The following is a 72,089-nucleotide window of genomic DNA, read 5'->3' on the forward strand; positions in this document are numbered from 1 at the left end:
TGACATGCAAACTCACCTAGCAATAGTGCTTGGAGCCAGAGTGGCTCCTGCTTGAAAAATAATGAAGATCACTAGCATAAGACTTGCTTCTTCAGGGTGTTCAGCTATGAACTTGAGTGCAGGAAATTCGGAAAGGGTTGAGGAACAATTTGAGCAATGGGGGGAACTTCACAGGGCTCTTGCAAGTGGTGATTAGAGCCGGGATATGCAGGGGTTCTTTGTTTTTGTTTTTGCATGGGTGGGCTAGTGGGCTCAAAGTCCGGTTGCCACCTTTTTTATCTGAAAGAGGTTTCTGAACTGGATCCTTAACAGTTGCATGATGAAGCAGAAATTCAGCAGGTAGGTAGTTTTTCTTAGCACAGATAATGGAGCATCTCTACACCAGTCTAAAATCCTGCATTTAAAACAGGGCTTTCTGCTTCCATTTTAAACACAGGATCACAACAGACTCCCTTTACGTGTACTTCCTTCCCCCCTTATTTGAGTCTTCCATATGTTGCATTGATCTAGCTGCTTTTATTTCAGCTTTTCCTTTTTTATGAGGGAATTCAAGCGGAACTTAAGCACTGTAATTTGATAGCTCATTATCTCTGATCTATTTAAAAACAGAATAAAGGTCATTTAGTGCAGGAGATGCCCTGGAGGTTCACGATGTCATCTAAAGGACCCGCAAACTTCCGTGAGTAACCAATCTCAATAGCAGGATAAAAGCTCAGTGTGAAGAAGCCCAGGGACAGAAAAGCTGCTCCTAATGAACTTTTGCTTTGTCATGCATCTGCTGAAGGCCAAAACAAACAGCCAAGGTGGCAAACATAGAGGGCAAGGTCCTCCCATACCACACTACTTACTGCTGTCAGAGATAACAATGTTACCTTTAAACTCCAACTCCTGCTTTGCGGAAGCAAGTGATGCAGCCTATCATGGATATACAATGCGTGGCTGAACATTTAAACAGCTGAAATATTTAAGAAAGTAGGGTTGATCCCAGTGGACAAGGAGCTTTGGTGGAGTAAAATCCTGTATAATTTTATGACACAGTTGTAAATTATAATTTTTTAAAGGGCTGGAACAGATAGTGGAAGCTTCCTTCAAGAACTGTGTCTAATATGTCATGTTGTCACATGAGGAATTTACTGTAGCAGGGCTTTAAATTCACTGAAATAGAGCTGAAAGGAATGTAGACTTTGAGAAATAGTTTCCCAAACTGTGAAGCAATCCTGCTGCATTCACTACATCAAGCTTTGAATCAGAGCCAAATTCTAATCATATGACCTATTTTGAAGGAGAAAAAATCAGGCTGTTTCCTTGTGGTTACACGATTCACCCATGCTATCCTCAACTCCACCCAAATTCCAATCTATACAGTCTGTTCCCCAGGTAAAACAAGGTGGGGAAACTGTGTCCTCAAGGTATATGTATGGTAGGCAAACATACTCAATTATCTGCTCATTTCATTGGGTTGGACTCAGATCCATCATTCTACCAATGGAAGGACATCACTTGTGGAATGGGACTTCCAGATACACTCCTCCCACCTGTAGCTGCCCAAATCTGCTCTGGAGGGTTTGGGGACTTTCCTGAGCAACTTTGGGGGGCATGCTGGGGGGACTTCAGTGGGGAGGAGAGGACCTTGAAGCCCCATTCCACAAGTGGTGTCCTTCCGCTGGCAGAACGACAGATCCAGATTCAACTCACTCATTGTTTTTATTTTTTTTACCATCAGCAGAGTAGGAGCGCTTCTACCTATAGCAGGGGTGTCAAACCTCAGGCTTGAGGGCCAAATTTGGCCTACCTGGAGTCCCAATTCAGCCCTCTGGGGTTCTCCAGATGGCCTGGCTTCACCCCCTTTCCCCGTGATCACCAGTCATTCCGTGGCTTCCTGGCTTTTGCATGCCCCCCCCCCCCCAGCCATTCTAAAAGGTTGGAATGCCTCTCCTAAGGCTTAGTCATTGCCAGTAAGAGCTTTAAGCTAAAATATGCTGGTATTTTTGGCCCCACCCATTTACCTTTGGCCTCGCCCAGCACGGGAATGTGGTCCCTGAGAGCATCTCCAAAACTGAATCTGGCTCTCGGGCTGAAATAAGTTCTGATCTAGAACAAATGGAACTTGTCTTCAAAAAGCACAGTTGATGTTCAGTAGGCAATGAAGCCAGCCCCACTATGTAAAATCTGGTCTCAGTGTGATCCATTGAAGTTTTGTTAATGTGGGAAATGAACAGGCCTGGATTTCTAATTGAGATAAATACACTACAGCATAGGATCCCAAACAAGGAGTCCTGTTATGACATTATTTGAGAGCCTCTTGACACGATGGATATGCTTATTGTACTCTATCCACTGGGCTAATTTATAATTCCCTCTAAGCTAAAACAAAAATAGCTATTACTGCTAGCAGTGTGGGGTTTCTTTTTAAATGCTACCATCATAGGAAGCAAAATAGCTATGTCAGAGAGCTACACGTTTAAAAAGTCAAAAATTCTATGTTAATATGGAATTGCATTTTCCTTTCATTTCATCTGTATAATCACTACTATGCTTTATAGAAACAAGTGTGTGGTTATAGATTTGTATGAGTCAGCCTGGCCTCTGGCAAAAATGGGTACAGTTCCTTTGACTTCACAAAAATGCTTTCCATTTTTAACAATGTCAGTTTTATCCTATGACTTTATGTGGGAAAAGCAAGAAAGAACACATTAAAAGTAACTCATCTTATCACTCATTAAATCACAATGCAAGTTCTACCACATGCCGACCAAGTTAGAAAGGTTAAGAAATGCTAAAAGTGCTTCAAAATGAAGCACCGACATGTGCTCCAATACATATATAGCAAAACAGAAATAATCCAGACTGGAAGTTAGGAAATTCTACCCCTGGCAAAAGAAATAAACAAAAGGCTTATGTGCCTGTCTTGCCTATGTGCAGCCTGATACTTTGCACATTTTCTCAGAAGTAAGTCCCGCTAAGTGTAATGGGGCTTTCTCCCAAATAAGTATGGATAGGATTGTAGTCATGCAGCCTGATCCTATGCATTTTTAAGGCCCATTGAGCTCATCAGGGCTTACTCCCAAGTAGGTTTGCCTAGGACTGTGGCCTTTGTTTGATGCATCTTACATTCCAACATTTTTCTAGTTGCACCAGCACCCCCAATTGTGATGCTGCTTCAGTGTTCCTGCAACATAAATACAACATAATCCCTTAGGACCATTGTGCTGACAAATCTAATTATACACTGCATATTACCTACTTCTGTATTGACACAGCAAGTGTTAGAACTGAGATGTAAAATTGCTAGATGGGTGACTACTGAGTTCTACCATGACCACCAGGCCATGGGCAATAGGCAGGGCCAGTCCTACCATGAGGCTTAGTGAGCCTCTTGACTCAGGTGGTGTATTGGGAAGGACAGTGAAAGCCCACCACCTACTCAACTCAGATCCCACCACCTCCACTCTCCTACTTTGGAGATGAACGCCCACTCTGCTCCACAGCAGCAGATAGCCACCACTTCAAATCCTCCAAGATGCAATGCTGGGCATGACATCACGTTGGACATTTCATTTGGGGAATTTAAAAAGGAAGCCACCTGCAGCATCTGGAGTTCCAGAGCCAAGCAAGCGCTTGGCTCCTACTTTAAGATGCTGCAGGAAGCCAGGTAAGCTGCACTGGTGGGAGTCAGACTCCAGGCTCCTTGCCTGGTGCTGTTGCCACCACCAGTCACTTGCACCCTCCCCCTGCCATACCAGCACAGGTTGCCGGTCCCCAGGTACAAGCAGCATTTTAAAATAGGGCTTCAAAGCAGCCACCATTTTAAATTTTTGCCTCCAGTTCTGTATTAAGTAGTTCTGCATTTAGTTCTGTACAAAAAGAAGGAAGAAAAAGGACCTTGGGGTATGCAGCTCACAATAAGTTTTAGGGTATTCCAAATCATATGCCCAAACCTCCGGGGGAGTAGCCTTTACAAGATGCCACAACTTTGTGTCTAGACAAGTCTTTGTTTGGGCTCAAGACACTGTCAAGCATAGCACCACCATGCCAATAATGCCCAGTGTACTCCAAAATTAATATGGAATTGAGGTGTGTATAGTCCAAACGAAGGTTTTGGACACCCTAAATATACCCAAGCCTCGGGGAGAGTGACCTCCATGAGCACTGTGTCAGGCCCAATGTTTTGTTGGGGCACATGACACTGTCAAGCCAGTAATGTCAATAATACCCAATCTATCTAGAAATGAATACGGAACAAAAGGTGTGCAACCCACAATAAACCTTGGGCCACCCCAAATCACACACATGAACCTTCTGGAGAGTGCCCTATATGAGCTAGCATACCATCACATCTCTCACAATGCTTCGTTTGGATGCAAAACACTGACCCACTTCACATGTTAACAGTGGCAAATCGTGGGTTGCATAATCAATTGTTGTATAATCAACTTCTAATTGGCTTGATTGGAGGTTGGTTTGTGACATGTGTGAATTTGCCCCAGTGCATGCCGCTGCCATTTTGAATATGCAGCCTCCAATAGGCCCGATTGGAAGTTGCTCTGGGACATGCAAACCTGGACACTATAGGTAAACTATGGGTTAAACAACCCAAAGTTAACATAACACCTAGTTGTTAATTGGGCAGATCAGATATTTGCATATTCAAAATTGCGGTGGCATGCAGTGGGGTGAATTGTGGGTTAATTCACCTATGATTTGCCACCATTACGTGCAAACAGGGCCACTGTCAAATGCAGGGGACCATTCCAATAATAGTCAAAATATGTATAAATAAATAAGAAACTAGGATTGTGCACCCAAAGCTTTGGGCCACCCCAAACCATATATTCAAATCTCCAGCAAATCTGCCTCACAGATTCAAATCTCTGTGAGGCACCACCGCATCCCATCTGCCTTCATTAACACTTTATTGGGTTGCAAGACATTCTCAAGCATAGTGCCCCCATACAAATAAAACCCAGTATATACAGCAATGAATGCAGAAATGGAGATATGCACCCACAGTAAGCTTTGGGCCATCCCAAACCATACATCAAACCTCCAGAGAAGTGTCATCTATGAGTAGCATACCATGAGGTCTGGCCCAACTCTTCATAGGCACAAAACACTGTCAGGCACAGGGGACCATGCTTCCTGAGTGTGATATGATCTTGTTCTTTACTGGGAAAGGCAAAAAGTTAGTTTGGGACACATGGAATGTATTTCATTTCCAGAAGTCACTGCTACATTTCTGACTCTGGCAGGAGCCCCAACCCATATCCCTGACAATACCATGGTGCTAATTTAAAGGTTTGTATTACTTCCCTATGATAGAACTAGTAGATTGTATAAAGTCAACGAGGCAAAGCACCATCTGTTTTCAAGAAGGTCATGATCCCTGGACAATATTCCACTAACACAAACGACTCTCAAACAACACACAGTGCGCACACTCAAACCATCTATCAGGGAGGTATTATGAGGAAAGGTATCTCAAAGACATCCAAAGTCACCAAGTCTTGCAGAGTGGGGTTTGGAGAGGAAAAGTGGAACTCAATGGCAACCAAAGTGGACAATTCTTGGCCAAGCTCAGGAAAAAGTACTATGAACTAATGCACTGTAACTGTAAGAAGGCTTAGAGAGGCTTATGCAGATGCTACAGTGCCACCCTTAATTGCACTTCTCTGCCCCCCATGAAGGACATTATTTCCAGGGGGGAAAATTAACTTGAATAACAGGAGCAACATTATATACTTCACACAGTGAACTTATACTATTAACAGAACAAATACCTAGGTTTCCAGCTGAAGTTTATCCAAGTGGCTCCTGGTCGGTCCTGTGGCTCCGGAACCACTGGAGCATTCTAAGGCCTCCTGTGAGGCTTTGGCAAGGCACTTTGCAGATAAAATTGATCAGATTAGGTGTGTTACTCTGCACACTGTGGATACAGTTAGTGAGCAAGAGGTGGCCTGTGGCAAACCGGTTTTGTGGGATCGGTTCCAGCTTCTTCCTCCTGATGAAGTGGACAAGGTGCTTTCAACTGTAAGGCCGACCACCTGCTTACTTGATCCTTGCCCATCTTGGCTCATTATGAGCTGCAGAGAGAGACTGGGTGAGGGGATCAAGGCGGTGGTGAACGCCTCCCTTGAGGAGGGAGTGATGCCATCAGCCCTCAAGGAGGCAGTGATAAGACCGTTCTTAAAGAAGCCCTCCTTGGATCCTCAAGTTCTGAACAACTTTCGCCCAGTCTCAAATCTGCCATTTTTGGGCAAGGTGATTGAGCCGGTGGTGGTGGTGCAGTTGAAGGCACACCTGGAAGAAACTGATTATCTAGACCCATTTCAGTCGGGCTTCAGGCCTGGGCATGGGACAGAAACGGCCTTGGTCGCCTTGGTGGATGATATGAGGAGGGCTCTGGATAGGGGTGAATGCTCCTTCCTTGTTCTCCTTAACCTCTCAGCGGCTTTTGATACCGTTGACCACGGTATCCTCCTGGACCGCCTGGAGGGGTTGGGCATTGGAGACACTGTATTGCGGTGGTTCCGGTCCTTCCTCTCCGGCAGGTACCAGAGGGTAGCACTGGGAGAGGAGGTTTCGGACCCGTGGCCACTTACTTGTGGGGTGCCACAGGGTTCCATCCTCTCCCCGATGCTATTTAACATCTATGTGAAGCCGCTGGGGGCTATCATCAGGAGGTTTGGGGTGCAGTGTCATCAATATGCGGATGACACGCAGCTCTACCTCTCATTCAAATCTTCACCAAGGTTGGCCGTAGAATCCCTGTCCAAATGTCTGGAGACGATGAGTGGCTGGATGGGGAGGAATTAAGCTGAAGCTGAAGCCTGACAAGACTGAGGTACTTTTGGTGGGAGACAAGAGGAGGCTGGGGGATGTTGACCTGGTGTTGAATGGGGTACGGCAACCCTTGAAAGACCAGGTCCACAGCCTGGGGGTCATTTTGGACTCCCAGCTGTCCATGGAGGCTCAGGTGTCTGCTGTGAGCCGGACAGCGCTGTATCAACTCCATCTGATACGGCGGCTGCACCCCTTCCTTCCCGACCATCTGCTCCCATCGGTAGTACATGCCCTGGTCTCCTCTCGTTTAGACTACTGTAATGCGCTCTACGTGGGGTTACCCTTGAAGATGGTTCGGAAGCTGCAGCTGGTACAGAACGCGGCGGCTCACCTGATTAAAGGCAGCCGCCGGTGAGATCACATCACTCCAGTGCTGAAGGAGTTGCACTGGTTACCAGTTGTTTTCCGGGCCAAATTCAAGGTGTTGGTTTTGACCTTTAAAACCCCATATGGTTCCGGCCCAGCCTATCTTAAGGAGCGCCTCCAGCAACACCAGACAGGCCGCTTAACAAGATCAGCCTTGGATGGCCTTCTCTCTGTCCCATCAGCCAGGACAGCTAGACTGATGGGGACGAGGGAGAGGGCCTTTTCTGTGGTGGCCCCCACTCTGTGGAACTCCCTCCCTAGGGAACTCCGTCGTGCCCCATCTTTAATGAGCTTCCGTCGTGCATTAAAAACGTGGTTGTTCAGGCAGGCATTTGGGGTGGGTTAGGGTATTTTAAAAAAAAAATTATGGTAGAATTTTATTGTTTTAAATTGTTTTATGGTGTGTTGTACGTCGCCCAGAGTGGCTGGGTGACCAGCCAGATGGGCAATTAATAAATTTAATAAATAATAATAATATAATAATAATCCATAAAATAGCTGACCATGACCATATTTATGTCCCATACGGTATCAATCAGTCAAGTCTGCAAGTTTATTTTGGGGTTATTAATGCTTTGTGTTAATAAGAGGTCAGTGATGGATATAAAATTTTTCAGAAACAGTATCTTGCATTATTTAACAACTTTTTTTAATAAACCAATTGCATGTATATTTATTTAGAGACATGATAGGATTTCATATTACATTGTGAACTTGCAACACTCCTCATTGTGTGTTTTTTGTTGATGTATGTTCAATTTAGATGTCATCCAATTCTGTTTGTACTTTACAATCACCACTGGGAATATCCCCTTAATGCAGAGAATGTTCATTTATAAGTGAAAATAATGAAGACAGGATGTCCGTATCAGGAAATGTTTCTGTGTTATTACTTCTTGTCCATGGCAGGTTTGATGCTTTTAACCCAAAGTGCACAATTTGGTCCAGAATCCTGACTTTACTGTTCTACTATTTCCAGCTCTTGAGTTGAGCAATACTCTGATATTGCTGTTTTGACACCCTGACTCATAATGGGCTTATAATTTAGTTATACCTTTGTAATAACTGCTTGTATTATTTAACAGGTTTCTAGGCTCCAAATTCTATGCTTTAACTACGGGCAAAGGATTCTTCTCGTTTCCTTTTCTGATAGATTCCGATAGGAATTCATATAAAGAATGACCACATTGTTCTGAACTGGAGTTTCTCATGTGACATCAGAGGCTTTTTAAATTGCAACAAAAAGAAATGCTCAGTGTTAATTAGCAGCTGGACACTGGTGAGTCAAGGGGCCCTTGCATTTTGTGAATTGTAACTGGATAGCTGTATGTCTGGCATAATTTCATCTCATCCAAGTTTGTGTAGTTTTAGCATATATAGTCTCTTCTATATATAATCTTTCTTTAAAAAAATATTACTCTTCCTTTTTTTTTTAAAGATTATAAGCTATAGATCATTGAGGTCTGAAAAATACCTCAACTTTTCTGGCACACATCATTGTCACTATGTTTGATCAGCTGCTATATATAGATCCGGTTCACACAAAATGACAACCCATGGGTTGTTGTGCATGAGCAGGAGAAAGCGGGCATGCTGCCTCCTGCGTGCCCACCACTTGCACTTTTCCTGAGCATGACATGCTGGGTTGTTTAGGGGCTAATGGACCCAGTGGTTAGCCCACTGTGTCCAACAATCTCCCACTCATCCCCAACAGCCCATGAATTGTTTAACACATAGGCTGCGATTACGTGTGAACTGGCCCATAGTCACATTATTTGTATGTATGTTTATTTGTATACATTACAGTCAAAGAAGACATGGACTTCTTTCATTACGCAGGCCTCAAACAGTGACTTTTACATTGAGACTAGCTCATGAGTGAAAGTCTGGAAGCTGCTCTTCTAGATCTCCTGAGCTTATAGAATCCATATAGAAGGGGAGCAATCCAAGAGCTCCTCTGAAGAACAAAAAACAGTATCTGGCCCTGGAGCTGAAGGCAATGACATTGATGATGCAACTAAGGAGCCCAACCCCTCTCCCTACTAACATTTTGGCAAAATAAGACCCTTAATTCCCCTATGTTTTTGTGCCTGAAATGACAGAGGATGGCTTTGGAAGGTTCCCAGTGCCATTTGATTATGGGTCTCTGATCCACAAACCTCTCTCTAGATGGCAGCAGGGAGCCTGGCTAAAGTTGATACCAAAAACTAGACCAGTGCTAGTGATAGGACTTAAGTCTTCTAAGGGGTAAACAGTATGCCTTCCAACCTCTAGGCAATTCTTCTCAAAATGGTTGCTACTGACTCTATACCTAATATATAATCTAAAATTATATCTCCAGCTTTGCTAAGGTAAGAAACATAGGAAGTTGCCCTGTACCAAGTCAGACCACTGGTCCATCGAGCTCAGAACTGTCTATACTACACCAAAGCAAATTAAATTTCCTCTACAGGAAAGAAAATTTGTGTTGCTTGGAAGGGGAGTGCTGAACTTCACTGCCTTGGGGCAGGGTGGAGGGTTCCCTTTAGCTGTTGTGGTAGGGGGATGATTTCTTTTTTGTATACTTTATTTTGCTGCTGCCACATCCATTAGCAGCAGTGACAATGAAAATGATAGCATCCTACTCCTACAAAAGGTTCCTGATTCCTTCTTAAAGGGCTGAGCAACCAGAGAAATCCAGCTTACTGTCCATGATATGTGCAGGATGGGCTGAAAAGCATATACATTAATTAGCTAAGTGACAGTTACTTTATGTATTGAAGAGTTTGAAAAGACTGCAACATATTATATTGACAGTATGAGGGAATACTACCTCCTGTTTATTGTCTTCTACCAATAATTTCCAAGGGGCAGGGGGGAGACACCAAAACATAGCCAACAGAAAATCATAAAGAAAAACAACCGCATTCATTCACTGTGTTGGATTAACAAATTTCAGTAAGCTTCTCTGACCTCCTGAAAAATAAAACAAAAGCAGTTTAGCAGAGCATTTGAGATATGTACCAATCAATATGAAGAAGAAAAACTAGGGCAGTTTGAGCTGGAATGTGCTTCATAATTCCTGGTGTGCAGCGCATATCCTCCCACTTAGTTTGGCACAATAGTTTCCAGACTGATCTAACAGTATAAGAACATATGTTCTCTCCAAATAACAAGGTTGCTAAAAATCAATGGAAATCCCACTGACACATTAAATTGAATGGAATTCCAAAGTCCTCCTGATTATGTCGTCTTGGTGGATATAAAACTGCTAGAGGCTTCAAATAAAAGAGTGTGAGGATTGCAGCATCGCATCTCCATTCCAGCTTTCTTCTACACACATAACCCATCATTTTCAGGGCTGTACCAAGGCATTTTGCTGCCTGAGGCAAATTACATAGTACCCAAGGCTGGTCAAGTTAGCTTGGCACCTAAAGCGGAAAAACACACAAGCACTTCTCTCGCCTCCCTGAGAGTAATAATACAACAATACATTAAAGAACAATGTGCTGCCCTTTCAATTCAGCCAGAATCAGCTGCCTGAGGCGGCCACCTCACTCTGCCTAATAGCAGGGCTGGGCTGGGCTGGGCTGGGCTGGGCTGATCATTTGTTACTGCTGTCCATTTAACATTTGTTACCGTTATCTGCAGAAGCGGCCCCAATTATACTAGCTCACTTCTTCCAACACCCATATAGACCTGGTCTACCCGTGCAACAGTATGAGGTAGTAGAATTCTGAAATGGTAGAGTGGATCACACCATTTCCGATTGTTAGGGGAGGATGGCGTTTCTGAATACTACCCTATGATAAAAACTCTCAGCATGTAATGAGGGTGTGTGTGTGGGAGGGAGCTTAATCAGGGATACAGATTTTAACCCATCCTGCTCCCTTGCTCTGATACTTTGTGTGAAGCAATACATTCTACCACCTCAGAGCCCTACTTCTTCATTATTGCTGTGGATGTAGACTGGATCTTGGGGAAAGGCAGTGAGGCGCTTTTAGAGATACAAGTACCCTATTTATTCTGTTCTTCTGTTTTGTTTCATCTGTTTTTAAATACTCTTGGTCTGATTAAGATTTATTTCATAAGATATTAACTATAAAACATTGGCTACTCTATGCTTAGTCTTCTGATGTATTTTTGTTTTAAATATCAAGATTGCTCTGTTCATGTTGTATTAGCATATATAATGCATTCAAACAAATCAATGGTGTGGGGTACAATAAAAGACCCCTTAAATAGCTTCATCCATGTAATTAGAATGCGTTCAATTTGGCAGAGTCGCTTACTTTTAGGATTGGAATAGTTACTATGCTTTTACTTCTTTCCATTAAATAAGATGCATCCCAGCCATTGGTTTGGGTACTTTGGTTCGACAAATTTGGAGGCAGGCCCCTTTGCTTTCCAAAAACACAAAATAGGTCCCATTATATCTGTGAAAATGTATCCCACAGCTTCTATAATAGTTCAGTATAGTGGAGATTGTTCACTGGCAATAGCTTTGTATGGATTATCATACTCCATATGAAGTTCATTCATGGATTCCACCCCAACCCATCCCAGTAGCAAATGCCAGAAGTTATGCTTTTGGAAAACAGAGGAGGTAGGAAGTACTTGTGGGTACCACTTTTCAATGGGGTTTGGACATATGCTTTTTGGCAGAGAAGAAGCAATTGGTGCATATTCTACCAGCCAGATCAAGCCTTGAAAAATCACAACCAAATAAGCAAGATCTGCATTTTGCAACTGGTGAACAATCAGAGATGGAAAACTGGCAAAGGACCAGTGGCTAAAGGCTAGGAAAATGAGGGACCTATGATGAAAGTTGTCTTCTCCAGAACCCAAAATTTATCTCAAGGAACCGATGTATTTGTGCTGTTTTCTCCCTGCCAACATAATCTCTTACTGCTGGGAGAGGCTAGAGCTGTTCCACAAGCGAAAACCATTGCATTGATATTACACTGTTTTCTCTTAGAGCCTTATTAGCACTAGCTAATTCTAGTGCTAAATCTTATCCCTGTGTAAGGGAAGAGTGCAAGGCTAGTCTTGCTTTGAGGGTTGTTGTTGGCTATGCCATTGGGGCTGATGGACTTGGTACACTTTGGCATCATTTTGCATGTGTGTGGTGATGCAGGGGTGTGTGCTGGGGGCATTTTCCCAGTGTCATGGTTCTGAGGGGTGGGGACGATGTGGGTGTTATTGCCAGCACAGAGTCAGATTGGTGGTGCATTGGAACAATGTTTGCTTTTGGGGGGGTATTTTCTGGTTGTGTGTTTTTTACTTCCCAGGCTGAGCACATATAGGACACAGTAGCCAATCCGCCAGAGTAACAGCTGTGTATTTCTCACCCCAGCCATGTGTAATTAAAGTATAGGACTGCTCTGCCCATGTCTTAAACATACTATACAATACAATGTAAAATGAATAGTTTTGTGACCATCACATTTCAAAATATTTTATTAGAGGATCTACACAAGATATGCAGAGTTATCCATGGAACTTTTAAAATGAAAAGTTATATGAAAAGCAAATGTCTTAGTTCAGACATTCTACATCTTCCCAAGATGCATGCTGTTACACGGGCAAACTTGGCTTGTTTTCATTCATTTTGTATATTTCCTGCATTTCCTGTGTTCTAAATATTACATTGAAAAATAAGGTTAGTTGTCAGAAGTCTATTATTAGAAGTTCACTTTTTCATCAAATTAAAACAATCCTCCTCCAAAAATACAATTAATTGTTTTACCATAGAAACTTTCTAAAAGACTGTAGTAGCTTTTTAGCAGAAGACTAGGAAATGCTACCTATCTGTTGAATTTAATCATACATTATATTTACTTAAATGATTGACAAAGAAGTGCAAATATTACACACAATCTCTAATTTTCAACAACACCTGGGCAGAACAATCCTAAATGGGGTTGCGGGGTGTGTGTGTGTGTGTGTGTGAAGCAGTGGATAATCACTGCTTCCAAAGACCTGCCAGCTCAAACTGGCCAGAGTAAGAGGTGTAGGAGGGCACCTGTTTCGTAAAAAAACCCCAACTACCTTGAAATCAAAGGGGGGGGGGTGGAATTAACCACACCAGGTCCAAGCTGGCTTAGCTGAGGGGCCCAACAGAGGCCCCTCTCCGGAAAATGGAGGGACTTTAGATTCCAATTGGTCCCAAGTCAGCTCTGACCCATGGGAAACTGACTTATACTACACCAGTTTGCATGATCAAATAAGCCACCATGGCATATGTAAGCTAGCACTGACTGTGGCTCATGCCTGTGTGTGCCAGAGGCCATTATGAATATTCAAGCCATGGATGTGGCTTGTTATGTCATCCGAACCTGGGCAGCAGGGGTTGTGTGGGAGTTAAACAACCCACACATAACCCATGGCCTATTCTACAGTTATCTGAGGATTGTTTAATCCTCACACAACCTCTGCCGCCTGGGTTTGGATAACACAATAAGCTGCAACTTGAATATTTTAAAAAATGCCCAGAACGTGCTCTGGTTCACAGCGGTTTAAACAAGCGATGGTGGGCCTCTATGATCATGTTAATTGGGTCATCAAGTCAGACCATTGGTCCATCTAGCCTAGTACAGAGAATGGCAGCAGCTCTCCAGGGTTTCAAGCAAGATTCTTTCCTAGCCTTACCTAGAGATGCCAGAGACTGAACCAGAGACCTTCTGCATGCAGAGCATGTGCTCTACCACTGAGTTATGGCCCACCCCTGCCGCTCTCTATATTAGGGCCTACAGCCAGTGGGAACAATGCCGTCAGTAGATTTACACCCAGTTTTCTGTGGGCATAAGTGAGACTGCAGGGTGGATGCCTCCCCTGATGGCAAAGCTCCCCTCTATTGGCAGAGGTGGACTTCCACCCCCGATGGCCATCTGAGGGGATTAGACTGCTCTGAAATTGTATTTTTTAGCCAGGTCCAAGGAAATTTGCTGACACATTTGCATGAAAATGTCTATTACTACAATTCAACAGAGAGTTAGGGTTGTTTAAACCCATTAATTTTAGCACACAAGTCACTGTGTGTGCTAAACACAAGACAATACCCACTAGCAAAGTAATTTAATTTACCTCTTGTTTTTCACGATTCTGATCCACATTTATTAGAGATGGTATTTTAGATACTTCAGATTTCTTTGACTCCCTCTTCAGCACTCTTACCTGTTTAACTTTTACAAAACAAATGCTTAATTATTCCTAGATTTGGATGTTTTTCTATTCTCAATTGAATTACTCAAAATGTATTTTTCAATAGCTATTCAAAATGTACAAAACGTTCAGTTCAATAGCTGAAGAAGCAAAGAAGCCATTATTTACCTGAAGATTTTGTGAAAGGAAAGGTAACCAGTTACTTTTGTCCAAAGAGCTCAATTTCAACACGTTCTCCCATCAACCTGTCTAGTCATTAAGGTCATCAGATGGCATGCTCCAGGTGGTTCCACATGGACCTATGGCCCAACTGGAGTCCACCCAGGGAAGAGCCTTCAGTGTTGTGGCTCCCTTTCTGTGGAACTCCCTGCCTCTGGAGGTCAGGCAGGCACCAACATTGTGTTGTTTTTGGCACCTGCTGAAAACACCTTTATTTCAAGAAGCCTTCCTTGATTGACCAGCCAGTTTTTATTGGTATTTGGGTTTAAAAAAACTTTTAATATGATATTTTAATCTTGTTATCATTTATTGTTCACCACTCCAGAATCTGTTTGGATGCGGAACAATATATAAATGTTGTAAATAAAATGACTAAATAAATTTCTCAGAATTTTTCACACTTTAATACAGATTCTTGTAAATGCATATCGGTGTCCCCTCATTGGAAAAAGCAGCTGAAAGGTGTAGTTTTCAGCAAAATAATGGCTGGCGGGAAATGGCTTGAGCACTTCCCACACACCCCTGCTCCTTCACTCAAAAGTGCTACTTCCCTAATTGCTTTTCATTAAGAAAAACGTTAGGGCTTTGTTACATGCATTTGTGTTTAACAACATCATGCCAATGACTAATTCTGGATTGTTTAACTCTGGGTCAACTCTGGGTTGTTTAAGCCCTAAACAACCCAGAGTTTCCAAGTTCGGACATAATGATAACCCCAGCAACGAGGCATTCCTGGGTTGTTTAGGAAAGCTGACGCAGGTAGGACCCAGCAAGCTCGCTCGCTTCTGCACACTCAGAAAAACCCCATGGTTTGCTAATCATAAGTTTGATTATGTGAACTGGGTTGTAATGTTCCCTGATGAAATAATCAGTTCAAAGATATAACCTAAACATCCACCCCATATGACTCAAATTAACTGTGAAATTAGTTCTGTAGGTTAAAGGGAGATTTAGACTTAGTTTTCCAAAACAGTAGTCGTTCTCCTCCCCACATAGCTCCTGCTGCAGTGGAAACTGCTTTTGAAACTGAGGGAAAGGGGGCTTCAAAAACAGTTTGTGATATGGTTTGAGGGTTCTGCTATTCCAAAAAAAAAGTAAGAAATTTCACTGTGGAACCACAAGTCCTTTATATGAGCCTTAGGGCCAAATTATTCACTATGGAGAATATTCATAGAATCATAGAGTAGTAGGGTTGGAAGGGGCCTACAAGACCATCGAGTCCACCCCCCTGCTCAATGCAGGAATCCAAGTCAAAGCATCCCTGACAGATGGCTGTCCAGCTTCACCTTGAATGCCTCTAGTGTGGGAGAGCCCACCACCTCCCTAGGGAATTGGTTCCATTGTCGTATTGCTCAGTCATGAAGTTTTCCTGATGTTCAGCCGGAATCTGGCTTCCTGTAACTTGAGCCCATTATTCCATGTCCTGCACTCTGGGATGATGGAGAAGAGATCCTGGCCTTCCTCTCTGTGACAGCCTTTCAAGTACTTGAAGAGTGCTATCCTATCTCCCCTCGGTCTTCTCTTCTCAAGGCTAAACAGGCCCAGTTCTTTCAGTCTCTCCTCATAGGGCTTTGTTTCCAGTCCCCTGATCATCTTCGTTGCCCTCCTCTGAACCCTCTCCAGCTTGTCTGCATCCTTCTTAAAGTGTGGTGCCCAGAACTGGACACATGACTGTGCCTTCCAACTATTTTCATTTGTACTTAAAAGTAGCCCCAGGAGGCTCTCATTTTATTGGAGCAGCAGCACTGGGGAAAGGATGTTCAACCCTATGCCATTTTTCCAATCTAAAAAAAAATGCAAAAATCGTATAAGCAGTATTTAAACCAGTGATATGGGGCGGAAATTCTTCTGGTGATTTTTCTGCGGAAAGTTTCCCATTTCATAAGTTCATTAGTAACAGTAAATGGATGCCAACTGCAAATACAATATTAAACAAGCTTGACAGTTTCAATGTTGTCATTAATGTTTTTCAGGTGATTATACTTAGCAAGTATGGGAGAGACTACACATGTCACTGAAATATGTATATGTCTCAGTGTGAAAACTGAGTTAGTAAGTACTGACAGCCAAACTGAAGGTGCCCCAACAACCTCAGTGGAAGTGAGTTGAACTCTGCTGAAATAGCTAAGTGATGGTCAGTATTTCATGCATATTTCTTTGGGCTGCTAAAAGTAGTTAGTGTGTCAACAGTTTTCAGTACCTTTGTTTTTTCTTAAATTTAAACAATGTAAGGGAAGTACATGCTATTACTTCAAATTTTTACAATAACAATTTCAATAAAAAATTCTACATAATATAACATTTAAATCACATTAAGTGTGCTTTAATTGTTTCCCTCATATATTTCAGGTCAAAAACCTGTGGGGAATTGGGAAAAAATTAACATTTTAGCTTTGTAGTTTACTAAATACAAGTATAATTAACATGCTAAATTAAATCTCTCTAGGCTAGGGCATCAGAACATTTTCCAATGCAAACTGAAAACATTCCTATTAACTTAATTTGCATTGGAAAATTTTCCAATTCAAAATTTTCCAGAAATCCCACTCCACTGATTTAAACAATATTTAAATGACAGCCAGCTTGCCCAAAGCAAAACTGAAAATTAAAAAAGCAATCAAACTGGTAGCAAATATGCTGCCAGGCTCACCCCCTCATGAAATAAACCCTTGCACTGATTCCTGTTTTTCGTTTCATTCGTATGCAGCCTTTGATTTGCAAAGGAAGGATGCTGCTACAGTTGACTCACCAAAGTAGATCCTTTTTTATATATTGAGCAAACTATTTTGGAACTCTTTTCACAAATCTCACATACTGATATTTAAGTAACATTTCAGATTATCTCTTAAAGTCTATGGCCTTACTATTTATCTGAAAAAGATCTAAAGAAGGTAACAAACATACTTTCCATTCCTTTCAGTTCTTTCTGTTGCCCTGTTGTAGTTAGTTCTGGGAAATGAATGTCTCTCTTCTCACATCTTGAAATATTGCGTTTCTTTCTGTTTATGTTGACCATTTGATCAATCTGAGCAGCTCTTTCATACAGGGAGACCTTCTCTATTTGGTTCTAAAAATGGAATCATTATGTATCCAAGATAACATCTGCGCTATGGTGACAACTTGACTATGCCTCTATGTATTTAATTCTGACCTTGACACAATGTATTAAACATCTTTAAGGCCTCTATGTAGATAAAGCGTATATAACTTTAGCCAGGGTTAAATCACTATTATGGGCTAGAGGAACTATTAGAAGTTTTCTCTTTCTGACTAAATCAATAGGTCTTTTCTCTAGTAGCAGGCACCATCTAGCAACAAACACATTTATTTATTCCTCTGAAAGTCCAACTACCTGTTTAGCTTACAACATGTATTAGAGGAGTGATTGTCAGCTTTCTCATCTACTGTAGGACTCCCTTCTAGCAGAGCGCTATCTGCATTTCATTCTGTTTCCTATTTCAGCTAGCAACTACACCAGCTTGTGAGCACTAAGATAGCACACAGCCACTGTGGTAGACTGTCAGTAGCCATAGGTCGAGAACAGCTGGTGTTCATGGGACAAAGGGGCCTAGCTGAAGTTTAGCCTCAGAAGCAAAAGGGGAAGGAGCAGCAGCAGGGACTGAGCCATGAGCACAATAAGAGAACGGGGAACAACACTAAAAATGCAAATCAAGAGACTGAAGGAAGAATCAGGCCAAGCTAGTGCTTGAAAGGAGTTTTCAAAACATGAATGAGTTGTTTTAACTGGCATGCCAGAATAAGACACATGAAGTCCCTTTGCCCGAGGGCAAAATGTGGTCAAAATGTGTCAGCCTATATTCACATAAAAACCTGCTACTTTCAAGTGCCAGCTTAAGGCCTCTCTCTTCCTTTACTCTTCCATGAAAGAACCAACAAAATCTGCCCCTGGAGATACTCTTCCATAAAAGCACCAAAGGCAAAAATTATGTATGGCTCAGAAAGAGAGAGAGAGAGAGAGAGATCTGGGGTTTCTTCAGTCCACATCAATGAATGAAGCCCTACCAACTGCGATTCAGAAGCTATGAAGGTGTAAATGTTAGCCTCCACATACAGTATTCTAGTTGTTATTATCTTTTGCTTATTCAACTAGTGTCAAATGCTTTTAGAAATTCCAAAAAGTGTGCAGATCTTTCAAGAGGAAATATAACTTGAGTTAGGGCTATTGGCTCCAACTAGAAAACATCTGAAACTACCTTTATTGCTGTTGTTTGGCTTGCCTCACACTGTGGATAACAACATGGAATCTTACTTCTTGTTATTAATAAGACAAACTAAAAGTATATAAAAGGCATCAGCATGATATTGAAAGTCGAGCGTGCCTAAATCCCATTGAAATGAATAGAACCTAAGCACACAGTTACATATTTATGTTCCACTGAGGAACAAACAAGCTGCAGACTTGTTTGTTTAAATCTGAGTCTACCCAATCATGTATAAAGTGAAGGCAGAAGGCTGATTTTGAGAGCAAAAAGGGGCAAAGGAGGCCCAATTCCAGTACTGGAAGAGAAGGAGAAAAGCACCTGGCACACAGGTTGCATGGAAGTAAGCTGCAGTGTGAGGGTTCAGCAACCCCATCTATGAACCCACTTTGCTCTAACATTTGAACAGCCCTGTCTTTATAGATAATTGGGCAGACTGGTTTTAAAAAGGGTCTACTGTTGATACATCTGGTTTGGTCCTTGGGCATGTCAATCATTCTCTGGATTGCAACATAATGGCATAACTACATAAACCAAATGTATTTTTAAAAATACTAATATTTTACACTTACTTGAGTCATAGTCCCTTCTTCTTGACGGTTATTTGGACCTACTTGTCCCACTGATGGCCAAGGGCTTCGCCTTTTCTTTGCTTTTTCAGGTAGTCTGATAATGAAACAGATAAATAATGGAATACATTCTCAGATAAGAACCGAGCAGGTCATTTCTGACATTTGCCTTTAAAACAAACAAACAAACAAACAAACAGCATATTCCATGTGTTATCATTTTGTTCATGTAAGTTAGCGGGGAATAGTTTTTCAGTAAGGAATGACACACAGCTTATCTAAATGAAGCTCTTTAAAGTTACTTCAGGAAAAAATAAATATTCGAAATGTCCCAGTTCTCCAGAGGTTTGCAATACATACCTTGAATTAGGACACAAGAAGTGTGAATTGAAATTTGCAGTAAGATTTCCACAATTTTGGTGGATGCGTGGCATTGTCATAGAGGGCGTTTGTGGAGAATCCTCCTTTGGCCCACCTGCATCAGGGCCAGCTGCTGCTGGGGCAATGCCATCACTGCCTGTGGATCTGTTCTCATGAGGAAGGTTTAGAGAGTTCTGAGACAGAGCCGCCCACTGCGAAGCTGCATCTTCTTGTTCATTCCTTTTAAACTCCGAGGTTTCAGATTTCCCCCCTTTCATTTTGATACCTTTGATCTTTATCTCCTTTGTTTTTTTGTCCTTTTCCATTTCCTGGAACAGGCAATACACACAAACTCTGAACATTCCTTTTTACTCACAACTTACATTCTGATCCCATATGAAGAGGTATATTCTCACTTTATGGAATTCCGTGAAAATGAGGCCATTCCATTCTATTCCATTCCATTCAGAATTTGAATTTATTATTATATGTATGTATGTATGTATGTATTTAGCTACCTAGCTATGCAAGGCCTAGCTTTGGCATCTTCAACAGAGAAACCTGTACAATCTCAACATAATGTCCCCTCCCCAACATAATAATTCTCCAACTCTGGAACAGTAGCTCTGGTAAGTGAACTGCCAGATTACCAAAAGGGTACAAGAGTTTCATTTTCTGGGCCAGTGCTGGTATTGTTACATGTTGATCTTGGACACAGAGAAAAATCCAAAGGGAGTTAGTTGCTTTACTAAAATATTTGGGAACCATTGTCTTTGCAGGAACACAACTAAAGAATGGCAAAGAGTTTCTGGCACTTGAAAGGCTAAACAGTTTATTATGGCATAAGCTTTTATGGACCAAAGTCCCTTGTATTAGATTCAGGTTGAAGTGGGCTCTAGTTTACAAAAGCTTATAGCATAATATATTTGTTAGTATTGAAGATGTCAGAAGCATTTTAGGGTGCAACCCTATGCATGTCTAAACATGCACAGGATTGCTCCCTGAATTGTTTTTGCTGCAAAAGACTGCATGGCTACCCCTCTAAAAATTGTTACAACCTAAAAATGATCTTGAATTTGCTAGCCACTTATATTAAAAGTAATACTGTACTAGTGCAGAACCTCCTCCATTCCCCAAGGCTTTTTAATATAGAGGATAGTTCTTTAATTCTGCAGTCTATTTCAAAGCAAATAAAAGTCTTTATAAACAATAATTTAAACATTTTCTCACTATTAATTGCTCTCAGCATATAAAATTCTATAAAACAGCCCCCCAAAGTGCTTCATAGACTTTCTTGTTATGACAGCATCCGTGTCCTGTTCCTTCTCTGAATAGTCTCTTAATTCAAAACATCTGACCATGGTGGCAGTGGTCACATGACTTAGAACTCATTCAGCCTATAGCAAGCCCAGTCAGGTCTGGCTGTTAAACAATGCAGCTGGCATGAACTCAAACAGTTCAGTCAGTAATTTCTATATCACATCAAAACTGTCAGTACACCAGAAATTTCTATATCCCATCAAAACCTCATTAAAGGACAATAATATTCTCCAAACAGGATACAATTCTGCACTAAAATAAATCAATTTCTGCAATATATACATCCAAAAATTTATTGTTTCAGTAGTTATCAAGGACTACGTTGGCACTAAGACCCATTCCAAATCTCAGAAAACTCTGCTCCACACTTTTTTTGGCTTCTGTAATTTTATCAGGCATTTGCCTATACACTTTAAAACTTTTTTCTAAATCCACAGAAGCGAGAAGTTGTGTGTATATTGTGTGTATATGCACAGATATATATATACACCCCAACGATATTCTCAGGATGCTGAATTCCATATCCAGTGCTGAAGTCCACGCTTGTGTGGCACTGGGCTTCTCTACACCAGGCTTTTATCCCACAATATTTCATCAGGGATTCTGCCTCTGGATTCTTTGCAGGATCAACATCGGCTCCTTTACACATGCTTTTTTCCCCAAGGATTTCCTTTCACTGCAAGTTCTATATGTTTCATTATACAGCCACTAGATGGTGTTGTGGTATAGCTGTGATATAGCAGGATTCCAGAAATTCACCAGCCATTGAAGTGCTTCAAAGCATGATTAAAATTTATTGCCGCATTTTCCCCATTAGGAAAAAACATGCAATAATGGCCAGAAAGTACAAGAGAGGCCCTGGAGGTTGACAACATGACGTAAAGGACCCACAAACTACCGTGAGTGACCAATCACGAGCACACAATGAAAGGCTTATGTAGAGAAGCCCACTGTCATAGAGTCTCAGAATACATTCAGCCCTGACTGTCTAAGGATATGCATTCAAAATTACAAATGCTGGGTCTGTGAGCCTCTTTTCATTTAATTTGACCTGACTGAAACAGAGTGCAAGGCTTTAGTCTTCACAAAGCTCTTTCTCCAGCAAAGTGAGAAGCTGAAACTTAGCTCCTTTTACTCTGTGTGTGTTTCCGGGATTGCCAAAACAACAACACCATGTATCAAAAAAAACATGTAATCCCTTGCACCCCCAAGCTAAATACATTCCTCCCCATCCAGAGTTCCACAGACACTCCAACATGCCAAGGTAAGTTATCATATGAATTACCACATTCACTTCATGGAGAAAGCAGCTCAACTCTGTGCATAAAGCGGAATGTGTGTGCGGATCTGCCCTGCCCTCCTCCAGGGAAGTGAATGGAAAAACCTATTCATGGACAAGAGCTATTACATGTAACACTGGTGTAGTCACTAACTGCAATCCTGCAGCTAATTACTGGTATAATCAGTTTGAAAATAGTAAGACTTACCCAGGTAAGTACAGCAGCAGAGATACACCTGAACTCAGGGGGAGATCCAACAGACATCTCTTGCTCAGTTCAGGGAAATAGACATGGGCAAGATATGACCAGGGTTAAAATCCTATGCACTCTTTACTGGGAGTAAGCCTTACTGAACTTCCAAATATGCATGCATAGTATTGTGTTGCACATCTGTTTGGTACATCACCTAAGCACAACCCAGTAATTGCATGTCTGTGGATATCTATGGTAAGTGCTGATTTTACTCAGTTTCGGGTGCCATATTCCTAACTTATATTCTTTGCTCTGTGTAAAGTGTAAAATAATAATAATAGTACTATTAATAACCATACTATTACTAAGAGTAGTAATAGTAAAATAATAGCAATTGTACTATTCTCTGAAAATAGTAATCATTCTTACCTTCACAAGAACTGGACCACTCTGAGGCACATTAATATGAACAGTTCTCTTTTCATCCTTGATTTGTTCAGACTCTTTATTATTGTCTCTGAATTTTGAAAGAAAACTCAGCTTTGCTTCTTGTAGTAATTTGCTTTTCAGTTCTGGTAAGAATCTGATAATGAAAAGTGCATTTACATCACACAAACACGCCTAAATATAATCTAGTCCACCTTCTTCTTGATCCCCACACCGACCTTTCCTTTTCACCCTTCAAGATCAACCTGTACTGTTCAGAGACCAAAATATATGCCACAAGCAGAAAGTAAGTATAGTGCAGAAAGGCACTTATAGGGCAAACAATTTTACGTTTAATACTTGATGCAACCCCTTATTCAGCTACAGTCACTGCCATATCACACTTAAGCAAACTATATTTAGCAGAATTACAGTGCATGCCAACCAAACACATCTGTTCTACATCTTGGTTGTGGCCATGAAGGCAAATACTTCAAAGTGAGTTTGCTTATAAGTACATTATGTTCCATGTAAAATGTTTATTCCTCATTGCATAACATATTCCAACTTTCAAGTTCTGTTTCAGCCTTGATAAATTATGTACCACTCTATTTATTCTTTTCTAAAGATCAAGGATTCTTTCTTGTCACAGCACTTTTAACAAAATCCCTTTGAAGTTTAAGAAAACAGAACAAATCCCTAGCCAAATTTGCAACAAATTTGCTCAATATGCACCAGTTCCTTTTTGCCTAATACTTAAGATGATGAAGTCAGCAAAAACAGTATCTCACAGTGATTATTTGTTATTTTTGCTGAAAAATAGAACATAGCATGAACTTAAATACATTTAAGGCACAATCCTATGTATGCTTAGAAAGAAAACAAGTCCTACAACTCCCAGCATGCCCCAGCTAGCGTGGCTGGCTGGGGCATGCTGGGAGTTGTAGGACTTCTTTCCCATCTAAACAGGCACAGGATTGCACCCTTAGCCCCTTGTTGAGATGGGAGAGACTGAATCAAGGCACCCTCTTTCCCCACTCAAAAGGTGATCAACACTATCCAACCTGACAGCAACAACACCTCTTTTGGTGACAGAGATCCTATTGTACAGAATGAGGCTTTGATCATGTAGAGACTGCTGTAGTAGTTGTTGTTCAGTCGTTAAGTCATGTCCGACTCTTCGTGACCTCATGGACCATAGCACGCCAGGCCTTCCTGTCCTCCGCTCACTCCCGGAGTGTGCTCAAGTTCATATTCATTGCATCGGTGATGCTATCTAGCCATCTCATCCTCTGCCGTCCCCTTCTCCTTTTGCCTTCAATCCTTCCCAGCATCAGGGTCTTTTCCAGTGATTTTTCTCTTTGCATTTGGTAGCCAAAATATTTGAACTTCAGCTTCAGTATCTGTCCTTCCAATGAGCAGTCAGGGTTGATTTCCTTTAGGATTGACTGATTTGACCTCCTTGCAGTCCAGGGGACTCGTAAGTCTTCTCCAGCACCACAGTTCGAAAACATCAATTCTTCGGCGCTCAGCCTTCCTTATAGTCCAGCTCTCACAGCCATACATTACTACTGGGAAAACCATAGCTTTGATTATGTGGGCCTTTGTCGGCAAGGTGATGTCTCTGCTTCTTACTATGCTGTCTAGGTTTGCCATAGCTTTCCTCCCAAGGAACGAGCGTCATTTAATTTCATGGCTACAGTCACCGTCTACGGTGATCTTGGAGCCCAAGAAAATAAAATCTGTCACTGCTTCCATTTCTTCCCCTTCTATATGCCAGGAGGTGATGGGGCCAGATGCCATGATCTTAGTTTTTTTAATGTTGAGTTTCAAACCAGCTTTTGCACTCTCCACTTTCACCCTCAACAAGAGGCTCTTTAGATCCTCTTCGCTTTCTGCCATTAGGGTGGTATCGTCTGCGTATCTGAGGTTGTTGATAATTCTCCCGGCAATGTTAATTCCGACCTGTGATTCATCCAACCTGGCATTTCTCATGATGTACTCTGCATATCAGTTAAATAAACAGGGTGACAATATACAGCCTTGTCGTACTCCTTTCCCAATTTTGAACCAATCGGCTGTTCCATGTCCGGTTCTTACTGTTGCTTCTTGACCCTCGTACAGGTTTCTCAGGAGACAGGTAAGGTGGTCTGGTACTCCCATCTCTTTCAGAATTTGCCACAGTTTGTTGTGATCCACACAACCAAAGGCTTTAGCGTAGTCAATGAAGCAGAAATAGATGTTTTTCTGGAAGTTTTTTGCTTTCTCCATTTTCCAGCAAATGTTGGCGATTTGATCTCTAGTTCCTCTGCCTCTTTGAAACCCAGCTTGTACTTCCAGTAGTTCTCGGTTCACATGCTGCTGAAGCCTAGCTTGTAGGATTTTGAGCATAACCTTCCTCTCATGTGAAATGAGCGCAATTGTACGGTAGTTTGAACACTCTTTGGCATTGCCCTTCTTAGGAATTGGAATGTACACTGACCTTTTGCAGTCTTGTGGCCACTGCTGAGTGTTCCAAATGTGTTGGCATATTGAGTGCAGCCCTTTAACAGCATCATCTTTTAGGATTTTAAATAGCTCAGTTGGAAGACTGTCATCTCCGCTAGCTTTGTTGTTAGTAATGTTTCCTAAGGCCCACTTGACTTCACTCTCTAGGATGTCCGGCTCAAGTTCAGTGACCGCACTATCATGGCTATCAGGGACATTAAGATCTTTCCTGTATAGTTCGTCTGTGTATTCTTGCCACCTCTTCTTAATCTCATCTGCTTCTGTTAGGTCCCTGCCTTCTTTGTCCTTTATCATGCCCATCATTGCAGAAAATGTTCCCTTGATACTCCATTTCTTCTAAGGGATTCCTCCTTAGAAGAGGGATGCCTCCAGTTCTTCTAAGGGATTCTTGCCCACAGTAATAGATATAATGGTCACCTGAATTAGATTCACCCATGCTTGTCCATTGTAGTTTGCTGATTCCCAAGATGTCGATGTTCAATCTTGCCATCTCATGTTTGACCACCTAAAGCTTACCTTGATTCATTGATCTTACATTCCAGATTCCTAAACAATATTGTTCTTTACAGCATCGGATTTTCTTTTCACCACCAGACACATCCACAGCTGAGTGTCCTTTCGGCTTTGGCCCAGCCGCTTCATTCTGTCTGGCACTACTTGGAAATACCCTCTGCTCTTCCCCAGTAGTATATTGGACACCTTCTGACCTGAGGGACTCATCTTCCAGCGTCATATCTTTTAGCTGTGTGATAAGTTCCATGGGGTTTTCTTGGCAAGAATCCTGGAGTGGGTTGCCATTTCCTTCTCCAGTGGACCACATTTTGTCAGAACTCTCCGCCATGACCTGTTCGTCTTGGGTGGCCCTGCATGGCATAGCTTATGGCTTCTCTGAGTTACGCAAGCCCCTTCGCCACAACAAGGCAGTGATCCATGAAGGGGGCTATAGTAGTACTCAGTGATTTTTCTTTTGGAAAATTCATTGATTTTCAGAAACATGACCCAAATTCATACAGTACTAGGTTTGCAAAAATGCAGACACCGCCCCCCTCCAGTGCTGCTGGTGTTTAAACATTGGTCGTGGCATCTGGGTTGCTGAATAGTTCAGCAGCGTGTTGTTGTGTGCAGGAGTTGACCTTCTCCTCCTCTTACTTTCTTAAAGTTCCTAACTGAAAACAGCAGACACTCAGCAGAATGGGCTCCAAGCCCAGAGGCTATGATTTCCTGATAGGTGTGAGGTCTGATAACTGTAAATTAAGCACATCCTGGAAGAAAGGGTGGGGAAGAGAGACCAGAATAAACCAATGAAAATAGAATCTCTCCTCCTCACTGGTACACTTCCTCTTTCCAAGCTAGCTCCTAGAAAATGTGACTGGATTCTAAGTTTTGCAAAAAAAAATATTTGCAGCTCTGTACATTGTCACAATGTTGTGGGAGCTGTTTCCCCATGTCTACAAAATTGTGCTGGTTAATGCATGGGGAATTCAAAGAGCTTCAGCTACTGGGCGGTATAGAAATGAAATAAATTCATCAGCAGTCACAGCATAGACTCTGGCCAGTAGGTTCCTGAGACATTTGGATGCCAACATAGTAATTGCATTTGAAAAGCTAGCATTTTGCATTTGGAATCTGGTGAGAAAATGCAGTGTCTCAGAAACAGAAGCACTGCAGTAGGTGAAGATGTTTTGATCCCACATCAACAAATACATAGCAACTGCACATTTGTCATGCAAAATACCAACCATATTGAAAGGCTCTCAAAGTAAGTTCTGAACCCTGAGTCCAAATTGCTTACTTTTCAACAAAACCATCTCTGGTGAAATACTCATGCTGTAGCAAATCAGCAGATGATATCCTGTCTGCAGGATCCATTTGTAAACAAGCCTAGAAAATAATGGAATTATTATTTTAGGAAGTAGCATTTCTGAAATTATATACAATATTCTACAATGGGAAAATATGTGTAATATTTTTTTACTACATATTATTTCTTTATTATTTAACAAATATTAGTATTTTCCCAATACTCAAACAGAATTGTATCTGGGGAAATGCAGAAGTTATACTTTCTGCAGAAGTATTGGGTTTCCAGTATTTTCCAGACCTACTACTGCTTCATTTTTTCCCGCTCGCTCATGGCAAAAGGCATCCCTACTTGTGCTTTCACTTGGCCATGACCAGACCTTGGTAAAGTTTAATGACAGTTAAATGATGGAGATAAATCAGTAGTTTATTTTGGGGGTGTGGGGATTACAAGTTAGAGCTTGCCTTTTTTTCTTAGCTTTTGGGAACTATTCATGAACTCCTAGGGAGGCAGTCCAGGTGTTTCAGAAAATGTTGGAAAGCTTGTTTGTTAAACTGGCTGAGTACACATGCGTAGGTGATTTCTGAATTGTGGGTGACTTTGTGGCAGCTGCGGATATCTGAAACTAAAAGTTCATTTCTGGCTTGGGTTTTGAGATGCTTCGTCATGGAATTTGGAATAATGTTCCTGAATGGTGGGTGATTTCTGCATTGAGGCCTTGGGGAGGGGCTGTAGATGTCTGAAACTGCAATTCTGCTACTGACTTATTTCTGAATAGACATACATAAGATTTGCTGTGCTTTTCAGAGTGCCATTTTTCTGAGTGCCTGTGACTTGTGATTTCATGATGGGAACATATTGGTGCTGCTTTGAAGTGTAATTATAATCAGTCAGAATCATATCTTGACCCTGCCCATTTGCCTTTGCCCCCACCCATCACTGGAATGCAAGCCTGAGATTTTTCCTTGATTGGAATTCAACCCTTGGTCTGAAGAAGTTTCCCATCCCTGTGTTAAGTAATTAACAGGGTTCCTTAAAACAACTTCTTTAAGTTCTGCACCTTCCTATAGCAACTCATCTGGTAGCATCCATTATACACACTTCAACTGGGATGCCCTCCTGAATCCACTTGCTTGTCAATAGTCCCATTCATGTAACTGGCAAATTGCTCAGGAATTATGTGTTCACAAGATTGTAAATCTATAGTCCAGAGTAACTCCATGAAAGACTGGCATAGCACTGGCATGTTCAGAGACTGGCATTCATCTGCTTACATAGCAAACCGTAACTTGGTGTTACTGAGTGCTCCCACAAAGGCATGGAAAGTTGCTCGAAGGGCAGCTAAAACTACAAGTTCAACTTTACCTCCATAAAAATAACCTTAAATGATGATATAAGGGGAAATGCAAGTCTTTGGAGTACTATTTGAACTTTATTTGTGGGTGTCATGGTCACTTATCGGATAGTGCCTGTGATGTCACTGATGATAACCTAATTCAGCCTCCCCAACCTGATGCCCTCCAGATGTGTTGGACTACAATTGCCAGCAACTACAGCCAGACATGCTGCTTGAAGATGATGGGAACTGTAGTCTAGGGGGCACTGGGTTGGGGGAGGCTGACCTAATTTCCCTTCAAACATATCTCTTGTTATATAAGCCTTACAGAAATAATAACCATCCAAAGAGAAGCTTCAAACGAAGGGCCAAACTAGACATTATACTAAATGCATCAGGGTTTAAAAAAATTAATAGCAGACATGGTGGGACAATTTTCATTGGGATCACAGAACTCACAATCCCAATGAAAATCCCTCCCTCCCTCATGTTGCTATTAGCCCAGACAAAAAAAGGTCCCATTGGCACTAATGAGAGCTTTTCCTCCCCCCAGGACTAACAGCAGTGTGTGGGTGGGCAGGAATTTTCATTGGGATCACAGCTGGGGAAAAAAGGGTTATATCTCACCTCACTGAATTCTGTGATCCCAATGAAAGCCAAAAACCCCTCACACACACTTTCTTTTTTTCTTTTTTTTAAATTGACATGCTTCCCAGTGATACATTTAGCATCATGTCTAGTTTGGCCCTAAGTCAAGACAAAGTGTGAAGAATTGCAGCAAGTTGCAAGTAGATTTTTCCTTGAGACCTTTACAGAGCCAGTGTAAACCTGACATCTGGCCTTCTAATATGGGAAGAGTAACATGGCTATCCCCAATCCCAGAGCAAAGCTACCCTCCCATTTATAACATATGGAGTAGATATCAGGCCATGCCTTTGAACTGGCAGAACTATCCTGCCAAGGTGAAAGTAAGGAATGTTTTGAACTGATCTCTGAATAAGCCCCTATGTGAAATCCTATGTAGACAGGGGCTCCTTATGTAAGAGCAAAGCACACTGTACATATATAAACCACTCTGAGCTTTCTATAATAAGAGTGGATATCATTAATGAATAATGGGAAATCCCTCTGTTTGCCAGAGCCCTGAAAAAGAAAATATAAGATATGCCCTAGCCCTCTGGTTACAAAGGTATTTCTCTGAATAAATATCTAAAAGTACATCTTCCTTCATAAACATACAGCAGCTCATTGATCGGCCCTGGAAAGCAGATTCATATTGTTACAACTGCTGGGTAACCATTCTTGGTTAAGCTGTTCGTATGCAAATGTTGTTCAGTCGTGTCCGACTATTCGTGACCCCATGGACCATAGCACGCCAGGCCTTCCTGTCCTGCGCTCTCCCCCAGAGCATGCTCAAGTCCATATTCATTGCATCAGTGATGCTATCTAGCCATCTCATCCTCTGCCGTCACCTTCTCCTTTTGCCTTCAGTCTTTCCCAGCATCAGGGTCTTTTCCAGAGAGTTTTCTCTTCACATTAGGTGGCCAAAATATTTGACCTTCAGCTTCAGTATCTGTCCTTCCAATGAGCACTCAGGGTTGATTTCCTTTAGGATTGACTGATTTGACCTCCTTGCAGTCCAGGGGACTCGTAAGTCTTCTCCAGCACCACAGTTCGAAAGCATCAATTCTTCGGCGCTCAGCCTTCCTTATAGTCCAGCTCTCACAGCCATACATTACTACTGGGAAAACCATAGCTTTGATTAGATGGACCTTTGTCGGCAAGGTGATGCCTCTGCTTCTTACTATGCTGTCTAGGTTTGCCATAGCTTTCCTCCCAAGGAGCAAGCGTCTTTTAATTTCATGGCTACAGTCACCGTCTGCGGTGATCTTGGAGCCCAAGAAAATAAAATCTGTCACTGCTTCCATTTCTTCCCCTTCTATATGCCAGGAAGTGATGGGGCCAGATGCCATGACCTTAGTCTTTTTAATGTTGAGTTTCAAACCAGCTTTTGCACTCTCCTCTTCCACCCTCAACAAGAGGCTCTTTAGATCCTCTTCGCTTTCTGCCATTAGGGTGGTATCATCTGCGTATCTGAGGTTGTTGATAATTCTCCCGGCAATCTTAATTCCGACCTGTGATTCATCCAACCCGGCGTTTCTCATGATGTACTCTGCATATACGTTAAATAAGCAGGGCGACAATAGGCAACCTTGTCGTACTCCTTTCCCAATTTTGAACCAATCGGTTGTTCCATGTCTGGTTCTTACTGTTGCTTCTTGACCCTCATACAGGTTTCTTAGGAGACAGGTAAGGTGGTCTGGTACTCCCATCTCTTTCAGAATTTGCCACAGTTTGTTGTGATCCACACAATCAAAGGCTTTAGTGTAGTCAATGAAGCAGAAATAGACGTTTTTCTGGAATTCTCTTGCTTTCTCCATGATCCAGTGAATGTTGGCGATTTGATCTCTAGTTCCTCCGCCTCTTCGAAACCCAGCTTGTACTTCCGTTAGTTCTCGGTTCACATACTGCTGAAGCCTAGCTCGTAGGATTTTGAGCATCACCTTGCCGGCATGTGAAATGAGTGCAATTGTACAGTAGTTTGAACACTCTTTGGCATTGCCCTTCTTTGGAATTGGAATGTAAACTGACCTTTTCCAGTCTTGTGGCCACTGTTGAGTGTTCCAAATGTGTTGGCATATTGAATGCAGCACTTTAACAGCATCATCTTTTAGGATTTTAAATAGCTCAGCTGGAATACTGTCATCTCCGCTAGCTTTGTTGTTAGTAATACTTAATAAGGCCCACTTGACTTCACTCTCGAGGATGTCCGGTTCAAGTTCAGTGACCGCACTATCATGGCTATCAGGGACATTCAGATCTTTCCTGTATAGTTCTTCTGTGTATTCTTTCCACCTCTTCTTAATCTCATCTGCTTCTGTTAGGTCCCTGCCTGCTTTGTCCTTTATCATGCCCATCTTTGCACAAAATGTTCCCTTGATATCTCTGATTTTCTTGAAGAGATCTCTAGTCTTTCCCATTCTGTTGTTTTCCTCGATTTCTTTGCATTGTTCATTTAAGAAGGCCTTCTTGTCTCTCCTTGCTATTCTCTGGAACTCTGCATTCAGTTGGATATATCTTCCCCTTTCTCCCTTGCTTTTCGCTTCCCTTCTTTCCTCAGCTACTTGTAAAGCCTCATCAGACAGCCACTTGGCTTTCTTGCATTTCTTTTTCTTTGGTATGGATTGAGTTGCTGCCTCCTGAACAATGTTACAGACCTCCGTCCATAGTTCCTCAGGCACTCTGTCTATCAGGTCTAATCCCTTAAATCTATTTGTCACCTCCACTGTATATTCATAAGGGATATGATTTAGGTCATACCTGAATGGTTTAGTGGTTTTCCCTACGTTCTTCAATTTAAGCCGAAATTTTGCAACAAGAAGCTCATGATCTGAGCCACAGTCAGCTCCAGGTCTTGTTTTTACTGACTGTTTAGAGCTTCTCCATCTTTGGCTGCAAAGTACATAATCAATCTGATTTCGATATTGACCATCTGGTGATGTCCATGTGTAGACTCGCCTCTTGTGCTGTTGGAAAAGAGTGTTTGCTATGATCAGCGTGTTCTCTTGGCAAAACTCTATTAGCCTTTGTCCTGCTTCATCTTGTACACCAAGGCCATGCTTGCCTGTTATCCCAGTTATTTCTTGACTTCCTACCTTAGCATTCCAATCCCCTATGATGAAGAGGACATCTTTTTTTGGTGTGAGTTCTAGAAGGTGTTGTAGGTCTTCATAGAACTGATCAACCTCAGCTTCTTCGGCCTCAGTGGTTGGGGCAGACTTGAATTACTGTGATGTTGAATGGTTTGCCTTGGATTCGTACTGAAATCATTTTGTATGCAAATAGTCAGGGCTTATCCTGAATGTGAACTAAGGGTTAGGGCAGGGACAGGCTACCTAATGCCCTCCAGGTGTTTTGGGTAACAACTCTCATAATCCCTGACTATTGACAATGCTGGCTGGGGTTTATGGGAGTTTATTTATGCAAATATTTCTATACTTCCTTTCTGGAAAAACTAATCAAGGTGGTTTACAATTTTTTTTTTTTTAAATCAAGAAACAAAAATCATAAACAAATAAAAACATAGTAAAGGTTAAGAACAACTTTAAAAACCATTACAACATTTTAAAAGCCAAATTAAATAGTCCAAAACAACTGGAGGGCACCAGATTGCCTATCTCTAGGTTAGATTTATTTACTATTTACCAGCAAGCATGGGGTCTAAGACCAGTGCTCAGTAGCAATGGCAAAGGAAAAGATTTGCTGTTTTGAATTTGGGCAGATGCAGATGCAGAGACAGAGTCAGAGAGCTGAGAGTTTTGAACTGGAATTAACTAATCTGGAAACAGCCAGGGAGGCAGGCAGGTGTCCACAATGTTGATTTGGGAATCTGATGCAAGAACAGAAGTTTTGCTGCCTCTTGTTGGGAACTATCTACCTCCACTGTGCTCAGCTTGTAGATTTCTAAATAAAATACATATTACAAGGACAGTTTAAGTCTGGAATCTCCAGCATGGTGCCCACGGGCACTAATATGCCTGCAGACATCTCTCTTGGTGCACATCAGCTTGCTGCCCCTCCTATTTTATTTCTTAGGGTTTTTTAAAATTTAAAATGTTTAACTGGGAGGCTGGCATCCTCCAAAGATAAGTGCTGATCACCAGCACCATTTTATTTGGGTTCGTAAGAGTGGTTTTGTGTTTTGGAGCTCAGAACCCACCTCTGCCTTGTAGTTAGATTCTTGGGCAAATTACTTTTCATCTCACCAGTTTGTCTTCTGAGAAATTAATTTTTTGTGAGGAGCCATGCTCACCATCGCAGCCATTCTATGAATGGGAAAGCCCCACCTGATGGCAGCCATTTTGTGAGTGTGTCCAAACACACTTTCAAAATTCCAAATGTACCCATGCAAAAAAGTTGGGGAATCCTGGTCTAAGTCTCCAGTATCGTCTCATGCAAAGGAAATTAAACACTGTAGCATGGCCCCTGGAACTACTGACTGTTCAGAGAAGTGGAGAGCATGTAAAAATATTTTTCTGAAGGAGTGCTGTTTATCAAGTTGCTGCTCTATATTTATCAATGAACAATTGTTGCTTGACATTACAAAATTGTCCAGATAGCCCCCTGTTTAGCCAGGAGGTAGCTGAGGGGATGATACTGTGGCATAGGGAAGTGACTTTACATAACCTTTACTTTTTAATATTTTCTGTACTTTTGAGCATAAACATGAAGTATTCTTGGCCTCAGTCCTACATAGAGGCAATAATCAAAATTACTAGCCCACTCTGAGTATAAAAGCTCTACTATTTGTGTTGCCAGTGATATTTAATATGTAATAGGAACGTGCAAAGAACAAACTGAAGCTGCCACAACAACTCCATTTTTGGCCAGCGCAATTATTGGTTTGTGAATACTATCATTCTGCCACTTATAGAAACCTTGGCTTCATAGACCTTTCACTGAATGAATGAGAGCCTTCATTTCCTTGAAACGACGCCTATCAGTGCTAAAGAAATTATAGCTAGTAAGGGCGCTTTATTACTCCAAGCCTTGTTACTTTTTGCTGAATCAAGTACTTTTGTTCAAGTATGAATGACTGCAGTGCAATACACATCATTACAAGGGTGCCTGGCATTGCTGTTGCTATTAAGAAATTGTTACGGAACCATCTTTAATGTGTACATAATTTGCCATTCAAATTTATTCCAACCTAATACCCAATAAACTGTCACTCTGCCTAAAAGCATGTCTGTAAAATTTGATATTCAGGAATGCGGCAGAGAAAATGAACAGGGAAATTTCTTTGTGATTAAAATATTATGAGGAATCATAAGGGAACAGCATTCAACATGGCATGAGAAAACAGAGGATGACACTTTAACATAGTTTTCATGTTGATTAAATTGGGCTTGGCTAATATAGTATGCTTCGTAAATTCAACAGGATCTTCCAGAGCAAGTTCAGGGAGCTGAACCATAGCAAACCTATCCTGGGTCTGGGATACCGCATAGTGCAGTGGCCATGCAACAACCATACGGTTCTGCGTCTGTTCTGAATAAAGTCTCCCGTAACAAGGAGCAGGCACTAGCAGTAAGCTGATACAACATCTCAGATCAATCACAGCAACCTTGTGAATGGTTGCACAGCCACTACCAAACCATACAGGCTTGGGTGTAGGCAGTGATCAACTACCTGTATCTACACAAGATGAGGACTGCATCAGTGCTGCACTGTACAGTTATGTTTCACACCAAGTTAAATGTATTACTACTGTATTTGCAATTAATAGTTGTGTTTTGGTGTATGGTCAAGACAAATTAAAAATAAACACCCCACCACCACCACAGTTACTGGAGTTATATTTGTGAATGTAGTCATAACCACAGTTAATTTTATTGCTGATGCAGCCAACCCTGCAATGCTGATGCATATGACAAACCATTTCAATTCAATAGACCCTTCAGATGATTAATGACTGCTGACTGGAGCTCTTAAATCTCATTTTAGTTGAACTAAAAAAAAAATCACATAAAGATTCCCTCTTGCTAGATTCTAATGGATAGGTTCCACTTGAAAGCAATGAATTTAGGACAATATGCAGAGAATAATGTGCATGCTGAAATTATCTGTTGTCATAGGGAAAATCAGCTTATTTTACTTTAGGAAATTAACATTCTCCTAGCTAAAGATTTTATCATGGAGAGAGTAATCCTATGGTCCCAGGGTGAGAGTCCCAGGGATCACAGGATTGTTCAGATTCCCCCTTCTGAGGCTGGAATCAGCACTCGGACCTTAGGAGTCAGCTATCACCCCCCGCCCCCCGGCCAACAAGAAAAGAACCATGCTGGCTGCCCTCCGAGGATGGAAAAGCAACCTTTTGGAGGAGGAAAGGGGGTGTTCCAGTAAGTGGGGAGGGGAGGAGACTGGAGAGGGCAGGATTTGAGTTATCCTGAGCTTCTTCCAGCCTCTTTCCTTCCCCCTCCGAAGTGCCCTTGCTAGATGGCCTACAACCCCTGTCTAGTGAAATCTGAAGAGAGGGAGGACGAGGAGGTGAAGACTGCCTCCACCATTCCTCCCACCTACATTGGATGATCAGATGCCTCCGAGTTCAGGGGCTGCTAATTACCGAGATCATTGGTAGGATTGTGCCCTAAGTAAAAGTAAAATATTGCTCTTAAATGTCTGTCAAATAATTGAAATTAGATTTCAAAGTGGTCCCCTCCTCTTTTAACAACTGCACTAGTCATACATTTTCCCAGTAGAAGCAAACAAATGGTAAGTTCTGTTATCAAAAGGGCATCAAACACACTGGCCCCTGCCAACCAAATACAGAAGCACAAAAGGCAACTCACTGTTCACCAAGTGCACTAGGATCCAGCAGCAGTAGTCATTGCAACTACTGTTGCATCCAACAGCAGTAGTCATTGCAACTACTGTTGCATCCAGTAGCAGTAGTCAGTGCATCTTCAGAGCCATCCCACCATCATGACAGTGCCATGCCATACTATGTCCAGCCCGGCACAGTAAGGAGAAGAACTCTGTTCCTACAAATCATCCCAAGGACTTGTGTGCTGCTTGCTCCTGCATGGACCATGCAGAAACTCAAGCCAGAAGAAGGCTACAGCTGAATTAGAATCTCTTGGGGGAATGGAAAGCCTTGTGGGGGCTGGTTGATGGACCCTGAGTAGTCATTGCATGCCAGTCCCTCTCATTCTTCTAGTAAATCCTATCTAGTAAATCCAAGACACTTAGAACTAAGACAGCCTTCCCCAATCTAGTGCCCTCCAAATCCTATCAGCCCCAGGCAGCATGGCCAATGATCAGGAATGCTGGGAGTTGTAGGCCAAAACATCCAGAGGGCGCCCAGTTGGGGAAGGCTGAGCAAAGACATCTTCACACCTTGGGATGCTCTCTCCTGTGCTATGTTGATAAGTAGGTCAGCCTGGAGCTGTTCTTCATAGCCCCTATCTCCATGTAAAAAACAAATCATGCCCAGCAAGACATTTACAATAGTACTAAGGCCCCAGGGAGGGAGAATATTTATTCCCATTTTATAAGGAAGTGTGATTCATATATATGAATGATAGAAAGACTAACAACAGAGTAATAAAAATATATATTTAAGCTCAACATTTCAGCTTCTGCCCTCATCAGTTAATTGTTTAACTAACAATTTATGCATATTGAATGGTTTTCTGAATGTATTTTGTTAGTTAAACTGTTAGTTAAAGCTGCACTTAATCACGGTATTTGCAACCCAGGATCATACCATTGTAAATCAACCTACTGCATTACCTGAAGTTACCTCCAAGAAACTACTTCTTTCAGGAGCACAATTACTATTGCATACTATTGCAACTTATTGCATTTGACAGTTGTTAACATGCACTTCTATTTATGTCGTTTACTTACCTGAATGTTGAAAAAATGGATGTCAAATGCAATATGTAGGGAAAACTACAATGGACTTAAGAACAAGATTCTGTAACTACAAATCTGCTATTCTTACCAAAACACTGGAGCAGTCTGTTACAAGACATTTAAACTCTCCTGCACAGTCTCTCTGATTTACAGTTGGTTCCATTAGAACAAACAAAAGACTCTGATAGGCTTGACAAAAGGGAAAATTTCTGGATCTATAGACTCAGAACTCTTAGTCCAAGAGGCCTCAATTTGGAGGACAATTTGTAAGGCATTCCAAACTGCCACTCCTGATACCCATTTAACAGCACAGCTACTGATGAGGGCAGAAGCCGAAGCATTTAGCTTAAAATATATTTTTAATACTCTGTTATTAGCCTTTCTATCTTTCTTATACATTTTACCTTAAGACTGACTGCATCCACAGTGGATCCAGAGCCTCCTTGTTACTTTGCTGTTGTGCCACTTTATACCAGCCTCCCCCCTCCCCCGTGTGTGTATGTACTTAATCCCATTCATTTCAATGGGTCTACTTTAAAATAGAACATACACACACACACACACACACTTGCCCATTGAATCTTCAAGCCATCAAGGATATCCAGAAATGTTTGCTTCTGCCAACTTCAGTATTCAAAGTAGTCATTCAGTGCAGTAAGACCATGATATTGATTTAAAATGACATGGATTTTTTGTGAAAAGCAAGACATTGTAGCTCTCTCTGCCTTCTGGTATCAAAGCTTTCAGAAAGCACACATTTTTTTCTTCTGCACAGTGCAGGATAGAAGTTAGAAACTAGAGACTAAAAAACTAAAACTCTCACGGTCCTACTAAGAGTTTCTGAAATGTGCAAAAGGTACCTCATGGGGCCTGGCAGAGGTTTCAAGAAATCAATATAGTCTCTGTTCTCTGGAGGGGAAAAGGGCAGGGAGAAAGGGAAAAAAGCTGGTATACCATGATGCAGATCTGTGTCAATCCTATATACACAAGATAACAGAAACATTGATTTGCAAATCATATATACAAACTATGCCAGGCTACAAATAATAATCATCAGTAAGCTTGATACTCAGACCTCTTCTGACATACATGAACCATATCTGCAAGTAGTGCATTGAGCTTGGGATACTTTTTCCTTGCACTTCTAGGGTGCTGAACTTCAGGAAGGACCATCCCTGAAAAAACTGGACTCCTTATAAAAATACTTTGAAGGTGAGGTGTTAAGTTGCCTGAAAGAAAGAAAGAAAGAAAGAAAGAAAGAAAGAAAGAAAGAAAGAAAGAAACCCAAGCACCAATATGTCAGTGTTGATAAAAGGTACATTTAAGCTAAAATTCACTATTTGTCATAGCATTGCTTTTGGTATGTAAATGTTTTGCTCAACACAGAATTTAGCATCCACTCCTTAATCTCCAGGTCATCGAAGTCATTTTAATCACAGTCTCATAGCTAAGAGATGCATTAATTTAAAGTCGCTTGCACCAGGGGAGAGGTTGGAGAGGCTCCAAGTGTTTTCTAAATCTGTGTTTTAGGAATGAAATTGACACAAAGTTGTCTACCAGCACAAATCTTAATACAGCCGCTTTACAGTTCATTCAACGAAGTAACATTGTGACCCTTATTCCGTTAATCTTCCTAAAATGGCTTAGAGATTTGTCTATTTTGCTAAGAGGTTTCAAATGTTGAGTCCTAAACACATTTACTTAGGGGTAAGACCCTCTCATTTTAGTGGAACTTACTGCTGGGTAAACAGGTTTAGGATTGCAGTGATAGGTTATCAAACAATAAGCATTGTGAGAAAGTATATAATGATGAAGTATTATCCTATGCCAAAATCCTCATTATTATGCATTTTCCTTGGACCCACGATGCATCTTCTGCTTATACTCATCATGGCCAAAATGCACATCTTTGCAAAGAGCAGCCATGGGGGGGGGGGGAGGATCCTGATTAGAACCATGGTGTGCATGGTCTTCCACCCCTACCATTTTTCTAGTGAAAATCATCTCCTCCCTCAAACCTGCCATTTGGCCCTACTGGAAAAACATACAGGCATACAAGCTACGAGTATGATCAAAGATAAAAGACAGATACAGGGAGGAATCCTCAAAATAATTATTTTATACCTGGGGTGCACAACCTTTTTGAGAGCCACAAGGGAGGGGGGGCTGCACACACACACACATGCACACACAGAGGCGCAAAAACTAACTTTCCTTCCAGGGTAAATAGCAGCTGGTGGGGTGACTTATACTGGAAAAATGGCAGAGGGAAAGGCTTAAAAAAATCTCCTCATCCCACACAAAACAGGATCCTGGCAGCCATATATTTAACACATCATCTAATTTGGCTGTAAAAGAGGCAAAAGAGAAAATGCAAGTTGAGAAGAAGGATCAAGTTGAGAAGAAGGATCTTTCCCTTCACTCTTCAACAGCCAGCATCACCTAGAAATACTTCACTCAGGGTACTATATCACAGCACATATCGAAAGACAGAGAAATTCAGTGGCAAAACACTCCACTGAATGCAAATTTAGGAGCCTTTACAGCTGAGAAGCAGGGTATAAATGCTGTTGAATGAATGAATGAATGAATGAAGTCAGGACTTGGCTAGAGCACCTGCCAAGTGTAATGCGAGTACAGGATTACTCTGCAAACCATGATATTCAATGAATGGTTCATGGAACTAGCAAAATAAATATTTTGTGTTACATAATTAAGATGACCATGCAGCCCAGTAAAGATAGAAGTTACCTAGCTTTTCATTTTATTAATATTGAAATAACTGTGCAAACCATGTGCCTTATACAGGAAACTAAAATTTGACACAGGGTAAATATAAAATAAGAGGGGGAGGAAAGTGAAGGCAGGGTAACCAGGAGAAAAATGAGCAGTTATTTCAGTTACATGAACTTTGGCTTAGGCCACAATCCTATGGCCGCTAGACAGTGTCTAGATGGCCATAGGATTTTTCGAAACCCAGAAACCTGGCTCCCTGCTCCCTCCCCTGCTACCTCACAGGTGGCATGGTTTGTCCCTGACTCCACACTCATAAGAGCAGCACAGAGTAGGCGAAAAGGGGGCATTCCTGGGGGCAGGGAGGGAAAGAGACCATGAAAGTGCCATTACAACACTCCCTATGCGTCATCTGGCCTCCCCCACCCCCCGCTCCGACTTGCCCTGGCTAGGCAGCCAAAATTGGCCATCTAGCCACAAATGCAGGTCAGTCAGAGCACAGAGGAGAGGATCCCCTCCATGCTCCACCTGCCCTGCCTTGGATAGTCAGCCGCTTCTGGACGTAGGCGCATGCACTGCAACGGAGAGAACAGCTCCGATAGCGCCCAGTAATAGTCTTCAGACACATGTAGGAAGAAAGCCAGACTATGAAGCACATGGTCTTTGATGTCTACATACTAATGCCCAGAGTATGGGAAACAAACAGAACAAACTTGAACTCTTAATTCGGGAGGGAAATTATGACTTGATAGGTATAACTGAGACTTGGTGGGATGACTCTCATGACTGGAATACAGCAATTGAAGGATATAACTTGTTCAAAAACAACAGGAGGAACAGAAAGGGAGGTGGGGTTGCACTGTATGTGAAAAATACATATCTCTGCACAGAAATACAGGAGGATGAGCTTGGTAGCCCCATCGAGAGCATCTGGATCAAAATAAATGGAGCAAAGAATAAAAGGAACCTGGTGGTCGAAGTCTACTACCGGCCACCCAACCAAGGAGAAGACGAGGATGAAACTTTTGAAAAGCAAATAGCCAGTGTTTTAAGGAAGCATGATGTAGTAGTAATGGGGGACTTCAATTTACCCGATATTTGTTGGAAGACAAATTCTGCAAAACATGGCCCCTCCAGGAAATTCCTGACTTGTGTGGCGGATAACTTCCTCCTACAGAAAGTAGAGGAAGGAACTAGAGGATCTGCTATCCTTGACTTGATCCTAACCAACAGAGATGACTTAGTGGATAAAGTAGCAGTTACAGGAACTCTGGGGGAAAGCGACCATGTTGCACTTCAGTTCTTGGTTCTAAGGGAAGCAAGAGCCGAGTGTAGTCAAATGCGTACCCTGGATTTTAGGAAAGCTGATTTTAATAAACTCAGAACAATGATCAGTAAGGTCCCATGGCAAGCAATGCTAGCGAGAAAAGGAGTCCAAGATGGGTGGGAGCTTTTAAAAAAGGAAATTCTCACAGCACAATCACAAACAATTCCAACAAGAAGAAAAGGTGGAAGACAACAGAAGAAGCCAATGTGGCTTCACAAAAAGCTTAGGGATGACCTGAAAACAAAAAAAGGACACATACAGGAAGTGGAAAGAAGGCCAAGTAACAAAGGAAGAGTACAGGCAGGTAGCACAGAATTGCAGGGATGGCATCAGGAAGGCTAAAGCTGAGAACGAGCTGAGGTTAGCGAGGGATGCTAAAAACAACAAAAAGGCTTTCTTCAGCTACGTGCATAGTAAAAGGCAGAGGAAAGAAATGGTGGTTCAGCTATTAAATAAGGATGGCAAAACGATACAGGTGACAAAGGCAGAGGTGCTCAATTCCTACTTTGGCTCAGTCTTCTCCCAAAAGAGGGTCTATGACCCCCCTGGCAAAGGCAAAGTACAGGCTGAAGGGGCAGGATTGCAGCTTGAGATCGATAGGCATAAGGTCAAGGAACACCTAATTACTTTGAATGAGTTCAAATCTCCAGGGCCAGATGAACTGCATCCTAGAGTCATAAAGGAACTGGCAGAAGAACTCTCAGAACCGCTGTCTATTCTCTTTGAGAAATCATGGAGGACGGGTGAAGTGCCAGATGACTGGAGGAGGTCTAATGTTTTCCCTATCTTCAAAAAGGGTAAAAAGGAGGAACCTGGGAACTACAGACCAGTCAGTCTGACATCAATCCCTGGGAAAATTCTGGAGCAGATGATAAAGCAATCCATCTGGAAGCACCTTGAAAACAATGCAGTGATTACTCGAAGCCAACATGGATTTGTCAAAAACAAGTCCTGCCAGACGAATCTGATCTCATTTTTTTATCAAGTCACCTCCCTTGTGGACCGTGGGAATGCTGTAGACATCATATACCTCGACTTCAGCAAAGCTTTCGACAAAGTGCCCCATGATATCCTGATGAGCAAACTAGCTCAAAGTGGGCTCAATGAAACAACGATCAAAGAGTGCTTATCAATGGGACCTTCTCAAACTGGGGAGAGGTAACGAGTGGGGTACCGCAGGGCTCAGTCCTGGGCCCAGTGCTCTTCCACATTTTTATTAATGACTTGGAGGAGGAGGTGCAGGGAATGCTGATCAAATTTGCAGATGACAGAAAATTGGGCGGGATAGCTAATACTTTGGAAGACAGAAACAAAATTCAAAGTGATCTGGATAGACTGGAGCGCTGGGCAAAAAACAACAGAATGACATTTCATAGGGATAAATGCCAAGTTCTGCACCTAGGAAAAAGAAACCAAATGCACAGTTACAAGATGGGGGATATGTGGCTCAACCACACTACAAGCGAGAAGGATCTTGGAATTGTTGTCGATCACAAGCTGAATATGAGCCAACAATGTGATGTGGCTGCAAAAAAGGCAAATGCTATTTGGGGCTGCATTCATAGAAGCATAGCTTCCAAATCCCGGGAAGTACTATTTCCCCTCTACTCAGCACTGGTTAGGCCTCATCTGGAGTACTGTGTCCAGTTCTGGGCACCACACTTTAAGAAGGATGCAGACAAACTGGAGAGGGTTCAGAGGAGGGCAACAAAGATGATCAGAGGACTGGAAACAAAGCCCTATGAAGAGAGACTGAAAGAACTGGACCTGTTTAGCCTTGAGAAGAGAAGACTGAGGGGAGATATGATAGTACTCTTCAAGTACTTGAAAGGTTGTCACAGCGAGGAAGGCCAGGATCTCTTCTCGATCATCCCAGAGTGCAGGACACGGAATAATGGGCTCAAGTTACAGGAAGCCAGATTCCGGCTGAACATCAGGAAAAACTTCCTGACTGTTAGAGCAATACAACAATGGAACCAATTCCCTAGGGAGGTGGTGGGCTCTCCCACACTGGAGGCATTCAAGATGAGGCTGGACAGCCATCTGTCAGGGATGCTCTGACTTGGATTCCTGCATTGAGCAGGGGGTTGGACTCGATGGCCTTGTAGGCCCCTTCCAACCCTACTATTCTATGATTCTATGATTCTATGAGTTCGGAGGCGGCTGACTATCCCCATAGGATTGCACCCTGAGTTACTACAGGGAAAGCATTCTTGCATCGGAAAAAGCATGTACATAAGAACATAAGAAGAGCCATGCTGAATCAAACCAAGGATCCATCTAGTCCAGCATTCTGTTCACACGGTGGCCAACCAGCTGTCGACCGGGAACCCACAAGCCATGAGCTATACACACACACTTATTTTGTTATGTTACATATTCTCAGAGCCCTTGACTTCTTGCTTTTGTTGGAACCTTGGAAGTAAGCTGCACTGAACTCAGAAGTTCAGGTGAATGTGTTTAAAAGTGTGGTTTTAGAAAGATGGAGATGGGTAAAAGACAAAATCTGTGCTCAGTTGCTCAGGGCCTATCTAGACAAGGTAACAGGTGCTGTGTGATTTCCCACTTTTCTTTTTTCCAAATGTAAAAGCGGCTGGAGGGTGGGGGCCAATTGGATCAGGGCTACAGTACTGGGGCTAAAGGAATTAATCCCTTCCCCCATACCATTTTCCTGATCCAAAATTGCCCCCCTCCCCCTGAAGCTGCTATTTGCACCACAGAGGAAATCAATTTTGTTTATATAGAAGCTTTGGAGAATACAGGAGAAAAGTATTTCAGAAGTGTAACCTGGAGAATATTGCCTGTACCTTTGGTGGCAAATAGATTTTTCAGGTGAAGAATATATTACCTCCATTTCCCTTAATTTAATCAATGGAGATTTAAAGTCCAAAACCTGAGTAAAGAGCTATACTGGCATAAACTTGTACTTACAATAGCAATAGACTTAATGTTTTACTACAGTATTTTTTGCAATTATAATCTACAGCAGTACCTACCTACTTTGGTCACAATTTTATGAAGTAGGTCGAGGTCAGAGCTGCTGGGTAGGTAGGGGTTGCCAGTAGCCATCTCGATGATCATACAACCTAAAGCCCAGATGTCCACAGGTCTAAGATCAGGAAATGAACAAAGTGCTCAACAGTACAAAAGCTGAAGCTACAATAAAGTATGCTTACTATCAGCAACATCTTTTAAAGAAGAAATTACTTGTAAAGAAAGAACTGCAATAGTTAAAAAGGTACAAAAATATGAAAAAGCCAAGGCCACAAAAAGTGAAATAATCCAGAAAAGTCCACTGACTTCAGTATATGGCTCCAAAGTAAGTGGCTTAAGAACTGGAGACTAGCAGCACCCCTTATCCTTAATATATTGTGTTGACATGCATCACACTGACTGCAATGGAACTTAGATATATTTTATAGAATAATGTATAGTTAAGAACTTCCAGGTAAGGCCAGTATCAGAATGTCTTCCAGGCCTCTCTCAATTTACCTGTCTACCTCAGAGGGTTTCCACAGCTGGCTAGGGCAGGCATCAGAGCTTGGCACTGTGGAGCACCTGCCAAGGCTCACACTGCAGCAGAGGGCCCCCTGCTGATACCAGGGCCCCTCACCCCTGTTTCTCCTCCTCCTTCCTGTTGCTGCCTGTTCACCTGCCCTCCCCAAACATATGAGCACTAGTGAGAGAAAGGAGGAGGAGCAACCTCCACTTGCTTTGCTCTCTCCTTCTGGGCAGTAGTGCAGACTGGGCGTACACTGAGAGAGCAAGCAAATAGTCTGTGGTGGCAGTGGCAAAGAGGTGGGCCTACTCAGGGCATCTTGACCTACTGCCTTCCAAAAATCTGGAGCAGACACTGCAGTTGGCAATAGAAAAGCCTCTCTTTTGCCTAAGGAGCTAGCCACATTGCTTCATGCTCATTACATACATGTACGTTCCACTGAAATCAATGAGATTTGTACATAAAATGACTTTAAGGTTGGCGTGCAATTTCTATGTAGTACAACTTTCAATTTCAAAATGTAGCAAGCAGTAAGAACTACTTAGGTAGAGGTCAATATTATTTAAAGGTAAACTGCTTATCAGCATCACTGATTCCAATGCAACATTGCAGCTCTCTCCCAAAACAGTAGCACTATGTACAATTTTCTGCAAATTATTGAGATTAAGGAAATATCCAGTCTCCTCTCCATCAAAATTACTGTTTAAATGTGTGTCAGGGCGCCATCTAATGTTCCTCTGGTATGCCCCACCACAGCAAAGTTTTTATACATTTGTTTTTAGAACACTTGTATGTATCGTTTAACTAAAAGTAATTTGTATACTGCTGTCCACCACAAGTCCATAAGAGAATTTTAAAAGGACATACTTCCCATATGTAGTATCTTTTAATACCAGCTCTGGAGCTCTGTACCACCGTGTGGCCACATAATCAGTATAAATATCACCAGGGGCTGCTAAAGTTCGAGCAAATCCAAAATCACAAAGTTTAGTAATTCCAGTCTGTGAAACTAAAATATTCTCAGGTTTGATATCACGGTGAATGACCTGCCAAAAGAAGAATAAAGTGGAATCCAGTTTCAGTACAAAACGTTTTATTTAAAAAATTGAAAACTAGGTCACTACTCGAATCATTAAGTAAAAGAAGCATACAAGTTCTGCCCTTCAAACAACTAAGGCTGCAATCCTATGCATGTTTAGATAGAAAAAAAGTCCATGGCTAGCTGGGGAAAAGCATGGCTGGTTGGGGAATGCTAGGAGTTGTAGGACTTTTTTCCATCTAAACATGCATAGGATAGCACTCTAAGATGACAGATGGAGAGAAGCTTCAAGAAGAAATGCAACTCTGAAAACTTCAAGGAAATCATCTTCCTGGAGGTGGAAGTAGTAGTCTGGGTCAGTGAGTGGAGCAATCAAGCCTGACTGGCACAAAATCAAACACTCTGAGCATATCTGCAGTGATATAATTTTTAGACCATTTTAACAAGAGATGGAATTCAGGGCAGGACTAATTATTTTAAAGGGCGTGCCCAGCCTACCTAGTCTTGGGGTCTCAGTATTTAACCTTTTACTTGTGTTTTCAAATTCATACTTTCTCTGTTGGAGGGAGGAAACATACTTATAAGAAACTATTTGTGAGTATTTTTAATTATAATTGTTTTTTCTAGAGGGTGGAATGAGAATGTAATAGAACTGTGAGTCATGTCCTCCATTTCCCCAAAGCCCATCCAGCTAGGACTCATCTCCTTTCCCTGCCTTTGGGTCAGGAGAGCTGGAGAAGCAAATGGAGGTTCAATGGCATGGCTGGAAATTTGTTTTCTGTTGGATTCTCCAGTCAGAGCTTTAAAAGCCCAGACTGAAGTAAGTTAGGCATTTTGACCTTAGGCTTGCTACATTTTGTAAAGTCACCAAGGCTTGGACTAGGGACCCAATCCAGATGGTACAGGGAGCTCTGCTGCTCTAATAACTGGCAATATCAGGGCTGATTAAGGATCACAACAAGAAGTTTTAAAAGCATTGACTTTCGCTTCCCTTGTTTGCATATATATTCCTCATTATGATCCTAATCGATCACTTCTTTACATTTGAAATCACTCCTGACTGCATTACCATTACAGAAAAGTTGCAGCTGAGTGCTGGTGTTTCTGCAAAGTACAGGAAAAATTAGTAGATGAATGTTCAGGCAATGAAATGAAAAATGTGAGCAGATTCACTAGGCCCTCACAATTGTGCCTCTGGATTTATGTGCTAATTCAGTGACCAAAAGGATGTGTGTGAAGCTTGTGGCTTCTTGGTTTTTCTAAACTGATTTGGTCAGTATGTTTTGACTTAGTTCTCTGTAAAAAAAATCACTTGCTGTCCTTTCAACTAATCACAGCCTCACTAACGTACTCCATCTGTAAAATGGATACTTTTTTAGCCTGTCCTTGACAATAAGCCACGTATATGCATGTTATATCTTTTGTGACTTGATGTATAGTCTGTGAACAAGATCATGTGCTTGGGTTATTGGCTCTGCACATAATACTAGTTCTTGTTTTGTGCTGTGGCACATTGTACTAGAATGAATTATGGTAAATTGATATCAGTAGCATCATATCATCTGCAGGGGCCTATCTTCTTGAGTTTTCTGGTATGATGCAATTATGCAAAGTATAAAATTAAAACTGCAATCCTCTCATTTTGAGAGGTCTAAGGCAGGAAATGGGAGTATGGTAATAACAAGGAAATGACAGGATTGACCCATAAACAAAATAAATTATATCAACTTTGTGGGATTTACATTCCTACCCATATAACTGAAGTAAATACGAGTTGCTTTCTCTTTTTCTGACAGAAGCCACTGTGCTTTTATCAAGGGCATAACAAAATCAACATGTGTCACTTGTCACTGAGCAGCAGTGATGGATAAAGCAGCACCTTTTGAGTTCCTTAACATTATGCAATTGTTAAGAGCCTTGGTCAAGTAAGGATGTGTTAACTTAAGGCAGGGAAATTTTTTCCTTTCAAAATGATAGTATTGTACAGAGCAGAACTATACCACCTGCATAAGATCAGGTTAGCATTATCAGATAAACTATTCAGGTGGAAATAATATTGTTCCAGCCTTTCATTTTTCTCCACAATTTCTGTAGACTACTTACATTATTGCTGTGGAGATAGTCAATTGCTCGAAGAATCTGGTAGAGATATCTCTTAAGTCTTCTGCTATCCAGTCCATGAGAGTAATGCTGTAGCTCATCTAAAATTGTATGGTCAATAAATTCAAACACTAAATGAATTTTCTTTTTCTGTCTAAAGACTTCAATCAGATTGACCAAGTTTTCATGACGAAATTGCTGTTGACAAAAGAGGAAATAAAGAATTCTGTTCTTCTTCCCTTTGATCAACACTCTTCCTAAGATTTTGAACATAGCTATTTATCTGTTTGTTGACAATGAACTTGAGCCAAAATATTTTGAAGTGTTTTAACAAAAATATTGTCAATCCTACTAAGTGCACTGTGAAAAGATAGTATTTGTGAACTATGAAGGAAAGACTAAAAAAAGGAGTTTTATCTTCATCACAGTAGAAAAGTAGTCATGTGCCCATCTTCTAGTTTGCTAATGATATGTGAGAACTCCACTTAATCTTCCAGGCAAATCTCCAGCTGCATTGTCTGTCTCATATCTGCTGAAATCCTAAACCCACTTCCTTAGATGCTATTTTCACTGAAACCAATAAAATGTATAGTCTTGTGGCACCTTAAAGACTAACAAGATTAAGATTTTGTATTTAATTTGTGTTTTATTATTATTAGCCACCCTGAACAACACTTTTGACAGAAAGGCAGGATATAAACTAAATAAACAAATAAAAATTATTGTGGACTCTAGTCCATGAAAGCTTATGCCATAATAACTTTAGTCTTTAAGGTGCCAAAAGCCTTTTTTGTTGCAACAGGCTAACACATCTACGCTTCTGGAAGATAAAATTTATGCTCATGTAGCTGTGTTTAAAATCAACCTGCCAGATATTGACTGGGTTTGGACCATCACATACAGCTTCTCCCCCCCACCCGCATGTTTCATGCATGTGACTGCTATTTGCATAATTCCCCGCAATATAGGGCATGTTGGCGTGTCGCCCAAACCTAGTGCGTGGTGTGGCAGGAGTGGCTTCGTACCCACCCTACAACCAACTTGCAGCAGGGGTTGTAGGGTCGGTGCAAAGCCACCCCTGCCATGCACTGGGTTCAGATGACATGCCAACCCACACTGCATCATGGGGAATTATGCAAATGACAGTCACATGCCCAAGGGTTGGAGGAGATGCCAGGATGGCTTCTTCTCCCTATGCAATCCTCCAAACACCCTTGTTGAGTAGGACCCTTATCACTCTTAGTTATGTATGCTGGTAAATTCTGCATGTCGATGAATTATGGCTGGCATGTACCACTGAAATCAGTGTGACTTAGGCTGCAATGCTCTATACCCTTACCTGGGAATAAGCCCCACTGAAAACAGTGGGACTTTCTTCTCAGTAGATATGTATAGAATTGCACTATTAAGAATGTATTTTTCCAGACTGGAGCCAAAGTGTCCCCATTAATGGGACTTCTGAGTTCACAGAAGCAAATACTTGAAATCTGGGAACTAATATAAAATGATTCTACAAATCAGTACTATCAGTTATTCAACACATGGTTTGCTTCATTTAAGGTCTACTAAAAAAAATTAATGGTTTACATTGAATTCCTTTAAATGAAGCATAATTACTTTCACAGGTAGAAAAGCAAATATAATTTCACTATGGGTATTACTATTAATATTAAGACAATGAATAGCACCGATGATTGCCTGCATTTATTAAACAAACACAGGGCTGTATTTTCTTCATTGGCACATCAAGTCTAAAAATTCAAATCTGAATGTCAGAGAATCTGTTGCCTTCTGAAAAAGCTGGTTTTCTGCCCTTATAGTTGTGGAGGAAGTCTCATAAGTGAACCATATTGGAGTACTTGGCAGTAAATCCTATTAATTCCACTGGAGTATAGTTCAAATATGTGAACTTGGGATCGGGGTATCAGTTATTTGCTAAGAAATTACACACTGATTTTAAAAGCACTGCAGCAAATCTGGCACAAACATAGTCCCTTTTCTTATAGTTGAATGTGTTCAGTAATGATGATGCATATTTGATTTTTGGAAACATCAAGGCATTGGTTTTCAAAGTGACAACAAAAGAAGCAAACCTTCAGGAACTTTATCTCTCTCATTGCAATTTTGTTGACAGATTTTTCTGGCTTCTCATAAAATATCTTAATGGCAACTATATGTCCTGTTTCCTTGTGTTTACATTTCATTACCGTGCCATAACTTCCCTCTCCCACTTTTCCGAGGATCTCATACATCTCCATACTCAAGTCTGAAATCTCTTCAGGAAAGAAAAATATTATTTTAAACTATTCACAAATTTAAGCACATGAGCTGTCCTACAAAGAGGGAAGCTTTTTAAACAGTTCCATCTTATACCTAATAAGTAACGTAGCTGCTAAAGGCAGTTAACACATATGACCAGAGTTCCTTCCATGCAGGTCCTATTGAAACAGGGGCTGTGAATATTAAGCCTTTCTGAGATGTTTTGTTTCTATGAAACCCACCACTACTGGTGTGAAACCTCTATTTCAATGGGGTTGCACAGTACTCTGACCAGGTGGGTTGTACCCCATATTAGGTAACTAGGAATGTGACTGGCACCCTAGCCAACCAATTACAGTTTATAACCAGACTCTTCTTACACACTAGTTCCTGTTGAAGTGCCCATTCCACATCCCATTGCAAACAGCTTTCAAACAGCTGTATGATCCTGTCAGTATAATATAACTGAAATGGCATATTGGCTGCTTTCATACTCTGTGGAAAAAGGCATCCCTCTCCCTTCATTGTTTAAGATTCTTTGGAGACTTCTACTTTTAAGCCCACTGTGACATTTCATTTCTAGAACTGAAATGCAAATACTTTGCATTTCTATTAACTGCAACATATATGGGAAATGCAGATGCGCCACAGATCTGGCCTTGGAGTGGGATGGGTAGATGTCACCTAATCATGATGGGGCTGGCATCTGCATCCTTTATGTCTGTGACTTATCCCCATGCATTTCTCTTTCAATGGCTCCATAGCACAATGACAGCATAGCTCTCTCCCCTGACACTCAGGGATCAGGCAAATGAGCATCTCCCTATCTGTTTTTAACAGGAAACCTTGTCAGTCTCTGAAGAAACTTTTCTTACCCACATTTGGGACAGTGAAGCAGAAACGTTCAGTCTCAGCCTCTATTATGTCATGTCACACTGACTCATCCTCTTTGGGTTTGGATGCATGCACCACCCCGTTTAATAGTGCAATATCTTATATGTCACTTCTCAGAAGGAGTAGATGGGGCTAACTCCCAGGTAAGTATACCACTGCAGCCTAAACCTCTACTTTGGAGTCTACTTTGGCTGTAGGCGCTTGAAGAAAGAGAAAACCCGCTTTCGTTTTCGACTCAGCTGTGGTGGGGGAAGAGACCATCTGCAGCGAGCGTCCAAATTACGGCTCAGTTGGACGGTATTTCGTGCTGCCGTATCGCACAGTCGCTCTCCCCCGGCGGCTTCCGCGGCTCCTCAGTCAGTCAGCCTCACACACACACGCCGAGCAAAGGTTGCAGCTTCACCTCCGCATCCCTCCTCCCGCCGGGAGCGTCGCACGCCACGGCGCTCGGGGACACGCCGCCCAGCCCCCGCCGCGCGCGCAGCTTATCTAGGGTGCCTCTGACCTGCTCCCGGGAGCTCCCCATGTTGACTCTTCCCAGGCCCAGCCAAGCAAACCGGCCCTGTTACCATAGCAACCGCCGGCTATATCAACAGCCGGTCCACCTACGTAAGGGGAAGGTGCTTCTCTGACCTCACCGCGTTCGATAGATTCCGGGCAAGAAGGAGGGGGCGGGGGCGGGGGCGGGGGCGGGTGACGCAGGCTTCCGGGCCAAATAGTGTCCAAGGACCAAAGCCGCTCCCCGCCCTGAACTGTGCAGCAGCTGTGACACAAGGCTCCCGGCTTCTGCTAGTTGCGGGGTTGTCTGGCAATGTCAGCTCTCCTAAAGAAAAGAAGACATAGCCCTCCTCAATCGCTTTGTTCTCGCGTTGTATAATGAGATGAAAACGTATTGTGAGGCGGGTTCCCCAGCAGCAAGAGGCTCCAGGGGCAGCAGCGTTACCTGGCGTGCGACGCAGTCCTATAAGCATCCAAACTAGGGAGCAAGCCTCGTTGAACGCAGTGGGCCTGAGTCGATATGCGGAGGGTTGCCTTGTTAGCTTCCTGTCGGGGATTGCTTTATTTGCAAATATTAAAGGGGCAGAAGTGAAGGCAAGGAGGTACCCCTGCAAGGCAGCAGATCCATTAGAGCATCTTGAGCAGCCCTCAAGACTGCAGCCCCGCCCTTAGTTTCCGCTGACGGTAGCTAGAAACTCTCAGATTGCTTTATCCCCCAAACTGCCAATTGCTGTTTCACTCACACACACACCTGCCCTCATTTTGCTTGCTTGCTTTCTGCCTATGTATCCTACAAACCGCCAACTGCTGTTTACACACCTACCCTCAGCTCAAGGGGTGCCACCTCCTCCGAGACCTGAGGTGAAGCGACCATTTCCTAACAGTTCTATCCTTCAGCCAAAACTCTGCCCAACAGAGGAGGCCTACAACACCCATTACAGCCTTTTACTGCCCACTTACCTCTGCCAAAACATTCCAACTTTCATGTGTGCCCTGTTTGAATCATGACAGTATCCAAATGTGTGTGAAAAAGCAACGGAAAGTTACGACTAATAGAAAACAACCGTCTTTGTTTTGTAGTCCATTGTAGTGGACAGGACGCTGAGAACTAAAATATGTGCATGTACACAGCACACTTACAAAAAATGTTTGCTCATCTCTTCTTAGGAAGATTTGTTTTTTGTTATTAGATGTATACCCTACCTCAGGAATGGCAGCTCACAATCATAAAACAATAATATAAAAACAATAAAAACAGACCAAACTTTAAAATGACCAGTGTTTCTGTTATAATCAGAATATGATCAGTATAATCTAGATCTATCTGTTTATGTACATAGGATCATAGGAAGCAATAGTGCAACTAGGGCTGGACATTGGGGTTCAGGGCCTGGAAGTGCAGGGGGTCCCCAAATGACCACCCAGAGAGTGGCAGGTGATCAGAGCAGCAGAAGAAAACTCAGTCTTATCCCTGTAGTCATGACGATGTGAGTTTTAAACACTCATACTCAAGAGTATGTGTTTTTAGTCAGGATTGGCAGACAGTTTTCTTATTATTCTAATGTATCAGGAATGTAGAAGCAGTTGTAAAGGAAGTAATTATGGGTTGGGGCAAAAAGAAATGTTAGGGTGCACTCGTATGCGTGCTTAGACAGAGAAAAAAGCTCTACAACTCCTCAGCTTTTTTCTGTCTAAACATGCATAGGATTGCACCCTTAGGAACATAGGATGCTGCCTTATGCTGAGTCAGACCATTGGTCCATCTAGCCCAGTACTGGCAGCAGCTCTCCAGGGGTTCAGGCCAGAACCTTTCCGGCTTTACCTGGAGATGCCAGGGATTGAACCTGCAACGCAAAGCAGGTACTCTACTATTGAGCCCCTAAACTATGTATACCCCTGCCCCTTCAAGGCTGAACTGAAAAATGTTTTAAAAATGGTCATGCATAAACTTATAGCTACCCACAAATATATTGAGAAGTTATTTTGAATGTATTTAAATATATTTTAAATATAAATATATTTCCCTCTTTTATACGACACCCCAATTTAACCAGATTACAGATAACTGCCTCAGAATCTGATATGCAAAATATAAAAATGTGTATTTTATGCATTCTATGACTAATACATTATTAAATATTTATGGTTTTAAGACAAACATCTCATTGATTGGTGATGCACTTGCGTTTGCCAACCTGATGTCAGAAAGGGCATCAGAAAAAGCGCTACGGTCTCCTTGTTACTTAGAAGTCTGTGGCATGGTTTATTTTTTAATATGCCTTATGCAGGTATGTCAGGTCCACATTATTTTGTGTTTTTTTAATCATGGTTCAGAAGTGCTATTTTCATGCACAGATTAGGAAGAATCACAAGCCATCATAGGTGGCACAACTCATACAGGACAATGTATAAAACCACAATGGTACCTCTTTTCAGTTACATTTCCTTCTCCGCTGTTTTAGCTTTCAAATAGTTTCATGACTGCTGACATGGAATGATGTCATCTTTTAAATCTCTGTGCGTTCAGTAAGTTAAAAGTAGGGTTTTGCATTTGCTGATTGTGGCTGCTCAAGTATGCACAGAAGCCTTACCTAACCTGGAAAGCCTGCCTCCTAATTTCAAACGCATGGGTCTGGTGATGAATGATGTGGTTTATTCAGTAATGATGTAATTAATATAGGGGCATTGCACATGCTCAGAAACAGCTTATAATTACATCGTATGTTCCAATGCTGACCCATGGATCAATCTGAATCCTTTTTGTATTTTGGGTTGCAGCAACCCTCCTAAAAATCCTCCCCCATTTACCAGTCATACAAAGCCTGTTTGTCAGTTGGTCACATTTGGTTTCTACTGTTCCATACTTCTGTTCCACTCCAGTAACTGGGAATTAATTTTTTTTTTTAAGTACTGGACAACATTTGACACTTTGGAATTAATCTGAACCATAATCAGACGCTATCCCTTCTCCAATGAGGGAGCAACGACTAATGAGGAAGCAATTATGTAAAACAACCTATATAACCAGAAAATGAAATCTCATTATTATTTTTCAGTTTCATTTAATGAATAATGTCCATGATGCTATGCTCGTAAAAGAACAATATTCTAATCTGAATACTCAGCAGGGGTATCATGGTGTATGACATTACTCAATAAAGAATTACAGACTGTCACAAATAGAAAATGTTTTCACTTAAGTGAAACAAAGGGATAATTGCAATAAAGTCAGTTCCATTATTAACCAAATAATTGTAGAAATATGCAATGGGTTACGTATATGTACTATTTTTTTAGTAAATAAAATATATGTAATTGACTTATAACAAAAGGATGGCAGCAGAAAACTACAAATTGCAAACATGCTGAACTATCTATTGTTTGTGGTTTTATTTTAATCTCAATTGTGAATAAAATCAAATTTATGTGAAAAAGAGTAACAATCGAATATAACACAACAGGCACAATCCTATGGGGGTAGTCAGCTGCCTCCAAAGTCATTGGCGACCAACTAGCAGGGCTGGTGGAGCGCAGATGGGATCTTCTCCTCTGTGCTACAGCCATCCTGCATTTGCAGCTAGATGGCCAATTTCAGCTGTCTAACTGGAGAGCTTCGGAGTGGCGGGGAGGCCAAACAGCGCATAAGAAGCATCGTAACGGCGTTTCCGCCGTCCACTCCCCATCCCCAGGAACACCCCCTTTCCCTCTACTTTGTGCTGCTCTTACAAGCATGGAGCCAGGGACGAACCGTGGCACCTATGAGGGGGCAGGGGCAGGGGCAGGGGGTAGTTTTCTGGAAACCAACCTCAGAGTGCTGGCTCCAAGCTCAGTTCCCAGAAAACGAAAAATCCTATGGCCATCTAGTCGCTGTCTAGCAGCCATAGGATTGCACCCTAAACCTATTACTTGATATCCTAGATAAGGAAAAGTCAAACAAACAGATAAAGTAACTTTATTAATAATTTTTGTAGCAATTGTACAACACAGTCCTGTGCATGTTTACACAGAAGTAAGTAACATGATGTTTAACCTGCTACTGTTAGGTGGTGAATTGCAACTTTGCACCCCATCTTATTTATGTTTACTCAGAAGTAAGTCCCACCAAGTTAAATGAAGCTTACTCTCAAGTAAGCATGCACAGGATTGCATCTTGACTGAGTATGATAGGATGTTGATTAAGTCTTCAACAGGGCTGGCTCAAGACATTTTGCTGCCTAAAACAGAACAGCAAATGGTGCCTCCCCCAATCTTACAGAACCCAAGGACATATATAGGACCCAAAGATGGTCAAGTTATTCAGCACCTGAGGCTGAAAATCCCAAAACCACATCTCCCCCTCCCTGACAGTAAAAATACAATAATAATCTTAAGCAAAATAACTAGCAATTTGCTGCTCTTTCATGGAACCCAAAATCAGCTGCCTGAAGTGGATGCTTCACTCTGTATTATGGTATGGCCAACCTGTGCATACACATCAAGAGAGTAAGTCCTACTGAACTTAGTTGGACACTTCTAAGCAAATGTGTGTACTATCAAGCTGCATGTCCACTACCCTATGCACACTTATTCAGGAGTAAGCCCCACTGAACTCAATCAGTGGTTTTTAAATGTTAAGAACATTTGTTCTTAAACCATAAGTGAAAGGGTTTTAAAACAGTAAAAGATTCAAAATCCATGAGGAAAAAAATTCAAAAATCCAGTTGGCAATACCTCTATTGTGAGCAATCAAAATGCCACCAAAAATTGTGCACGCTTCCAGGTTCTCCAGAACTCTTCATTAGACTAAGTGGAATAAGAGGCAGGGAATGGGGGAAGTTTCAGAAGAGTTCAAAAATTAGGCCAGATCTTGTAGTCATGGGGTCTGTAGTATAGGGTGTTTTAAAATGGTGATTAGCAGACTAAGAGCACAATCCTATGCATGTTTAGACAGAAAAAAAGTCCTACAGGGCTTTTTACTATCTAAACATGTATAGGATTGCACCTTAAATGAATTCATCACTGGTAGTTGTTGCAGGTATCAAATTAAAATATATTCTAGAGTTGTGGTGTCTGAAATCAGCAGTGCTATGCCCTATGTCAGGGGTGGGGAGACCTAAGGCTTCTGGCATCTGTTTTGTTTTTTATTTGAAGCCAGGTGCAAAACAGTGGTGTGAGCAGGTAGAATACACTTAACGGACGGGGTGGCTTTAATCACACGCTCAACCCAGGAATCAGTGATCAGTACCAGAACCAAGTTCACAAGTCCTTTCACACACAAAATCCACTCGTGGTTTTCCCTAAGTGGTTTTTATTTTTTCCAACTTTAATTGGCGGCGGCGGAGATGTTCGGGGGGGGGGGGGTCAGAAAGCTCTGCCGATCTACTGCGAGTCCCCCAGAGATCTTCCAATAAATCCCAATCTATCCTCTGCCCACGCCTATCCTATGAAACTGCCCTATGCCCTATCTGCCCTATCTGTTTCTATGAACTGTTTTATAGTTTGTATTTTATGTTTTTTTTATGTATTGTAAATCGCCCAGAGAACTTGGGTTAATGGGCGGTTTAAAAGTATACTCTATACATAAAAATGGAACTGCTCGTTTCTGTAATAAGGAGCATCTATCCTATTCTATGACCTTGTGAAGCTCTGAAATAAAGGGCAACAACAATATTTTAAAAACACAGCACTGCCATCGATCAACAACCCAACACCTTTTCTTCCACCAGATTGGGGCTCAGAGTCGCTGTTATGTATTGGAGTCTCTTCTCCCCCGACCCCGGAATCTGTGGGTGAAATCAACAAAACATCTCCGCGCGCCGGCTGAGCGCTGCTGGAAGAAGGGACAACGCCAGTGCGGCTCCCTGGTTCTCAAAAGGACTCCTCTCCTCTCCTCTCCACCCCGGCGCGGTGGTACATTCCGAAGGCGTCCTCGGTCCCCTCCCCAGCAGGCGCATAGTGGTACAGTCGCGAAGGGTGGCTGCTTCCCTCCCCCCACCGGCGGAGGGAGACGCCATTGCGGAGTTGTTTGTGAAGCAGCCGAGCGGGAGGAGGAGGAAGAGGAGGTGGCCGCTGCTGCCGCTGGGGAAGGGGACGGCCGCGTTGCCAGCGGTGCTGAGGCTTTTGGGGGGCAGGGATTCTTTTGCCATCGGGGGAGCGGGAGGACCATGTCCACTCCAGCCAGGCGGAGGCTCATGCGGGATTTCAAGAGGTGAGTGCTTCGCTGCCGTCTCCCTCCAAGAGGCTGCTGCTTCCAGGGCCAGGATGCCCCCCCCGCTTTAGGGTCTGGGCTGGGGTTTACTCTGCCTTTTCCGGGGAGGGGCGCCCACGCTTGTGGTGCCTGTTCTGGAGGGAGCCTGGCCGCCGTTCTTTGCCCTTCCAAGCTGGGGGAGAGAGGGGGGCTTCCTCTGTGTACGGGCAGGTCTGAATTTCTTTTGCCCCCAAACTGCTGGGAGGACAAAGAGTTCAAGAGCTCCCCGTTCCCTCCTCTCTAGGATCTGTGGTTTCCCCACACCTAGACTTTGGGGGGCCCCCTCCCTACCCCCTCCCATCCCCGTCCTCCTCCTCCTCTGTTAGGGAAGAGGAAGCCAAGATGCCTCTAGAAGGAGGATTATGCTAGAGACAAAAAGACTGGAAGGGTTGCTATTTTTTCTATTTAAAAAAAGCCTTCCCCCCCCAAGGGGGGAGCGATCTGTGACTTTTTGACCCAGATTCGAGAGTGTTCTCCCATTAGACTTTCACAACACCTTGTATAATATGTGTCTTGATAAAGTGAATTGAAATGGATTGGGTTGACCACGTCAGAAGTACAGCTTGCCGAATGACCAAGCGGTGCCCGTTTGTTTATAACATGTTCGGGCTTTCCTTGGAAGTCGTGGACAGCTCTCTGGTTTAAGAAAACATCTGATTTCCCTCCCCCCCCCCCCGCCAATCCAGTGCCAAGTACTGGGCACACAAGTGGCCTCTGCTGTCTGGGAAAATTAGGGGAACATTTTCCCTTCCTCACAAACCCAGGGTAGAGTGTTACATAAAAACCCACAGTAAGCTTTATGGAAATTATTGCTGATGAAAATAATGGCGTTTTTAAAAAAGGGAGCCGAGGGTCACAGATCTTTGTAAAATACAAGCTTTGAGATTTCAATTTCATAGAGCTTCTCTGACTATTCTCTGCATCCACTCAAAGCATCTTTCCAATGTAGTGCTTCAAAAATAAAAGAAGCCATTGTTGTAGCCTCGGGTTACCCAGTGGAGCTGTAAATAAAACTCCTTCCAGTCCAGTAGCCTCTTCTTCCTTTGGCCCTGCTGAATCTTTTAATCCTCAAGTATCTGCTCCAGAGTAGAGTTTCAGTGTATTTGGAATCCTCTCCGCCAGGACCCCTTACGCTTAGGCAAAGAGAATTGGTATACAAACTCTATTTCAGGAATGTAAACTCTTTGAAAGGCTGGCCAGTGAATTCTATAACTGGTAAGCAGTAGGGGGAACTTTTGGAAAGAAGCATAGGATATTGTTTTAGTTTTGCTATATAGCCAGCTGCTTAAATATTCATGAAAAAGCCAGCTGTGCTTAAGTGAACATAATTTCAGTCATATTATATAGAAGATAATAACTCATACAAGGAAGTCATTGGATTGTATCCATTTCAACTTTTGGTGTTTCCGTGTTTGTTTAGGGTGACTTCCTATCGTTGTTCTTTGCCTCTTAGCTTCTACTGACATCTGGAGGCATCTGAGGGGGTTATGCTGAAGTTGGCAAAATAATGGCCATTTTCTTTTCTTGAGCAGGCTGCCAACAAAGACGTCCTATCCAAAACTCCTTATCTGGCACTGCAGATGGATTCCAAAGAGTATAGCTCCAATAAAATCAAAGTTTATACACTAAACACTGAAATAACAGTTAGATCACCACATTTAAATTGAAATGGCTCCATGTCATGTAAACAGTATACTCAGGAGGTACAGCTATAAGGTGTCAAACTTTGCTTTAGGTTGGAATTATTAGAGGAGGAAAGGCAAAACTGACTTTATGAACTGGCAGATATTTTAGGATTGGATGCAATGGTTGCTGAATCTGTGTAGGACTGCAGATAGTTGTCTTATCCCACTATGGAAAATGTAGTTATGGGAAGTATATTCTAGATAGCTGGTTGAACATAGTGGCCAAGAAGCCCTCAGTTCAATGCTCACCTCAGCTGTTGCAAGTATTCCTTGGATAATGGGGTGGATCCAGGATCTGCCTTCCATAGACAGAAGGGCTCCACTCACAGTGTCTCTGCCCAGTTTTGGGGGATCTGCCTTCCACCACCAACCCCTCACCACACCACAACCCAATTCAGCATAATCCCCCAGCCCTCTGTGTAGCTTTTTCAGGGGGCTGGAGGGGCTGCCATGGGGAAGAGGGGCAGGGAAGTCTGCTTCTGCCAGCCATTGCAAGCCCCTAAATCTGTATCCAGCCCATTGTATGTGAAGTGTTTGGAACATTAGAAATGCAGTACATAGATGCTGAGTATTAATAGTATTTGCCCAGAACATCTTGAGTTAATGTGAGAAAGTACGTTTGGGTTGAGTTGATTTCATTTAGGTTGACGTAGTAGTAAGTGGCATCTGTGCTCCCTGTGATCTTCAGTTAACTCTCTTTGCATGTGAAATCCCAGGTTGGGCTCCAAAATCTTCATAGCTAAAGGCTTTTCACAGCATGGTGTTCATGAAGCTTTTAGAACTAAAGCTATTTCTGAACTGCACATGGGCTTAATGCTTCAGCCAGGCCCTGACATGCAAGCTGGCTATCATGTAGCAAAAAGTCACGTTCCTTTGCTCTCCAGCCAAGGTTTTAGGTAGCTTGTCCTGTTGACATTAAATTGATTGAACTGAGCATGCTTGAAGAACAAAGCGTGTAAATTCAGGGTAGTTATAAGGGCAAGGAACTGCAGACTGACAACACCATGTTGTTGATTTCCTGTTACGCCTAATACCACTCTCTTGCAAGTATTCCCTTCCCAATCAGTGGAAGTGTACCTTTCTAATGATAGGGCTACTGAAAAAGAACAACCTAGTGTCTCAAATACAATCTCTCCTTTGACTCCACAAAATGTTATCAAATTTAAATGTGATCAGCAGAATATCACTAATATTGCAATGCTGTGTATTATAGTGACATAACTGTGTAACAAGGGTAAGGGAAGCAGGCTCCTGTGCTTCATGAAGTAAGACTGTAGAGGTCATATTTGCCATGTGGAAGGACTTCACGCGGTCTGTTCAGTCTTCTGTAAGACGTATCCTGTTAATCCAGTTTAAAGGATTGAATGACATAAAAAATTAACATCTTTCCTATGTTGAAGCAAAATACTTGGGAGCTTTTTGCAATGGAGCAACATATGGAGGTGGGTTGAAATGGGATGGCACAGCACACTCTGAAGTCAAACTGTTCCACCAACCAAAATAGAACAGAACAGTCCTACTGTATTGTGGTACAGCCAGAATCAAGAGCATTAATTTTTCCCAATCTGCACTTATTTCACTAATTTTCCTGTGTGTGCTTCAAATAGATAGAATCAATACCTTCCTCAGTAGGTACTTGTCAATATGTGATCAAAAATCAATTACTTTACGATCTAGTTATCTCTGGGTAGATGACTTTATCCATTATATTCCATTCTTACTGTAATGATAGCTTGATTACATCCTAACTAGCATTGTACTGAATCGTAGAGAGAGAGTGCTTATATATTTGGCATTCTTAGCCATAGCAATCTTTATCTTTTCAAGAGTAAGCTAGTATAATATTTGATTAGTGACATGATTCTGACTAACGTCATGTTGCATAGTTAACATTTGAGTGTGTACTGTAGGTTTTTAATGTCTGTGTGTGTCTTGTCTTTTATTTAAAGGTTACAAGAAGACCCGCCTGTGGGGGTCAGTGGTGCACCATCTGAAAACAACATAATGCAATGGAATGCAGTTATTTTTGGGTAAGTGAAGAATTTCTTCAGTTGTAAAGAAAAGTAATGTCTTCTGGTAACTTACTCTGGTGAAGCTTCTAGAAATGATATATAAGACTGAAAAAACTGAACACATCTTGGCAAATGGATTGTTAAGAGAGAGGCAGACCTCACTTCCTAAAGTCTTCAAGCTTCTCCGCATTCTTATGATGTTTAAATGTTAATGTGCAAGTGTGGAACTTTTTATTAAGAGTGGAGCACCATGTGAAGTGCTGTACACTTCAGCTGAAAATCCAGTGGTCACATCATCTCAAACTATAAACTCTGCATATGGGACTCTGTCAAGCAGATGCACTGAAATATCTATAGTCTGAGAATCAAATTTGTCTTCAGTAACATATATACTACAGGTTTATGAGAACCTAAGTTGTAGCAAATGGGTTGTAAATGGGAGTTCTATTTTTGTTCAATTACATTAAAGGAAGACTTATTCTAAAAAGATCTCATGTCTCTTTCCAGGCCAGAAGGTACTCCCTTTGAAGATGGTAAGTTCTTTAACCTTCACCTTTTTGCTTTTCATAATTTTTTTAAACATAGAAGTGTTGCACTGTGTTAGCCTGCATTGCCTAAAAACACTGTTAGAGATTGTTTATATTTACAACATTCCAATTTGTAGTAATATATGAAAAAGTAGGAAACAATAGCCAAAAATCTACTTATATATGCAAAATATCATTCTTCTCAATGACACAAACTTGTAAAAACCCACTATTCTGACAACACCTACTGGCAAGTAGTCCCACTGATTTAAGTGTGTGTAAACCAGTCTTCTCCAACCTGGCACCCTCCTGATTTGTTGGACCACAACTCCCATCATTGGCCATTCTGGCTGGGAATGATGGAAGTTGTGGTCCAGCGTATCATGAGAGGAACAGGTTGGGAAAGGCTGATGTAAACTTGTTTGACCATAATGATGAACTAAAATAAAGATAAACCCCCAAATCCATAGTACTTGCATCACTGATTTAAATAGAGCTATTTGTGATTGATCGCATTTAGGATTGCAGCCCAGGTGGGCAAAGCGCTGATCATCTTGATGACCTCCTAAAATAAGTCGAGTCAATGTTACTAGAGTTGCACCCTGATGCAAAATCAGATCATCTGGAGTTATAAATTAGCCAATTAAATTACCCATCTCAGCTAGCTTGGAAAAATTTGGAACCCTACATTTGATAGCCATTTCCTCTGGAGCTCTCTCTGCCCATCCCTGGGATTTCTATCTCCAGTGACAATGGCATCTCGGTCCAGATGGAGACCCTAAAGCAACAGGCTGAGATCCAAAGAACCACACAACCAGTTCTGCATGCCCAGGGAAGCTTTGGGTTTGTGTTGCTTAAATAGAATTCCTGCATGCCGCATAACAAATTGCTTTTGGAAGTGAGGGGAGTTCCCTCCCCCAAGAATCCCACTGGGTATGCCCAAGCCCTTGAGCACTCCGTGAACTAGCTCATTGGACCTTAGCCACAATTCCTATCAACAAGGCACTTGGACACAGAATAGAGCAATCTAACATAAGTGTTGATGGACAGCTTGGGTGATTTCTAAATGTGAAGTAACCGATGTTCAATTGGATAGTCAAGATAATAAGCTGAGAGAGACAATAACATCCACAACCAAGAGCTGGACCTTAAAACCAGACCTTAAAGCTCCAAATCATCTACCATATTCAGTAGTGTCACTTAAGTTTGGAGGACTGTTTGAAGGGCCGGTTCACATCTCCTGACATTCCAGCATTTTTACTGCTTTTTTTGGTTATGTTTGGTTTTGTCCATAGCACATGATCCTGATACATCTTTTGATCCTTGAAAGTGAAAACAACTAGAAATTCCCTTGAACAGATCTGTATATAAAACTGTCTCTGTGAAAATAACCACAGTAAAGTGTGTGAATATTATGGCAGTGGCTTAAGCAGATGTTTAGCCATTTGCTTCTCACTCTTAAGCATTGTGCCTTGAGGAATGATTTTAAAGAAGCTGGAAGCCTGCTTCTTTGTGGGATAAAAACGTTTGTTTTAAAGCTGTACAATACATAATTGATTGGAATGGGCCTTCTATAAAACAAGGATACAAGTGCTTTCTGTAAACTTAAGTTTTAATTACTGAAGCTGTTCTATGTTAATACTTAATATTCTGGCTTCAACTAGACTTGCTCCTGTCAGTTATGGTTGAAAAGGGGGAGGGATGAGAGTTTTTGTAAAGCTTCCTGCTTGGTAGCAACTCTTGCTCAGCTTCTGCAATAAAGCAAATGGCTATTTACAAGCCAAGTCACCTGAGGCTCTGATGTGTAGCCCATGGGATCTTGTTAAGACAGGGAGAACGGCAGGTGTCCTTTAAAAGAAATTGTGGCAGCAAAATCTTCCAATCCCATTTCCCTCACTCTCAGATTCTGTTAGCTTTTGACAGCAACTGTTCTTGGATATAGTAAAGACTGAAATTGTTTACAGAGTGTTGGCAGTTTTCTTCTTTGAAGTGTTCCTTTCTAAATATGAAAAAACACACTAAAAGAAACAAGTTTCAAGCTGTTGTCAAATAAGAAGTCTAATGCTGCCTGTTTTTAAGGTCGCAGTTCTAGAAATGTTAATTAGGAAGCAAGTCCCTTGTTTGTTTATTTCATTTCATTTTCATACTACCCAATAGCCGAAGCGCTCTGGGCGGTTCACAAAAATTAAAATCACAAGGTACAGCATAAAACAATACAAAATATGAAAGCTTTAAACTACAATGTAAAAGTACAACCAGAATAAAACCTAGCAGCAACGCAGAGATTTAAAACAGCAGAGCTAAAAGAGTAGAATGCTAAAATGCTGGGAAAATTAAAAGGTCTTCACCTGGTGCTGAAAGGAAGTGCCAGGTGAACCTCTCTAGGTAGCTGATTTCACAGCCAGGATGCCACGGCAGAAAAGGTCCTCTTCCTGGTTATCACCCACCTCACTTCCTTTGGCAGGGGGTCCCAGAGAAAGACCCCTGAAGATGATCTCAGGGTCTGGGCAGATATGGAAGGAAGTGATCCTTCAGATAACCTGGCCCCAAGCCATTTAGGGCTTTGAATGTTAATATCAGCACTTTGAATCTGCCCCGGAGATAAACCGGCAGCCAGTGCAGTTGGAAAAGTACTGGCATAATGTAATCTCACTGTCCTGTCCCTATTAACAATCCCACTGCCCTGTTTTGGACCAGCTGAAGTTTCTGGACCGTTTTCAAAGGCAGCCCCATGTATAATGCATTGCAGTAATCCAGACAAGAGGTTATCAGAGCATGGATAACTGTAGCTAGGCTATCTCTGTCTAGTCCTTTTCAACTCAGTGGGCCTTCCTTCTTAGTAAAAGTGTGTAGGATTGCACTGCAAGAGAATCTTTCTCAAGACAATACAACCTAATGTCTCAAAATAAAACTATTTTCTTTAGATCCTCCCTCTAGAGAAAAGAACAGCCTTTGGAAAGAATCTCAAGAAAGATTTCTTTGAGGAAAAACAACAATATGTTTTTTCCTGAAGGAGCTTTATTGAAAAACATTGTAGTTCTTGTATGTTCTGTATAACCTCAAAATGTGTTTTTTTTTCTCTCTCTCTCTTTTCACCTTGTACTGCAGCTTTCCCTACACCTCACCCCCAACCCAGTTTTGCTTTCTCCCAGGATACGTTTGATCCAGATTACATAATTTCAGTTTGATCTATAAATTAAGGTTTTCCCCATATAGAACACACTTGTAAATAGTGTAAAATGCAAGTTTAGAAAATTTGTGTCTTTTTCTCACATGGACGTGTGGGAGAGGGAGAGACAGAGAGCGAGCACGGATTTCATGCTATTTTCTTCACAGAAATACTTTCAGTGCAGGAAATGCATAATGTGTAAAGAAGCCCTTCAGGGCTATTCATCAGAACTGTTAATCAATGCTAATTTAAAATGCAGTATTTCCTAACTTATAAATTTCTGCTAAACAGATTAACTATATAGTTACCTTGAACTGTGTGTGTATGATAGTCACACCAATGTTTCATTCCAAGTCATTAATCTGCATTTTTACAGTGCAGTTGATAGTGGAATAACTTACGTTGTGCTTTAGATTCTATTCCACAGTCCCTTGAGCGGGCTGCTAAAATACTAAGAGGATGCTGATGTTATTTCTATTCATAGCTGTGTAGTGCAGTGTTTTATTAACGCTTGCAATAAAAATAAACACTTAGTCTAACATTATTTTTAGAGTACTAGGCCCTGATGTTAATCATAACTACTTTTACACAAATAAAATGTTAGTTTTACTGTTTTGGTGCTGTTTTTGAATGTTTTAAATAGTTTTTAATATGCCTCTAAACTGCCTCCAAGTATGTTGTTGAGGTGAGATACAGGCATATTAAATAAATAAAAACATGTTTTGGCTTTCAAAAGCAGTTTCATGCCCATGATTTTTTTCCCTTTCTCTCCTCCCTCCTTTTTTTTTAAAATACAGGTACCTTTAAACTAGTAATAGAGTTTTCAGAAGAATATCCAAATAAGCCTCCAACTGTTAGGTTTTTATCAAAAATGTTTCATCCCAATGGTAAGTAGCCATCATGATGTAGGTATAAATCGTTAGGTGCAATGATATGTGTCCTCCTGCGTTCAGCAACATTTAAAAATCTTTATAATTTGCTGAAGATAATCTTCCTTATCCCAGACATTTTTCATAGTTGCAAGCAATATTTCATTAAATATATACACAAATAATGTAATTATTTGAATCTAAACATTACAAATTCATGTCTAAATAGCAATCCCAATGGAAGAAATGAATTAATGTTATAAATAGTTCCCTTAGGGCACAATTCTATGGCTGCTAAACGGCCATAGGATTGTTTGGTTTTCGGGAACCGACCTCGGGGAGGGGAACAATGGAAAGGTGCAATGGATGTTTCACATCCCCCCAAGTACCTTTCTGCTCCTTCAGATCCGGTTCCCTACATCTCCCAAAATCCAATGCCTTAACTGATGCTGCTGGAGCTGTAATCTTTCTTGTGTGTATTATTATTTTTGCAAAGTGTTCTTTCTCGAGATTAGTTGCTGAATTCTTCATGTACAACACATTGTTGCATGTCTTTAGGGCAATAAGTGTTAACTTGGGAGCAGTATTGACACTCTCCCAGCACTAATTCAGTCATTTGCCAAGACACCAGGGCCCTGTGTGCAACAGGACTTGTTCCCTTTCCCTCTGTAGCTAAGTTCCTTTACAAAGCACTTTGCAATGTATCAACTCAAGGGTGAGGGGGAATGAGGAGTTATTCTGAATGTTTTCATAACAATTTTGTATGCTGCCCTGGAAGCTTCTGTAATGAAAGGTGGTACAGAAATGTTTAAAATAAACAAACACATAAATAAATAGTATTATTTCTGAGATGCCTCAGATAGCTAGACACATTACATGGTTATAAAAAGAGAGACTGAGCCTAGAGGCTCATAGTCTAAAGGAGGGCTGCTCCTCCTTTGGGAAAGAAGCCTACAATATGCACATAAAGGACCACTTTGGTATGTGGCCCAGATATTTTCCTTCAATTAGAAGATGAACATCAGGAAAAACCTCCTAACAATCAGAGCAATCAGACAATTTAATCTAGGGAGGTGGTGTGCTCTCTGTTGCTGGATGTACTCAAGCAGAGACTGGACATCCATCTGACAGATGTTTTAAACTCTGTGTCTGCACTGAACAGGGGGTTGAACTCGCTGGCCTAAGTGGCCCATCCAGCTATATGATTCTATGGCTTAGCTATATAGTACCCCTCCCCTTCTGTTGCTACAAATCAAAGGAAAAGGAAACTAGGCTCCTTAGATCACCTTATTCTCCCTTGATTCTGCATCAGAAGCAACAGGGGTCATAAGCCTCTAATAACACATTTAATTATTGATGGATGCAGAAAAGCATGTTTCTTACTTATTTTAAATTTAGGGAATTCAACTTTAACTCGCATTTTCTTCCTGCACAGTGTGAATTATAAATAATTAGATGGTGTCTGTATATGAGGTTCCTTGTTCTCTTTCATGGAGCCTACAGAAATGCAGTGACTGATCCTCCAAATTTTGACCCACATGAGATTAATCATAGGCTGCCCTATTGTTGAAAAGTTATGCATGAGAGAGGCTTTTCTCAGAAATATATTGTGCACCCCAACCTATGCATGTTTACTGGGAAATATCTTGCTGACTCATTTATTGTTTGACATGAGTAAACTTGAAAAAACAGTGGTATAATTCTGAAACTTCCTTTTATTTTAGTATATGCAGATGGTAGCATATGTTTAGATATCCTTCAGAATCGCTGGAGTCCAACATACGACGTTTCATCTATTTTAACCTCAATTCAGGTAAACTTAGTAAATAACATAAAAGTCTACTCTTCTCCAGAGTGACAGGGAACTGCTGGCTTTAATCTTCAACAACATATTACAGTGAATAGTTTGAATTCTTTCTAGTCACTGTATGACTGTGCAGTCAGAGTAATCTTTGCTAGAAGTGCTTGTCAAAAGGTTATGATAGACGTAATGCTGTATAACATTTGCAAAATCAGGGCTCAGTCTAGTTATAACCCTCACAAACATTGTGGTGTTCTACTTTCGGTTACTTTTCTTTTGGTGTTAATGTTAATGAATATTGCTTTACGACCTTTCTTTTTTGGCTTTTTCTCCCTCCAGTCGCTGCTTGATGAACCCAATCCAAATAGTCCTGCCAACAGTCAGGCTGCACAGCTTTATCAGGAAAACAAGCGTGAATATGAAAAAAGAGTTTCAGCTGTTGTTGAACAAAGTTGGAATGATTCATAAGAAATGACGACTTCATTAACAGACATCCTCATAATCATCATGTACAATTTAACTTGCGATAGGAAATGCTACCAGAACTTCTCAAGTGCCACATTTGACTTGCATACAGATGTGTTTGCAAAAATAAGCCCTTCAGTTTTGAAACTCTAAAAGCTTGTGTACCTTAATTAATGTACTTTTTATTGCATGTTATGACCTAAGTTATTGCTACATAAATTTGTAATATATCCTGTTTGTATTTTTTTCAAAGTGTATAATGTTGGTGTGAAGTTTTCATGACAGAATATACATATTTTGTAAATCTGTACTTTTTTCAAAATATTGAATGCCTTATTTTTGAATTCTTTAGATTTTTAAATTGGACAAAAATCACTTAACAGAGTTTTATATATAAAATATTTCATGTAAAGCTGAAATACATAACCTCAGTGCAAGACATTTTTCTGTCACTTCTTTCAGTTTTCTTTCCATGAACTTTCAGAACTCTTGCATGCAGGTTTACTTTAAATAGGCATCTCCAGGAAGTAAGATGCTCTTTCATGCATGCAATGTAAAATTCTGCTTAGGTAAGATAATTTGTATTTCCGGTGTAGAAATAATCTTACACTTCTCAACACTTCTGTGTGGCACAGAAGTATGTGGAGCTTCATTTTTTTACATGGATTTTGATGCTGGCTGTTTACATTTGTTGTATGCCTGTCTGTTTTTGAGGAGCTTGGCACAGTTGCTTCTTCTGGGAGGTAAGATAAAGTAAAAGAGAGCCTAGTATTACCTAGTGATTTTCATGCCTCAATGGTAATTTAAACTTACCTTACCCACATCCAAACCTAACAATCTAGCCATTGTACCAGCAGCATTCAAGTTCACTGCCAAGCCAGTGAATAAGTTGCAAACAATCCTACTATTGCATAATTCGTACCAATGGCTTAGTTATGCAAATCTCCCACAGTTAATTTTTGGTCTGTGGTGATTCTTCTATGTGTGCTTGGTAATTCTATTAATTTGCTATTTGCAGGCCTGCAGATTTTTGGGCCCCCCAGACTTCTTTCTTACAATAAGATTCGTGCAAAGTAAAAATCTGAAAATAGGTTTAAATTCTGATGTACAGTCAGGGCCAGAAATATTGGAACAAGGATAACTGTTTTGGCAGTTGGCCTCTGTACACCACCACATTGAAGTTGAAAGGAAACACACCCAGATGGGAGCGAAGCCAGGACTTTTAGCTGTAATTCAAGGGGTTTGACAAAAGTGGGGCACTAACCATTCAGGAAGGAGAGCCAGTGGCATACACACACACCCATCATTGGTGGCTCCTAAGTAATGACACAAACCAACATTTCAACCTTAAGGATCGCCTTTAATACCTGGATGAAAATCCTTTGCAGCCAATGACTGCCTGAAGTCTGGAACCCATGGACGTGACCCAATGCTCAGTTTCCTCCCTCGAGATGCTTTGCCAGGCCTTTACTGCAGCTGCCTTCAGCTGCTGCTTGTTTGTGGGTCTTTCTGCCTTCAGTCTTGTCTTCAGTAAGTGAAAAGCATGCTCTATTGGGCTGAGATCAGGTGACTGACTTGGCCATTGAGGAACATCCAACCTCTTTGCCCGGAGAAACTCTAGGGTAGCTTTTGCTGTATGTTTTGGGTCATTATCCATCTGCATTATGAAGCAGCGTCCTATCAGTTTGGCAGCATTCGGCTGAATCTGAGCAGAAAGTATAGCCCTATACACTTCAGAATTAATCCTGCTGCTGTTCTCAGCAGTCAGGTCATCAATAAACACCAGTGACCCGGTTCCATTGGCAGCCGTGCATGCCCATGCCATAACACTGCCTCCACCATGTTTGACAGATGATGTGGTATGCTTTGGATCATGAGCTGTTCCTTCTCCATACTTTTCTCTTCCCATCATTCTGGTACAAGTTAATCTTGGTTCCATCAGTCCAAAGAATCTTATTCCAGAACTGGGCAGGCTTTTTTAGGTGTTTGCTGGCAAAGGCTAATCTGGCCTGTCTGCTCTTGAGCATTACCAGTGGTTTGCACCTTGTAAAGCCTCTGTATTTACATTCATAAAGCCGTCTCTTGATTGTAGATGTTGACAATGACATGCCTACCTCCTCCAGAGCGTTCTTGACCTGGCTAGATGTTGTGAAAGGGTTCTTCTTCACCATGGGCAGAATTCTGTGGTCATCCACTTTAATTGTCTTCCGTGGTCTTCCAGGCCTTTTGCTGTTGCTGAGCTTGCCAGTTTATTCCTTCTTTTCAGGATGTTCCAAACTGTTGTACTGGCCACTCCCACTGTTTTTGCTATCTCTCTGATGGGTTTCTTTCTCAGCCTAATGATGGCCTCCTTCACTCGCAAGGACACCTCTTTGGACCTCATGTTGGGGGTTCCAATGAACAGCTACCAAATGCAAATATAACGCTCAGAACCACCTCCAGGCCTTTTACCTGCTTGATTGGTCATGGGGTACCCAGGAAACAGGCCACACCTGGCCATGCAGCTGCTTGTCAGCCATTCGTTCCATTACTTATGAGCCACCAATGATTGGGGGGGGGGGTATGCCACTGGCTGTGCTTCCTGAATGGTTAGTGCCCCACTTTTGTCAAACCCCTTGAATTACAGCTGAAAGTCCTGACTTCGCTCCCATCTGGGTGTGTTTCCTTTCAACTTCAATGTGGTGGTGTACAGAGGCCAACTGCCAAAACAGTTATCCTTGTTCCAATATTTCTGGCCCCAACTGTATATGAAAGGAAACAGCACAGCTGTAATATCTGAATCCCTTTTCCTAAGGGGGCTTACCCTGAACTACTGGCAGTGCCTATTTTACATTTTGATTAACCTACATTACTCTAAAGACATAATTCTGGCTCACAGATAACACTAATGCATGGGTGGTTGAATTCTGGATTGTCATGATGTCTGACTGCAGCCTTGCTAACCTATGGTTAGCAAGAAAGAACCTATGGTTTGTTGTTGGGTTGTTAAAACCATGGGTTGTTATGTGTGAACATGGCTTGTTTTGCCAGGTTAGAAAGTCAGGCAAGAGCAGTAAAACAAAACAAAACCTCCTCAGCTGCGCTACATGCCAGTACTACATTGCCAGGAAGGCCTGTGGGATACAAGGACGGTGCAGGCAAAGGAGGAGGAAAACAACCCTCGGTTTGAGAAAACAAACAATGGTTCGTTGGTCTGCAAGACAAAACCAGGGTAGGGCAACAAACCATGGGTTAGCGTAAACTGCAAACCAGGTCTTTAGGGAAGGCTACTACTGGATGGCTATTTTGGGCCATTTTCATGATGAGAGTGAATGCAGAAGAAATCTTTCAAGAACTTCCTCTTAGGTTGCTATTTTGGCTGGAAGGTATTTTTTTATGAGAAATACCTGTATATTTTGTCTGAAACCTTTGAAGAGTTGAAAGCCAGCAATGAAAGGATAGGATTTTACTTAACACTACTCAAGAAACTTGAGGGCATATAGAAAGATCTTCTAGTCGAAGCAGTCACCATCCTAGATCACTTCAGTCACAAGGTTCTACTGCATAGTTATGCTTACAATTAAAAAACATTTAACAACTTAAAACACACTACTTTCCTACTATTTATAGATTTATAAAAGACAAAGCCACCAAATTCCAAGTAAAACCCAATACTATAAAATGTCCTGGTATAACCTTTACTTGTACACTGATAAACACATTAGTAAATCTTATTTGTTATTCATTAGGCAAGATCACCAGCTAGAAGCACAATGCTTTAAATGTAATCAAGGTAGAAGGAATTGTATGTTGTGTTAGATCATTGCAGCTATGTGCACAAACATCTAATTCAGTTTCCTTGACTGCTGTGCATATGGGATCTTTGTTATGGTTAAGGTCATATTACATCTATATAAATAGTACTCATGCACGGATATCAGAGTAC

The 72,089-nt window shown here is 41.7% G+C and overlaps 2 protein-coding genes across 6 annotated transcripts; one reads left to right on the forward strand and one right to left on the reverse strand.

Moving 5' to 3' along the window:
* Positions 1-9,997: 9,997 nt before the first annotated feature.
* On the reverse strand, positions 9,998-51,571 carry CDKL3 (cyclin dependent kinase like 3). 5 transcript variants are annotated; one of them, XM_084838915.1, is made up of 13 exons: positions 51,316-51,571; positions 49,853-50,034; positions 47,763-47,957; positions 45,488-45,666; positions 44,118-44,230; positions 38,151-38,290; positions 27,236-27,324; positions 22,939-23,092; positions 19,718-20,046; positions 19,361-19,454; positions 17,473-17,635; positions 14,272-14,369; positions 12,629-12,823 (listed from the first exon to the last, which is right to left on the reverse strand). In XM_084838915.1, exons 2-13 carry the CDS (start codon positions 50,015-50,017, stop codon positions 12,788-12,790), a joined length of 1,755 nt encoding a protein of 584 aa, XP_084695041.1. In that variant the 5' UTR covers positions 50,018-50,034; positions 51,316-51,571; the 3' UTR covers positions 12,629-12,787. The 5 variants fall into 5 exon arrangements, 4 of the variants coding, with proteins under 4 accessions (XP_084695041.1, XP_084695039.1, XP_084695040.1 ...); XM_084838913.1 differs by having other exon boundaries at positions 51,418-51,531; XM_084838914.1 differs by having other exon boundaries at positions 50,894-51,342.
* Positions 51,572-57,401: 5,830 nt separating this feature from the next.
* Positions 57,402-68,944, forward strand: UBE2B (ubiquitin conjugating enzyme E2 B). The gene is made up of 6 exons (XM_084838919.1): positions 57,402-57,597; positions 61,271-61,351; positions 61,841-61,866; positions 65,827-65,916; positions 67,623-67,711; positions 68,039-68,944. Exons 1-6 carry the CDS (start codon positions 57,554-57,556, stop codon positions 68,165-68,167), a joined length of 459 nt encoding a protein of 152 aa, XP_084695045.1. The 5' UTR covers positions 57,402-57,553; the 3' UTR covers positions 68,168-68,944.
* Positions 68,945-72,089: the final 3,145 nt, after the last annotated feature.

Source organism: Heloderma suspectum, chromosome 2, assembly GCF_057233095.1.
Source record: "Heloderma suspectum isolate Gila_16-S chromosome 2, 16-S_ref, whole genome shotgun sequence".
Classification (NCBI taxonomy): Eukaryota; Metazoa; Chordata; class Lepidosauria; order Squamata; family Helodermatidae; genus Heloderma; species Heloderma suspectum.

What these genes read in the sequence shown, in the direction of transcription:
- UBE2B (XM_084838919.1), top strand. Translation starts at nt 57,554, where the DNA reads ATGTCCACTCCAGCCAGGCGGAGGCTCATGCGGGATTTCAAGAG. An exon ending in AGGTACTCCCTTTGAAGATG is followed by an intron (nt 61,867 to 65,826) that starts GTAAGTTCTTTA and finishes TTTAAAATACAG; the next exon opens with GTACCTTTAAACTAGTAATA. An exon ending in CTATTTTAACCTCAATTCAG is followed by an intron (nt 67,712 to 68,038) that starts GTAAACTTAGTA and finishes TTCTCCCTCCAG; the next exon opens with TCGCTGCTTGATGAACCCAA.
- CDKL3 (XM_084838913.1), bottom strand. Translation starts at nt 51,484, where the DNA reads ATGGTAACAGGGCCGGTTTGCTTGGCTGGGCCTGGGAAGAGTCAACAT. An exon ending in TACTTGCAGATATGGTTCAT is followed by an intron (nt 27,325 to 38,150) that starts GTATGTCAGAAG and finishes ATTATTTTCTAG; the next exon opens with GCTTGTTTACAAATGGATCC. An exon ending in AGAATCGTGAAAAACAAGAG is followed by an intron (nt 12,824 to 14,271) that starts GTAAATTAAATT and finishes TGTAATATTTAG; the next exon opens with AACACAGGAAATGCAGGAAA.